Source organism: Spea bombifrons, chromosome 1, assembly GCF_027358695.1.
Source record: "Spea bombifrons isolate aSpeBom1 chromosome 1, aSpeBom1.2.pri, whole genome shotgun sequence".
Classification (NCBI taxonomy): domain Eukaryota; kingdom Metazoa; phylum Chordata; class Amphibia; order Anura; family Pelobatidae; genus Spea; species Spea bombifrons.
In genome coordinates this window covers 113,236,298-113,292,019 of record NC_071087.1, presented here as the reverse complement: position 1 = coordinate 113,292,019, position 55,722 = coordinate 113,236,298, and the positions used below count along the sequence as shown (strand labels likewise).

At 37.4% G+C, this 55,722-nt stretch overlaps 3 protein-coding genes across 4 annotated transcripts; 1 reads left to right on the top strand and 2 right to left on the bottom strand.

Annotated features, from left to right (window-relative positions):
- Window positions 1-4,282: 4,282 nt before the first annotated feature.
- On the bottom strand, window positions 4,283-21,257 carry UBE3B (ubiquitin protein ligase E3B). The gene is made up of 28 exons (XM_053469159.1): window positions 21,162-21,257; window positions 19,927-20,012; window positions 18,122-18,291; window positions 17,237-17,357; window positions 16,479-16,538; window positions 16,072-16,176; window positions 15,894-15,990; window positions 14,460-14,545; window positions 14,156-14,238; window positions 13,949-14,054; window positions 13,544-13,664; window positions 13,000-13,177; window positions 12,748-12,917; window positions 12,368-12,535; window positions 11,918-12,089; window positions 11,470-11,588; window positions 10,965-11,079; window positions 10,277-10,376; window positions 9,888-10,007; window positions 8,848-9,024; window positions 8,644-8,754; window positions 7,924-8,061; window positions 7,672-7,737; window positions 7,038-7,096; window positions 6,618-6,800; window positions 6,149-6,260; window positions 5,903-5,995; window positions 4,283-5,173 (listed from the first exon to the last, which is right to left on the bottom strand). The coding sequence occupies exons 3-28, from the start codon at window positions 18,280-18,282 to the stop codon at window positions 4,982-4,984; spliced, it is 3,213 nt and encodes a 1,070-aa protein (XP_053325134.1). The 5' UTR covers window positions 18,283-18,291; window positions 19,927-20,012; window positions 21,162-21,257; the 3' UTR covers window positions 4,283-4,981.
- A 459-nt stretch (window positions 21,258-21,716) lies between these two features.
- On the top strand, window positions 21,717-28,059 carry KCTD10 (potassium channel tetramerization domain containing 10). Of its 2 annotated transcripts, XM_053469171.1 has the most exons (8): window positions 21,726-21,798; window positions 22,317-22,473; window positions 22,789-23,002; window positions 24,618-24,787; window positions 25,162-25,248; window positions 25,740-25,792; window positions 26,416-26,611; window positions 27,049-28,059. In XM_053469171.1, exons 2-8 carry the CDS (start codon window positions 22,468-22,470, stop codon window positions 27,265-27,267), a joined length of 945 nt encoding a protein of 314 aa, XP_053325146.1. In that variant the 5' UTR covers window positions 21,726-21,798; window positions 22,317-22,467; the 3' UTR covers window positions 27,268-28,059. The 2 variants fall into 2 exon arrangements, with proteins under 2 accessions (XP_053325154.1, XP_053325146.1); XM_053469179.1 differs by lacking the exon at window positions 22,317-22,473 and having other exon boundaries at window positions 21,717-21,798.
- Window positions 28,060-28,592: 533 nt separating this feature from the next.
- MYO1H (myosin IH) lies at window positions 28,593-53,888 on the bottom strand. Its single transcript, XM_053469150.1, has 31 exons — window positions 53,763-53,888; window positions 53,200-53,315; window positions 51,106-51,304; window positions 50,472-50,552; window positions 50,117-50,296; window positions 49,927-50,025; window positions 42,860-42,973; window positions 42,252-42,323; window positions 41,941-42,060; window positions 41,667-41,734; window positions 41,455-41,560; window positions 40,927-41,007; window positions 40,517-40,608; window positions 39,839-39,933; window positions 39,301-39,347; window positions 38,320-38,400; window positions 37,819-37,924; window positions 37,139-37,256; window positions 36,786-36,899; window positions 36,503-36,579; window positions 36,122-36,190; window positions 35,833-35,917; window positions 35,191-35,350; window positions 34,896-34,979; window positions 34,367-34,460; window positions 33,966-34,021; window positions 33,166-33,301; window positions 32,434-32,504; window positions 32,229-32,326; window positions 32,029-32,125; window positions 28,593-28,840 (listed from the first exon to the last, which is right to left on the bottom strand). The coding sequence occupies exons 1-31, from the start codon at window positions 53,886-53,888 to the stop codon at window positions 28,817-28,819; spliced, it is 3,066 nt and encodes a 1,021-aa protein (XP_053325125.1). The 3' UTR covers window positions 28,593-28,816.
- Between the last annotated feature and the right edge of the window lie 1,834 nt (window positions 53,889-55,722).

Below are 55,722 nucleotides of genomic sequence, written 5' to 3'. Positions count from 1 at the left end.
AACTGAAGGACTGGGGAACCAAGCGGCAGTTGAGATTTAATGTTGACAAATGCTAAGTTGTGCATTTTGGGGAAATAAATAACTGCTTAAACTATACCTTAAATGGGGGTGTATTAGGGAAATCATTAAATGAAAAGGTGTCAGTAATAACTGTAGAAAATACATTTAGCAAAAGCGTTCAGTGTCAGGGTGTCAGGCTGCAATGTGTAAAATGAATCCATTGGTTCACTAGATGAAAATAAAGAAGCATAACGGGTTCTTTACATTAAGAGCAATAAAGATGTGGAATCCCCCAACCACAGATGCTCTGAACTTAAAATTGATAGGCGTGTTTAAATATGAGCTCAATGAGTGCTATTAGGAGACAAGATTTTTTTGTGGAACAATTGGAAATTGCTTCAATGAAGGTTTTTGACCTTCTTCTGGATCAACAAGGTTGTACTTGATGGACTTGTGTCTTTTGTGCAAGCTAAATCACATGTAGAGCCAAAAACAAACGGGGCAAAAGCATATTCTGCAGGGAGCATGCTAACAAATGAGGTTAAAGCCAAATATTCTTTCATATTAATGGATACAGACACACGCTAACACTTTTTTTCTCTTTGTGTCTCTCAAATTTAGCAGGCCTCAGCATCATCCTTACACTAGCAGTGATTATTTGCTGTAGGATTATTTTTATCACACTTTTTTTTATACATCACCAGGTACACATGAAGTACTTATGTGTCTTGCAAAATAAAGTTAGATATTTTGTGCTTACCTTTCTCCTTTTCACTGTAGTTAGAACCCCTGGAAAAGGAGCTTTATCATCACAAAACAGACAGAAAATGACACATATCAGAAGCCTTCTATTTTAACCCAGAATATGTGGTTCTTAATAAACTATTAATGATATATTTGTACATTCACATAGCCTTACAGCAAGCAGCTCATGCTTCTGAAGGCCTGTAGTACTTGATTCCTAATCAATCATGGCCAATAATATAATTGTGTGCTTGTGAGTCAAGTGGGTGTGTTTAATTAACACTTACCCAGAATCCACTTCTGGTCCACCTCTGACTTGTTTGGTAACCTATCTACCATACAACCTAAATGCCCCCTTCTATTGCGTAGGAGCTTAGAACGTTTGGCATGTATGATTGTTCTACTGGCAGGCTCAGGTTGGTCATGAGGCACTCTGGAGAAACACCTGATGGTCCCCTGTGGCCAACAGTGTTCCAAACTTGTCTTTCGGTGGTAATCCAGGAGATAAATCACATGCAGGTGTCTAACAGCCGGTTTGCCAGGGCCATTTTTACCACACCAGCCTGGTAATGCTCTTTGGCTGCTTAAAAAGTCAAGCCTGGGGAATAGTATTGAGAGGGTTAGCAATTAGGTAGTACAAAAATGTGTGTTGCGGTGGAACTACAAGCACTCTCGTCTAGATTATTCACTAAAAGGAGATTTGGCAGGAGAGTTGTGGTTTTAACCTTAGTTATTTATGTTGGAGGGCTAACCTTTGCAAATTTCACCATTAAAAAGGGCAGAACTGACCCTGCATAATGCATAGCTTGATGGGTTAGGAAACTGATAAACTCTTTGCATAACTATACATAATCCATGGCCAATCAATCGCTTCCTACACTGGGGTTGGATCTCCCTGACATATAGTGAAGTCAAGTGGATTTATTCACTAAAGAGGGTTGTGGTTTTAACTTTTTCACTTCGCTATTCATTATGAATGGCCAACTAGGGTGACCACATCAGCCAACTTTTACAGGACACGTATTTCTTACACATTGCTGCCCTGCAGCATGGAGGATGTATACCTGACTAATTGGTTCCCTTTCATAAGTCTATACATCCCACCTATGGCATTTTATCTTGGATGGTCAGCAATGTATAAATATTGTATGTCCTGGAAAACATGGCGGATATGGTCGCACTAAAGCTAACACTAGCAAGTTTGTCTAGAAATAAGGGCTGAGCTGGCCCTGTTAAATGCATAATTCAATGGATGAGGAGAAATCCCACTGTTTAACTATAGCAAGCGCTTCCTTCAGCAGAAACTCAATGGGGTCAGCTCTTCACAATTTATAATGAAGTCAAAGAACTGAAACACAACTCTTTCTTTAGTGAATAGACCCCAAAGTATTGAAACACAAACTCGCTTTGGTGAACACATCACATGGTTGAGATATGGGAGTTGTAGGTAAAGCCTGGAGGGCAGCCTGTTGGCAACTCCTTTGTACTTGGTGAGATAACAAGGGAGGAGGTAGAAATTTGCCTACTATGACCCCACTCATAGCAGTCTGTACATGAATCCATCGCCCCATTCAGAAAGGAACCCATGGTTCTGTGAGATGACCTAAAGCTAATTGCTGGGTTACATCTCATCATTTCCATTCAACCGAACTGCATTTAATTGGTATCTGCACGTGCCTTGGCATTAAATGCATAGATCCAGCTGGTAGAGTGTATCCGTGTGATTATTATTTATTGTTTAATATAGCGCCATCATATTCCGCAGCGCTGTACAGCGAACCATTACCATTTAGGGCCATAGTTTGCTTCTACTGTTGTCATTGGTATTGGTAGGTTTTGTCCCTTATGGATAGATCTAAAACTTTTTTTCTGCAAAATGTGTCTTATTGGTCATCTGCAGACAATAGTACATCTTCACAGTACAACCGTTTATGAACTTAAATACTAAGTAAGAATTAAATATGTTGTATTACAGATGTGCATTCTACGTCTATAGGGTACTCAGCCATTCAGTGTGTTTCCAGTTTAACCATTTATTGCATTTTATTTGAATGTTTTCTTCGGAGTATGATAGTCTTACAAGAAGCAAGCAGTACAGAAAGCAGCTGTTGACATACATAGTGACATTTAATGGGATGTTAAAAAGAGTGGGTATTCAGTGAAAACGATTGACAATTCCAAAGGTTATATTGACTGTGCATAAAATATGCAGATTCCGTTTAGGAAAGAGATATGTGTGTAAAAATGTGTATCAGCATGAATATACTTAGATGTGTGCGCACACATATATGTACAAGGGATAGACAAAACAAACACAATAGAAAAAATAGCAGTTTTATTGCATTCATAATAACAGATACACTGCAGTAACACTGAACCGTGAAATTATAAATTACATTAGATCTGTATTTTTTAGCTCATTAATCTGGCAACAGAAGAAGAAATCTACCGTAACAATCAAACAGCAACTTTCAAAAAAATCAATTTAAAACTGATTATACCAAATATTAGTGCTTTATATACATGGCTATTGATCTGTTTTTTTTTATTGTATTAATACATTTTTGTACATACATAGTGCACTAGCAAACGTCGAATTACTAACCATTAAGAAAGGCAGAGAGTGTATTTCCTCAAAGTACAGGAAAGTAAGCAACCTAGACACAGAGGGCTTTATTCATTATATGGTTGGAAAACATATATATATATATATATATATATATATATATATATATATATATATATACTGTATATAGGTTGCTGGGGCTGGCCCCTCAGAATTTATTTAAACTGGCAAGAAGAAATTGTTTTTATCTGGTTTTTTTGGGGGGGTTAAGTAATTAAAATGCTGAGGACATGTCCACTTTGGCCTTTTTCTAAATCTCATTATAGTTTATATAATTTTGGTTTCAGTGGTTGGAGCCATCATGAAAAGCTCATTTTACATAAAACCATGTTCAATCACTCGGGTGACTATTGGCAATTATCATCGCCTAGTTTAGCTGTCCTGGACTTATCCCAGAAACCTTTGCGTGTGCAAATATAACCCCTGATTAAAATGGGCATTATACAGGCTCTGGGATCTCTTACTTCCACAAATACCATCCAATTTAGGGGAAACTGATGATGGAGAAGTCAGTTTGTGTGTTGTGAAACAAAACGCAAAGCTTTATAATGTTTTTATAATTTTGCTGATACTACTTCATGGTAGGTCTGAATAGGGGTTTCTATATTCCAAAATGTAATAAATTAAGGAAGGGAAGCCCACGCCAACATGTGACGTTACTGCCACGGTGTATGATCCCAGCTACTTACAGGTCCATGGCCTAGTTCACAGATAACAATTAAAAACCTTCATAGGAAGCAAAAAGCTTCCAGTAACGGAACTACCTAACAAAATGTGGGGCCTGCGCCCATGTTTTTTTAACTCTCCTATATATGTTACCCAGTAGGTCATACTTCTCTACACAGCCAACCCCCCCCCCCATTATAATCTCGTGCCTCCTCTCTAAACATTTTGTCCAGTTATGTTCTCCTATTCTTTTTGTACCTCTTGTTCTTTGTACACTTTCCCTTAGCTTGTTACTTCTCTCGTTTGCACCCTGACCCCAACCTTTCTTCTTTAGTTCTGCAGCACTTTCTTCATCTTTTCCATCCATGTTGTCCCCCTTGTCAGTTATGTTCTACCTTCCACTTATCACATTCTACATAACTGGTTGTGCAGTAATGAATTTTGGGCCCAGTACACTGCAGACCTTCACACGACCGCCTCTGATCTCTCTGCCAGGCCCATTTGTAGATGTCTTATGAATTCAGATTATCTGGATAGTATGCAAGCAGCACCTGGACTTTGCCGTTCTACAGTTAGCAACTAGTTACTGGAGTAAAAAATATTCTAAAATCATGAAATAAATTAATGTACCCTTTGATTTCCAAAGCTGTGCCAACACCTGACACTAAAGGGACTAATTTTTGCTATAAACAAAAAAAAGTGGATATTTTCTTACAGGCCTTCACTAGTATCTCCGTCTTTGCATTCCAAACATCACACATCTTTTTCCAACTTCGAACCACCGGAACAGTAACTAAAGGTGAAATCACATTCTAAAACAAATATGCGGAAGGACCCACTGAATTAAAAGTAGTGTTAGTGGTTATTTCAGTCCTCCAATACATTGCTTTACAAAGACATAGAGGCTCCCCTGCCAGCAGAATCTTTTAAATTAAGGAGGAAATCCTAAGACAGTTCAAAGCCAGTGTTCATGCTGATAGCGTAACGCAGCTTTTCCCGCAGAATTCCCTTCTTGCTGTAATTGGGGAGTTTTAGAAGATTAAAACAGGTTGATGAAGTAGGGAGTCGTCCCCCGGGCTCCCGTTTCCTGATGGTGAAGAAACCCCTGAGGACGCTGCCCAGGGTGTCGCCTGTGTCCTACAAAAAAGGAGGAAAAGATGGGTTTTGTAGCATTGAAATACCGGATGCGTAGATACCACAATATGTCCAAGGTCGATAAAAATCACCAAACACCATTAACAATAAATCATAGGTTAAACGGTAATAATAATAATTACTTAATTAGTAACAACTTTTTTACAGATCATTAACCTGCTCTAGTGCCCATAATGCAGGTTGTCACAGCCTACAATTGAACCTTGCCAACGGTACTATGATAGGATGAGGTAACTTAAATTTTGTTAAATTATATAAACTATTAATATTTTTGAAAGCATTCTTTCTTTACAGCATTTGTTCACACCTGCCTAAATTGTTTGTACAGTGCTGTATATATGTATACTGGATATGATTTCACTCAACGTTAACGTTTTGTGTTTTTTGCTTTGTTCACCGGGACGATCAAGAGGAGTGTGTCAATCGTGTACATTTCACGTTTTAATTGTTCTGTACAAAGACTTTGTGACTATTAAGGGACTTAACAATTAGTATTTTAAAAGACAAACAGTTACCAACACCAAGTAAGCACATCTCCACTAAATTAATATGATGTGATGACACAATAAACGACCATACAAGCCTTTATATTTTTGCTTAGTTCATTTTATGCCATGGTGTGATTCACAGGTCTGGTAAACACAACAGAAACAAAGATTGCAAATTGTGTCCTTAACCAGCAATGAGCAGGATCTCGCAGCCATTTCCTACCTGATCATCTGAGACCTCCACACAGCGGATGGAGAAGGGAGGTTTGAGGTAGGCGAAACCTAGGAGAGGTGGCCGGGAACAACTGGTAACAAACTGAAATAGGAAGCAAACTGACTTAAAAGGAGGAAAAATCCATATCTGTTTGCATAAACATTTACTCGAGTGTAATATCGGTATACATATATGTATATACATATATATATATAATGTAAATGTCCGTGGAGCTGTCTTTGTGACCATCTTTACCTTTAGAAACATGGCTTTTTCCTCAGATGAGAAATCATTTGCTAAAATATCCCATAGCCAAATAATGACTCGGTGACTGCCATGAAATCCTCCATAGTATACTGTGTGCTTCCTGGAAAGGCAAAAAGCATAAATAAATGCATACACTGACCTGTACACATCTATGAACGTGAATACAAAAGAATGTTGTAATGTGCTTAACAATTCTTTGTACAACTTTATAGAGGGAGTTACTTCAAAGCTATTGCCCAAGGCCTCTTGGTTTGGGAGCCCTTGCAGCCAAGTGCTACAAAGTACCATCCATGGCCACCAAGACCCTTATATACAGAATTCTGTGTAACAATGCAGAATGGGAACTATAATTAGATACTATGCCAGGCCCCTATGAAATATGAATCTAGCAATGAATATTTATATTTAATACAAAGGCCAAAGACATGTAAATAAAATCTGTAAGTATTTTACTTACTTGAGGTCATCCAGGTCAATCTCTGCATTGTCTCCAGATATAAGGCGCTGCAGTTCAGGTGTTGAGAACATGCGTATCCACTCTGGTCGGATGATGGAGCGGAAGCCACCGATAAGAGCCGCCGTCTGGTTTTTAATCTGAGTATGCATGCGGAAATGTGCCATCAGGTGGATGTAGCTGATCCTGTGCAGGAGAGATGGGGAGTTAAAATGCACATGTTGCAAAGAGACCTATGTGGTAATATGAAACAACACTAAAACGTAACACAGGAATAAAGCGGGGAAAAAAGCGGACCGAATGTTTAGTAAAAAGTGGCACGTCATTTTCAAAAATCCAGAAAGATAGAGGAAAAGGATAAGGTTTAAAGGCTCCATCAACTGTTTCCATGTTTTCGGGGCCATTTTAACTTAAAGAACTCACTTGTTTTCATTGATGACACCAATTGACTTCCCACCTGGCACCAACTCATGACAGACCAGCTGGTGGAGACAACAAAAAAAATTGCATTTTTGTCTTTACAGGCTATGTAATTACTCCATTTTGTAGCAACAGACCAACCTTGTAAACAGACCTTGTAGACTTCCAGTGTTCTGAACAACTAAAACAGATGACTGGCTCTTTTAAATTAATAACTGTAACCCATACAGTGCTGCCTCTGGCTACACCCTCAACACAAATGCCCCAATTCGGACACCGGAAATGTTGAGAGGTGTGGTAACTCTTTATACACGTCCCTTCAATTTCAGGTAACTTGGACCTCATTTATCAGGTCAATTTTTGTTACATCTACATGCTACATTGGCCTTGACAAAACACACCTGTGTGCAAGAGGTATGTAATCAACATGGTATATTACTATAGGGCGCTATACCATAACTTGCAGTTCATTGACATATGATATTTTGATTTAAAGCAATAAAATAATGAATGATTTGTGCTAATCTTAGAGAACTGAAGAACTTTTTAATATGTGGGAACACATTAGTACTCCCAAATGCGAAATATTTAGGGGATACGTTTCAAGTAGGTTTTGTGAGAGCCGAAAGTTGCATACCTGACCCATAACATCTTCATCGTAAGAAAGGGTTAGGCCCAAGTCACTAATATCTCCATCATAACGCTGTGAAAAAAATAATAAAATAGGCATTTCAAAACCAATTCAAGTAAAGTAAAGCTAAAGTTCCTGTGTCACAAGCAGATGATGTTTGCACTAAATGTCCTTTGACTAATGAAGGGGTGTGTTTAATGTCCACATAAGGGCCACTATAAGGCATCTGCGTACAACAATTTAATTTGCAACACTCGCCTTGATAGAAGTAAGGTTCTTATAAAACTCAGGGTCCAGGGAAGGAAGTTCGTCTACAGAGCTGTAGAAGATGCTGTGATGATGTCCAAGCAGCTGACTGAGAAAGAACGAGGCAAATGGGACATCTACCACTATACCCTAAAAAGAGAAGAAAAATAATCTATTCAGGTTCAAAATCCTAAAAAACAACTTAATTTTACTCCATTTTATCTGAAGAAAATGAGTCCAGATAACGTTTTACAGCATGAAAAACATATTTAGAAATATCTGAAAGGGGACAGCATAATGAATACCAGGGCCGGACTAGCAATAGTTTGAAAGCCATGGCACTGTAAGACCACGGTCGCCTGTGAAGCCAACAGCTGGATATGCACTGGTCGCACGCTACGTTTTTATGTGTTTCCAACTCTGCCAGGTGGCAAGTCCGGGCCTGATCAATACACTGAAAACTCTGGTAAAGACATTATGCTGGTAACCTCAATGATTTCAGCACTCATCAGACTGGTTTGGGTTATCTGGGTTTCAATAAAGTGGGTAATCTTGAAGCAGTTCTTGAGAATGATACCCTAGCTCGAGAACAGACACCTGGCAAGTCCATTCTGTAATGGGATGAACATGTAACTCTACTGATACTGTTGGTGGAGTTCTTTGATGAGTGGAAAATATTGCAAAGAGCTATCTCTGTCCAGGAAAGAATGAGGGACAAGAATGGAGGTTTACCTCGTATACAGCTTTTCCAAGCATTTTTCCTACAAACTCAAATAACTGGAGGTAGTTTTCATGGATATAAGATGTTGGAGATGGATATAATCTGTCTCCGGAGCTTGTGGTCTGAAGAAAAGAATGAGATAAGACAAGTGAATTACACATTACATAATATGATTTCAGAATAAACTGTTATCTGTGCTTGTATGTATAAATTACCTTGAATAAATTCAGTGCAGGGTCAAACACTTTTTTGATAATTTCTTCCAAAAACTCCTTAAAGACACCATCCTGGTCTATTCCAGCTTCATCTACACCCAGGTCATTGACAAACTTTACACGGATAACTCCTTTCATGGCATTTTGGGAGAGCTGACGCAGTTGGTCATATCCATCCTTTTTTATATAAAAATGCAGGACAACATAGCAATCGTAACACTTTAAGTATATTTTGCTTAGCAAGCATTCCGCAAAAAAATCCACATCCTCCTCTATTGTATTAAAATGTTATGTTTATTTCAAGCCATTAAAGACGATATTCAGCAGGCATAATCAACATCACACAGTTCCAGTCCAGCATACAGCAACTGGTTTAGGCACACGATCTATCATTGGAAGATCACGCTGATATTACATCTACTCCCAACTGTGCTATTTGATACAGTAATTCATCTTGCATTTAACCTGTCTGAATTAAAAAGCAAATGTAATAAATTGGGGAGATTGAGCTGTAGAAGGGTAGAATAATTGTGGTCCTTTTCTCTATTTCTTCAATGAGGAAGGGAAAGTATGCTGATCACCTCCTAATCTATAGTTACAGTGGGAACACGCCTGTGTGGGACAGTGTATGGAGTTAGCATGAGAGTGTGTGTTTGTTTTGCAGGACCTCGTAGAAATACTGTACCCAGGCGCCACTAACCCTAGGCTCGCCCTAGCTTTCATAAAGTGTGCTCATGGGAGAATCATAAGGTGAGCTGTTGGGTGGAACATAGGGCAATGGGCAGGACAGTAGGGTGGGCATGGGACACAGGCTTTACGCCAGATTTCTGATGTCAAGCCTCTTTCCAACCAAATTCTAATAAGAAAAACTGAAAGACAGTATATGCTTGGTTGACCTATCATACTAACATTACAGTTTATGTGCTACCATCAGCATTAAGTAATCACTACATAAGAATAGATAAGACTGTAGGCGGGATACTATTTACTTGGCATAACAGCAAGGTTAGCGTTTGTTATCCCTGTTTGCCTGTACAAACCTCCAACATACGGGACCTTCGGATAGTGATATGAGTGACATGCGGAGATGCTGTGCTGGTCTCCACTAAACCAAGCTTCTCTTTCTCCTTCGTGACTATGTTTCTGAACAAAAGAACTCTCTGTAAGAAAAACAGAGGGCACAAAAGTAGCTGTACCTTCAGAGATTTGGGAGAAAGCTTGAAAACCCTAAACACACTTTCCCCATTACATAAAAAATTCAACAGTAAAGAAGAAAAACTTGTGCATTTTTTTTAATTGATGATAGTAATCGAAGTGTTATCATAAAGAAAGACACTGTACTAACTTCTTTGAAAATGCATTTGAGAGTCATTTTGCATCCTAATTAGCCACCCATCATGACAACCACAAATAACTACATGTTACTCACATTCTTGTGCGGGATGACGTGAGGAATGTACTGAAGTAAGAGCTGAGCTCGCTTCCTCTCTTTGTCCAGTTCTTGGAACAGCAAAGCTGGTTTAAGATCCCTAAATACATTGGAAACTGAGTTTTCTAGATGGACACATTAGAATTATATTAACCTCCATGTACCATCAGCAAAACAACTGTTAAATGTAATGCATAACCACAAACCAAGAACAAAAAGAATGAAAGTATACATCTTGGCACAAGAAGACAGCTGGTAATTATTGAAAAGATCGAGGAATGTATATATCATATCGCTAACACATGTGAAATTGTGTGAATTGCATTAGATCACCAGTAAAATTTTCTTCACTTATACTGCAATGACATCTAATAGTTATTCCAGATCATACAGGTGAAATGTGCCGGAAATATGGCTTACAGTGTTAAACTACTTCTGCCTTGTATATAATGTGCAATCTAGAAAAAAACAACACATATTACTCTGGGACATAATTACTTTCTAGCTGTAAACAGAGAACTACTAAAGCACTGACTAGATTCTAAGATCTCTTTCTATAATTTTAATTGTATAAAAAAATCAAACCTGGGGCCAAACTCAGCGTACCCACTAAAAGAATGGCTCCACATTTATCGCTTTGCAGCAAGCACAGAACATAAACACTGTATTTTGATTAAGGCACACTCACTTCCTCAGCCAGTGGTCCTCTGGGGCAAATCTCCTGCGACAGTCTCTTTCGTACAGGACCATAAGCCAGCCATGCACCGAATGGAACAGCTCCAGGGTCTCTCCTTTGGCATTCTCTGTAAACAGGCAAGTAAGAAAAATATTACTCGAACAGCAAGCAAACATGCGAATATATATTTCCTAAATAGAGATGTCTTTCCATTTTATGTGAACCCATCACTGCTCTTAAGCCAATGTTGCCTATTGTTATTGGCATGACTCAACTGCTTCAGGATTCAGAGGAATCTGGGCCATTATAGCACGTGTGAAGTAGTAGCCAAGCACTCTCCCTACAATTTCATGTTTCCTCCATGTGGAAAGACATTTGCCAATGGCCCTGATGACAATGCCAAGCTGGTATCTGCATCCTACATCCAGTAAATGCCACCCCCTTTTATTGTTATTATAATTATATATTACTATAAAATGTTATATATTTACTCTTTTGTACATATCAAAACTCTTACCCAGGATACCATCCCAGATCATCTTGAATACAAAGCTATTCAGGAATGATGAGATGGTGACCAGTTCTTCCAACTTGAATGATATCTGCTCCTCATACACCTCAATGTCATCAAGAATCCTGCAGACAGATCATCAAGTCAGGAGTTAAATTACCAAAACACTTTAATTTCTTGGTATTATCATTACAATTGCTTTTACAATATTTTTCTTAACCATACGTGTTAATACTATTCTGTTATAAAACTGATGAGAGGTTTTCTTGTTATACTAAACAATGGAAATGCATAGTTAGCAAGTCTTACCCATTAAAAAAATAAAAGTTATGGAAAAGCAAACCAATTACACACAATTGGTTAGATACTGAAGTGGGGTTTGCCAATGACAAGCTCTACCGAAACAAGACAAACTGAATCATAACTGGTGTCTGCTTATCTTTCTGATACTCACGTAATTAAATGCCTGGAGCAGTCACAGAACAGAACCAGCATTGCCAGGAGTCTTCGGGATTCCTCTGTGTCATTGCTTAGACACTCCAAGAACAGTTTTAGTCCTCCCTGAGGCCCAAGCTCACAGATAAAAGCCCACAACTTGGGTAAAAGGTCATCCAAATAGGTAAGGCCTAGAGAAGCAGTCAGTTATGGATTGAGATCAATATTATCAAGACTAAGCATAGAATTACCCAGTGTTTGGAAAGATCCCCAACCAGAAGCTGACTTTACAGCTCTTTACATTCTCACCTAACCCGCTCGCTATACTGTGTTTAAAAGCATATCCATTTTCTATTTAGATGTATATAGCTCCAGTAACCTAAAAAAACAAGAACCTAAAATACCCTGTAGTCACAAAAATGTCCCAGCCATTCCAGAGTAATGGAGAGTCGTGTATAATGGTACTAACCAGTGAGGATCTGCAAACGGATCTGCGTGAGGGTGGTCAGTGCCGTCTGGTACAGCACACAGATACTGCATACTTTTTGCACCTCTTGGGAGTCCACCCGCTTTCCTCCAATGGGTTTCAAGATATGCCGGACAGAGGCTGATTTCTGAAATGCTCGCTTAAATAGATCTGCAATCATAAATAAATGTTACATTCAGTTAAAAGGATCGGTCTACTACACAAATATCCCATTAATTTTTAAATAATATGTATATATAAACTTTGAATTTCTCTAACCCAGGCATCCATCATATAATGTAAAAGAAGTTGTAATGCTTATTGCTGCTTCATTTTCTACCCAACCATGGCACGTGGCTCTATTTCTCCTCCAAGTTACTCACTTTTCATTGGCAGGTTGTTCTGTGGGGATGAGCTCTGTGCAGTGGCTACCATCACATCTTGATTCTCAGCTAGCTTTTTGCTCAGGACTTCCCGGAACAAAATGCGGATCATATGAACACCCCATAGATGCTGAAGCTGTTTGGTGAGCAAGGGCATTGATTCGTTGAGGCTAAAAGAAGACACATAACCTATTGATATTAATGCATTTTGTATTTTATTGTGCCGATACACCTAAAAATAAGCCATCATACCCATAATCCACCGTCTGAGAGAACCAGCCAAGGACGGGGTGCCAGTGAGTAAGGTTGGATTTTTTTTGGGACACGTATTTCTGGCAATAGGACAACATGTGTGTGAGGACACTGACAAAGTGAGTTGTTTCCTCCTCCAGAACCTTTTCCGTAAGGTGCCCAAGTTGAATTAAGTTACCTACAAACATGAAGGTGGCCAAACATAAGAAACTGACACTGACAAAGAGGAAAATATATAAACCTTAACACTGTACACAAATAGTGAGGCGTCTCTCAGCTACAACAGTGACATTGAACCGAACAATAGCTTATCAATAAAGGACATTATCTAAATTTAGAAAGACCATCCCAGCAAGTGAGGGGCAATCAAAAAAAAAGGTCATTTATTTGGCAATTTTCAGTTAGCACTGTGTGGCAAAATCTCATTGTACAGCGCTACGGAATTTGATGGCGCCTTATAAAACAATAAATAACAATAATAATCTCATACAATGTTGGTTCCATTGCTATTATTATGTAGAAAAAAGAGGTAAGTGTAGAATACCTAACAAACAAAGCGTATGGCTTCCTTCCAGGCACATGCACACATCTCTGCACTGTTCCTCCCGACTCAGGAACAGGATAAATTTATGGAAAAGCCCATGAGACTCGATCACAGTTAATCGCTGAAAAGGAACACAGAATAATTTACACACCTGGAATTCTCATAGTTTTCATCGGTATGTTAACTCTGTACAGCAATCACTACCCTGATCAACATAACACTGCTTCTCTGTACCACCTCTCCACAAATATTGCTCTTGAACTTGGCGCTACTCCTAACTTGTTTTTACTTTTGACGTTTTCATTTATGTTTCCACTGACAACTGTAAGTTTTTACTTTTCTGTACATTGGCATTACTGTGTTGTGAGTGGCTAATGACTATTTTCTTCCACATATGCTGCTTACATCTGGAGTAAGAACACAAAGGTGGGAAATAAGAGCTGGAACAGACATTATATGGATCAGGAATGAGCGGAGAAGGTTGTCTGAGAATTGTGCTGCGACCACAGGCCTGCAAAATATGAGTAAAAATGGGAAATAAGATTAAGTCAATAGCTGATAAATCTTTAGATTGCTACAATTTAGAATCTGCTTAATAGTACAAAATCTTACCTCAATGCAAGAGAAAAGAGGGCAGTTAGAGTTCCTTTGGAAAGGGATGGGCGTGATCTGGCCAGGCCATTGGTCAACAGTATCTGCGAAGAACCATTTTTTTTTACGGTTTATAAACATCTTATTGTTCATCGTATCATATCAATCACATCGTGTCCATTTACAGAATCATGGGATCCTGCTTCTGGAACATTAATACATTTTTCTCTAAATGGTTTAGGATTCCATTAACCAAAATTGGTTAACCAAAATTGGTGCCTTAAATATAAATTATATGGGCAGTACATAATACACAGTTATTTACCTGTAATACAGAGTAAAAGCCTTTTTGATTAAGGTGACCCATGATATTTGCACAGATATGGTTCATTGCAGGTCTCAGACTTTCTCCTAAAAAATAAGACAAAAAGTAACAATAAATGGCACACTTGCAAATAAGAGAAAATGTCTTCGGATTACTGTATTCACACTATTTGTACACAACTTTGTATCTAATGGGGCAGATGGGGACCAGTTAGCAGCAAACAAAATTTGCAACTTAAAATCTTCAAAGTTCATTATTTAAATTCCAAAAGCAACCTCAAATATCTGTTTATTGTTTGGTTCAGTTCAGATCTCAGATACTGGATGTCAAAGTCTGCTTTCTATAGCGAACACAAGCATGCATGACTTTTCATATACAGATGCAGCATTTAAAGGGGAACTGTCAAATCGACTGCTTTTATATTATTAAAGCTACTTATATCATATTTTTTAAATGTTGCGCATGTTAATCTATGTAATTGTTATGGAGAGTTTAGTTTTTCATTTCACTTTATTGGAGCTGACAAAGATGGCAGAATATGGCAAAGCCAACGTTATCTAATTTCCTGTCCTCTGGTTAGCTCCTTTCCGCCCATCTCACCCTTACAAAGACTGCGTGAACCAGTCAATATCTTCACAATGGTAGACTAACAACTCAATGGCGTCTGTTCTCAAAAAGGAGAGTTTCAGCTTCTTGACTTTGTCATCGATTATGAAGGTCCAACTCCAACAAGCTGCTACTGCTGGAAGTGCTTGGTTGGCTTTGTATAATGCACAGTTAAATGATGCATTATGCAGGGCTCCACGTGTTAAGAGAAATTTGCGGAGGATGTTAAAACTCCATCTGTCCTGCAAACTCTCCTGCCAAATCTTCCTTTAGTTCAAGACATCAAGAAGAAGGAATAATCATACAGAACAAAAGTACAGCGAAAAAAAAAGATATGTTTCCTCTTGGTATATACATGTATATGTATTTTTAATACATATATGGCTTATTTTAATATGTAAATGCCATAACATGGGTAACTTCAGTATAAAGGACTGTAAAATGTAAGGTTTAGGAATAGATACAAATGAAGATATTATTTCATCTATAAATTTGCCATCGTGATGTGCAGTTTTCTAACTTAAAATAGCAAAATATTACATATTTTTAGTACATGAGAAATTATAGCAAGCATTGTGTATTTTTCTCCTATCTAAGCAAATGGTTGCACCGCAAACATATGATAGTACTGCTGGAAAATATCTTATTAAACCATTACTAATAATGTTTGAAACAGGTCTGCAGCAGCAGCACCAGAGCAACAAGGCACACTAACAAATAAAGCTATTGTTCTTTCTGGTTCTATAATTCAGGGCTGTTTAAGTCAACATTGTGGCCACACGGTGGCCTGGTTTGGGCTGGAAGTGCCTGGTGAAACTCAATTTATACCTTTCCCTCTGAGTATCTTCCAGGTGGAAGTGTCTGTAAAGTTGACTAGCATCGTGAGGTAGAGTGTGATAATCTTGGAGTCTTGCATCATGTCGGGCTATGAGGAGGAAGCAAAGCGATTAGTACGTGTGCATGCGGGTCACACACAATATCATAAGTCTAAACACATAACATTCACCTTTAACGTCTTGAGGAACTCACAGCAGTACCAGAGTATGTCTTTAATCTGCTTGATCCACAGAAGGGTAAGGTCTTTGGAAAGAGCAATGGACACATACCAGACCTGTAGGAGAAACATGTTTAATTGAGATAATCTCCTTGCAGTTGGAATATAAACTACTCATGATGTTCATCATGCTAATGCATTAGTGACTTCTTCTAGTGAATTAAAGGGAAAATATCCCAAAAACTACGAGACGTTTAAGCTTCCCAACATATGTTTGAGGGCAGACATTAACTGTAAAAGGATTAGTCCATAAAGGGAAGATATTATAAACCATGTTGTATTTGGGTAATCAGAGTAATGCGGACTCTTGAGGGACTACTGTGCACACTCGGTAAAGGCCTTGAGCCTGCAGAACATACCTTGGGTTCATTTTCACACTCCAGACTGCTTAAAATACAACGACACAGCCTTTCAAGCCTCTGAAACCACAAAAAAATGCATCAATTTATTACCGGAAAGAACAATTAAATGTAACATATCCATAGGTGCTGTATAATTCAGTCATAATGGCAAATATCCTATGTGGGTAATTTACATCCCTTAGTAAACCTAAATATTTTAACAAAACACACAAAAACAATCTGTTATTGTTAAGCATCATCTCCAAAATCATAGCCTGAAAATGTCAAGAACTGAAACATTTTACTAATAGAGATACTATAGATATACACGATTCCCCTTTGAAATTGTCCTCTAGATTGTAAGCTCGCTTGAGCAGAGCCCTCCTCGCCTGTTGTTTCTATATGTCATCTTGTTATGTTATATACCAATTGTTATGTCCTGTCTACTCTTTGTACATTGCTGCGGAATCTGATGGCGCTATACAAAACTGCTTACAGGACATAGTGTTCCGCTTAGGGATTTCAAGTTTGGTCTGCATACAAGGAACAACAAGACCTCTACATGATGCCGGGAAGAAGTGGCACAGCATTGTGCATAGAGGAAAACACTAAACTTCTGGTTTATCATTCAAACCAGGTTATTATATAAATTTGTAAGTATATTATTATATTTCGGTTTTTCACTTGATTTTCTACACATCAATGAGGCTAATTCTGATATTTTTAACAAATCAGTCTGTCATCACAAAGCGAATAAACCAGGTAATATGACTCACAAGTCGATCCGGCTGCATTTGGAATATTACTAGCAGTTTTCGGGATAGCTGAAAAATGGAAAGAGCGTTGGCTTTGACTGAGCCATTCTCTGTGCCTTCAAGAAAGCTGTCCACTTCTTTTCTGTTTTTAGCAAACGATGACAGAAGAAAAGCACTTACATCAGAAGAATTAACAGACTGTGTGATACACAATTAAAGGAGATAGTATTATTTGAGCATGTCATATGCGCTTTCACAGAGTATTGTACTGTACAGATGTTAAACAATGTCTGTTATTGTTACATTATACATTTTATGTCTGCTGATCTCAATCCAGGTAATCAAGTGAGATTTGTGCTGCCTCATCTCCCACAAATGTGTTACCCCATTAAGCATGGGTAGTCAGATTGAAATTGTAGTGTATCAAGAAGTCTAACAAGACCCCCACACATAAAGTGGCACCTTCCTGCCAGGAACTGGCTTCCGCAGAGTGGGTGGTAAAATGCAGCTTTATGTGTATTTCATTACACATAAGCCAATTTTAGCAGAAAAAATGTGGATACAACGAAATAAACGCTGCACAAGTTTAAGCTCACAATGTCAGTAACATATACTGGCAATGCAGAAGCATTTTACTACAAATGAGCCAATGAGTAGCAAATGCCAAGGCTTAAAGAAGCACATATACTAATGATATGTCCCATACCCATTAGAAGCCCTTCAGACAATAGTAGAATGTACAATTTAAAACCAATAAAGCAAACTATAGCAAAATGAACTTCAGCGCATGAGCTGAATGCATGCAATCATGGGGTAGGGGTGACTAGACCCCGATTTTACCCATTTCATAAATTCTATTGTTTCAATTAAAAAAAAAAGAACAGAACATTTGCGTTCGTATAATACCTGATTTCCTTGCGCAGGCGGCATTGACACAGGAACTTCCTGGTAAGTGCCTGGATTCGGATTGCAGCTCGTTCTCTTTCCTTAAGGCCTTTCCTCTCCTCACGTGCCTGTCTGGCCTTGTCGAGGAACTGGTCCTTCGAAGCCTGTGATGCTCCAAACATTCTGAAGAACTTTACAACAAATAAATAACCCTTTTTACTATAATACTATAACATTTAATTCAGAAAAGACTAAAGTTGACAGAAAACTCTATTTTTTTTATCCCGGTTTTATATAACGAGCCTCCTCAATGAGTTTAGGATGGTGGGATTGTACCTAGTTTAGAAAAGCATCGGTACTCAACGTGTGACTCTGAGTACAGCAGAACCCATATTACTACATATAATCAACCACTCTCTGAAAATGGCGACCCAGCATAAAGCGGAAGGGATAACGTTATAAGTCGCCATGCTCATTCCTAGGCCACCAACTATTGGAAGGTTTGCAGCGAGTCCTCTCTTAGGTCATCAACATAACTTCGAGTGCACATTTGTGACAGTAAATTCTGCAGTAACTAAAGAAACTTAGGGTCCTTCATTGAGTTTGGCCATAAACCCTTTCATAGTTCTGACCTTTCCATGTTAGGGGCGCATGACAATTTTAGTCATTTTTTATATATTTAATGTATATAAGGTCCAATTAGAGATGAGAGGTCTGGAAGAAAAAAACCCAGTAAATTTAGGGGAAAATGGAGTGTGGAATATCTTCTTTTACAATGATAAATAATATGTTTATGACATGGCATTCAAACTATATTACATAACAACCGTTATGAAAGATGCAATGTGTCCACATCCCACTGGCACAAATAACGCCAGTTACTTCACTTTTCCATTTGCAGTTGGTGCAAATCTGATTGGACGATTGTGATCGCTCTCCCCGTCCAATCCATGCAGGAGGATTAGAGGAGATCTTTTGTGTTTTATGTTGATGGTTTGTAAAACTACACCACACTGCATTTTTTTTAATTTTTCTAAAAAAAAAATATCAAAATTTCCCTGTTTTTTTCCATGGCTTCAAAATTTAGGTCCAATACATTTAAAAATCTTACCACATATTTAACAATGTGGCTCTAACAATATATCCCTAAATTATGACTTATTCTGTTAAAGGTGTTGTTCCACTAAACCAAAACATTTGTTGCACTTTCAGATATTGTAAGTATAGCAGAAGTATAGTTTTATTTTGATTTTCCCCTTTTCACTGTAGGTTTAATAAAAAAAATAACTGAAAAAGAAATGTCTTTACCTTTTTTGACTGAAACCAACCAGTGCCTTCTTTTGTGCCAGATGATAATTATGTGTTTCCAGCAAAAATAATGAATAAGGTTTAGGTATTTATCAGTTCTAGGAATAACATTTCTAGAGCCACGTTGAGTTACGAAAGTGTTAAATTCCACAGAGTTGGTAGAAAAGCATCTAGTTAAAATATTCCATCTTCTGTCCTTCTGCCTCCAGCCATACCACTCACCCTATACTTACAACATTTAAATTGTTACACAGTGGAATCTATGATTTATTAAAGGGAAAGGCTGATCTAGAGATGGAATTAATGTATTTTCTGGATAATAAAACTCAACTTTTTCAGACAAATGGTGCCCTAAAACACCCCCATATTTTATGTACAAAGTAAAACCCAATGCATTAGAGCTTTCCCAGAATCACCTTTGGAAAAATAAAATAAGCCATAATGGTCAATGTAGAAATCATGATACACTTTGCTACTGGTATCTTACAAACTGTGACAGTAAAGGAAAAAATGCTCACCTTTCAGTTTTGTATTGTAGAGACTAATGTCCTGTCATACATAGCCTCACCATCATCATCTGTGGCTTCTTCTTCTTCTTCTTCCTCTCTGGCTATACAATAAAGCATACTGATATAATATAGATAGATGATAGATAGATATTACATGAACATTATACTTCATTAGGATTTCCGACCAACCAACTTTTAGTAAATAAAGGGGAAGCACAATGGAAAAAATAAATATTTTCTATTGAGCGGTAAATAAAAAATATAAACAACAGGGTAGAAACAAAAGATCAAAGCTAGGGCTGCACAACTTATAAAAACATAGAACTTGACGGCAGATAACAATTATTCCTCCCATCCAGTCTGCCCAATTGTAGAGACTCAAACATTAGTTGGACTTTTGTAGCGTCTTAGATTCAGGATATCTTTATGCCTATCCCATACGTGTTTAAATTCCGTTACTGTATTAGCCTCTACCACTTCTGCTGGGAGACTGTTCCATTTAAACCCAACTTAACCCCAGTCCATGAGGGCCACAATTTTTGTATAACCCAGCTTGAGCACAGGCAGGAACTGGAGCTGCACAATGATCTACTGGAACTGTTATAAGCAAAAACATCTCTAAGCAGAATAATCACACACGGTGGGGGATACGGGTTATGTATAAAAAGCGCGTGTACAAAGCGTGCAAAACGTAAAGGGGATCACCAAAGCAACCATTGGAATATTCTCATTGATAAGATCACTTTTTAAACTCTACACCCAAACTTGGAACCACCATCAGAGACTGTAAAATGCCACCATCTAGTGATTTCATATAATTGACTGTATAAGTGGCAGGCAGTTTATATCAGCTTTATCATGAACCATCGCATACCAATCCTTACAAATCAGGAAATGCTGCATTTACTGCCGATCCTTTAACCACACAGTGTAGTAGTCAGACTGTTATGGTCACTAATCAGTGCAGATGTCAAAGATTTACACATATAAATGAGCCTTAGCTCACATCTGTCTATAAAATATATTTGCATTGCACGCTGGTGTATTAATATTTGTGACAAATATACATCCTATTATTTTTAGTGCCTTGATGTGATGTGCAGTTACAGGTCACAGAAGGAATGCTATAAGAATTAATCCTTTTGCTGTCACATTATAGGCCCGGGTTACCCTCTTTAGCGGGTTATCATCGACAAATAATGGCATGTGTCGGAGGAGGGGTTAGTGATGAAGGGGTGTCTGACCTTAATCAGGGTAAAGGGGTCCGAGAGATTCCCCAAAACAACCACTCCCGGCAGCAACCAACACCTGTCGGCTCCCGTCGGACTGTTGTCCTAGTACACCAAGTAATGGCGGAAGTTTGGCAGTGAAGACGAAACAAGGACTGGAAGCGTGGAGCACGAGAAAAAGGAAGTCATCTTTGTATTTGGTAATATGGTTACATGTACTGTGGGTAATAGATGATTGTTCGCACAGGCTATCACTTCCAGTTAAAGCAGCCTCGCGTTTATCGTGACACATAATCCCGAAATAAAAATAGAGTTAACATCTTATCTAGGCCATCGTTACACGTACAGTGCTACAGCTAATCCGATAGCAATACGTGTATCATTGTTCTATATATAGTGTGTATTATGGAATATTCATTTGGTTGCACCCTTGTTAAATTTGTTTTTTATGGGGCATGTTTTTCTTTGTTTACCCACCCCCTCAAATAAGCTGTGCCAGCATTAAGCATGGCTGCTCAGATTGTAAACCTTCTACTCGGCTGTTCCGCCTTAGACAGAGGAGTCGGAAGTGCGTCATTAAGAGTCGGAAGTGCCTTGTGTGGTCTGGGTGTATCCCGTTTTCTGGCCTGAGGGAAGTTTATCGGGTTTGATGGTGAGTGGCGCAGAGTCTGTAGATTCACGCGTTATGAAATGTTATAAGGCAGAATGTGATACTAATTTAAAGAATATTAGCCTGGTATGAGCGAGAGCAGCCTGTATAGAGAAATGCCTATTTTAACACTTTCAGTGCCATGGTAGTATACATATTATGTTGCTAGCCCCCTGTGAGGAAAGATTTGTATTGTGGGAGCGCACGTAGGCTTACCTCGGGTGCCCGAGTGTACGAACATACAGAAATACAGGGCTGCGTGTCCTTAGTGTCGTGATATATTGTTCAGTATCTTCAGGGACCCAGTATAAATCCACCAACAGTGAGAGAATAGGCCCCAGATGCAGAGGAAGTGCTTATGGTATATGTAAGCCTCTTTTTAATAAGCACAGGTTATACCTTTTTCAACAGGAATACCTGCTTTATTATTATTGTTTTGTATAGCGCCGTCATATTCCGCAGAGCTGTACAAAGGGTAGACAGGACATAAGTGATATATAACATAACAATTTGACTTACAGAAATAACAGGTGAGCAGGGCCCTGCTCAAACCCCGCTTACACTCGTGAGCTTTTCCATCTATACCAAGACTTGTCTTCTAAACCAGGAACAACACTCGTCCATATCTCCTAGGAGTATAGAAAAAAAGAATTCCAGGGGCCACGTAACTAAATGCTGGTACTTCAGTTTTACCTCTTATATTTATCTAAGGTTGTATCTAATGTTGACCTCTATGGATGGATGGCATCCCTTCTTGGTCTCTTATTGTCTATGGATTCTATACGGATGTGTCCAGCACACACAGTGGAAGACTTACAAATCGTGGGCCTGATTATAACATTACTGTTCATTAGATTTGTGTGCTGTTGTAGCAGATCGTTTTTGCTTCTGTTCATATGACGCAAAAGGGGTACATACTGGAAATATCATTTATCTAAACGCCATGCATTAACATTGCTATGTTCTTTTTTTTCCCCCCTCTCTTTTGTATAGGAAGAAATGTCGGGAGATAGCGTGGTGAGCTCCGTGGTGCCTCCAGCTACAGCCCGCACCACTTCCTTCAAATGTGCTAGCACGAGTTCTAAATATGTTAAGTTGAACGTTGGTGGTGCTTTGTATTACACCACCATGCAGACGCTCACCAAACAGGACACCATGTTGAAGGCCATGTTCAGTGGGAGAATGGAGGTGCTCACAGATAGCGAGGGTAAGTGCCTGTGTCGAACAATTTCAAATGCAGTGTGTGTGGTGAGTACTGGGGCACATTATTTGTAATATTTTGATTAGCGATAATACAAAAGGTCGCCAGGATAAGGTGTGTGTCATTTTGCAGACGTGACAAAAGAGTTAGGGTAGAACTTCCTGGTGGAAAAGGCCAAATAGCTAATGATGGAAATAAGTTAATGGCTTGGCGGAAAGAAGATGGATAAAATGTGATAGAAACATTTAAGAAAGTGCAAGTCAGAAATATATTTCAAAGGTGTAGGGCAAGAGGTCATATTCTCAAACTATAGGGTCTGAGGCTTATGTGTAATGTGTGGCAGTATTGCGTCCCATGTGTCGCCTACAGAAGTTAGTTTGCTAGGGAAGTCCCTCGTCCTGGAGGGGCAGCACATCTAGACTGTTGCATGCTGATTATCTGATTTATTGCTTTTTTAACCACTAATTTTACATGAAATTGGTAGGGACGTAAAAATGACAATAGTATAATATCTTGGGTTCTCTACTTTTCAGGAACATCTGTTTTATGTAGATGGTTTTTAAGATTTGTGAGTGCTATTTAAGTTGGGGGCTCAGAATATCAAGTTTGGAAAAAAATATTTGTCCGGTAACCGCCAAAATCAGTAAAGAATAAATGACTAAAAATTCTAGTTGTGAGGTGTATCAGGACAGGTATTTTTTCCCATTTGTGCTAGCTGTTCACAGTTCATCACAGGTAAAACAATGGGTTTTTATCACACTAAATGGTTGCATAGTGGAATATTGTTTCAAAAGAAAGCCCTACTTAAATTTGTACGCGTAAACTTAATGAGAGAGGGGACTTATGGTTGAACAAGGACGTGTTGAAAATGCTGTTGTCCTGTGTATAAAAAAATAAATAAAAACAATGCCTTCACGATGAGGAGGTTAAAACACTAAACTCCGGTAGCAAAAACACTGTTGCTAAGGGAATGTTTGTGTATATAATGTATATGACTTGCTTTTTATTGCTGTCTTCGGGAAAATGCTTGAAAGTTAGTGCTCGATTGGTACAGTTGCTGTTTCTCTTGTAATATGTTCACATGATGACTGCAGCAGCGAAAGGATCATGGAAGGCTTTCATTTGTGTTCTGGGTGGAGACGTTCATTGTTCTTAGATATGACTTCCTTGCCACACAGTTCCTTTCCCTAAGGAGACCAATCATTCCATCCTCTAGTAATTTAATTTGAGGATTGTTACAAATGGTTGAAATGAAATATTTGCACATCAATGCATCTCTGTCCTAAAACAATAGAGCTTAATTAGGTAATCATGTTATTCATTCTTGAAAACTGGTTAAAATGACTGATTTAAACCTTTATTGTTTTATTCTTCATGCTTAATAGACATGAATTTAAGTTAACTATTAGACTTGAGCTAAAATAAATTTCAAGGCCTTAATGTGACATTGTTGCCTACTATGTAAGAGATGCTCCTGTTTCATTAAGGTATGTTTTAGTGCCTGGAGATACGTGAATTAACTGTAATCCTTCATTGAGATGAGACCTTGGTAATGTCACCGGGTTCTTCCAGTTATTGCCGGTATTAAATGATGCTTCGCATTCACTTACAAACATTACAGGTTGGATACTGATCGATCGTTGTGGGAAGCACTTTGGGACCATTTTGAATTATTTGCGGGATGGTGCAGTCCCTCTTCCAGAAACGCGCAGAGAAATAGAGGAACTCTTGGCAGAAGCGAAATATTATCTGGTGCAAGGCCTGGCAGATGAATGCCAGGCGTCCCTGCAGGTAGGACTCCACGCTTTATACAATAGCGCAGAGCAGAATGCCTGCAGAAAACCATTTTAGATTATCCTGTAATGATAATTGCCTGTCAAAGAGTATCTCGTGTCTTGCATTTTCCTCTTTAATATGTTTAATGTCTTGCACATTTGAGGTATTTCCATTCCTGCTTAATTCTGTTACAAAGTACATCAAAGACATACTTAAATATATCCCCCCTTATCTTTTCTAACATCTATAAAACTTTGTTGCAACCTTTTGTGATTGTTAAACTTAACATAATGAAAACATTGACTTTGAATATTGCCTTAATATGTTTTAAGGTATGCTTTAACATGTTTAATGTGTTTTAACATTATTCTATGTTTTCCAACTGACAGAATAAAGATATTTACGAGCCTTTTTGCAAAGTTCCTGTCATCACTTCATCAAAAGAAGAGCAGAAACTCATTGCTACATCGAATAAGGTGACAAATTTATAAAATTCAGCTCTATACACTAGAACAAATAATATTGGTATTCTGAAGTTGTATGGTATTGATGGTAAGAACAAAATATATTAAAGGGGCATTCCAGCCATCGTAGTCCCCTGAGAACTTTGCCTTGTCCCCTTTGCAAATGCAGAATCTACCCACATGCATTTGCCATTTTTACAACCCCCAGCTATTTTCCATGCGAGAGATGCGTTCTCCCTGAATGTGATGTGTGTGTGTGTGTGTGTGTGTGTGTGTGTATATATTATCTATATCTATCTATCAAACACCTACAACACAGAAGGAACATTGAAATACTTGAAATGTATTCAGGTTTGTGAACTAAGAGAAAATAATTCCAGCGTTCCTCTTGCATAAGACAAGGTTCTGAGCTTGTAAAATAAATTGTCAGAAGCAGGTATGGCTGTTATTCCAGGATGTGTTTAATCATAATTTGTTTAATGTATTCCTTATCTCTCTTGCAGCCTGCAGTCAAACTGCTCTACAACAGAAGCAATAACAAGTATTCCTACACCAGGTATGTGCAAGCTTCGTTGTGCATGTTCTAGGAAGGTACACGGCCATGCAATATGACTTCAGACAGCATGTTAGGCCACCAACCAAGTAAATTTGGGAAAATAATATTTAATGGTAATCATTTTGATCCCCTTTCTGGATATTGTTCTTGTCTCTGGGGTCTACTCACTAAAGGGAAAGTTGACAGAAGAGTTTGCAGGAGGCAGTGCTCTCACCTCCCTCACAGCACTGTTCATTAAGTGCCAACACAGGCAGGTTTCTCCAGCTAAAAGGACTGAGCTGGCCCTGTGCAATGCATAATTCAATGTTTAAGGACACCTTGGAGAGATCACACTGATTTAATTATACATAATACAGGGCCAGTCAAGCCAATCCTGCAGCAGAAGCTTACTGGATCAGCTCTTTATAATGTATAGTGAAAAGAAGGTGCTAAAACAACTCTTCAGTCAATTCTTTCTTTAGTAAATAAACCCCATGTGATGCAGCAGAGATCTTGATATGTCAGAAATAGCCACCAATAAATTGAAACCCTCAAACACTAACCAGTATATACAAATATAGTATAAAAACATTTTCCTTGAATTAACTTTTTAATAAACATCTATTTTCTTTCTTCCCTTGCAGCAACTCAGATGACAACATGCTTAAAAACATAGAACTGTTTGACAAGTTGTCCTTGCGGTTTAATGGTAGGGTCCTGTTTATTAAAGATGTGATTGGGGATGAGATCTGTTGTTGGTCATTCTACGGACAAGGCCGCAAAATTGCTGAAGTTTGCTGCACATCCATTGTGTATGCTACAGAGAAGAAACAGACCAAGGTATGTTGTGGCCTTCAAAATATTGGCAAAATAATATTGTGGAAATTTTAGTTGAGCTTGGAATGACTTTTGTGTTGCCTATTTTCAGATAATACTATTAAAGAACTAGTTGTCAAGGCGATATGCCTGAGCAAGCATTCTGACCTTCCCAGAGGATGCTATTAGTCCTGGAGTAACACAATAGAACACATGATTTTTTTTGTCGGGCTAAAGCTCACAAGCCACACGATATGTCCTAGAGAGTATTCGGTTAGTGGACTGTGGCCTGATTAACTATCCAAGGGCTTATGCTGAGCCCCTGTTTTGCTTGACACCTCCCTGGGATCTTGACTATCACATAATTTATTAGTATCCACTAAAGTTATTTTTGTTTTTTTACTGATGGATTTTAGCCTAGTCTCTTGCTAGCTACTGATCACATTTTATTGGTCACTTAGGTTGAGTTCCCTGAGGCACGCATTTATGAAGAGACCCTTAATATTTTACTGTACGAGGCCCAGGATGGACGAGGACCTGATAACGCCCTCCTGGAGGCCACAGGTGGAGCAGCAGGGCGTTCACATCACCTTGATGATGATGAAGAGCGCGATCGTATTGAACGAGTCAGAAGAATCCACATCAAAAGGCCAGATGACCGAGCTCACCTCCATCAATAGGACTAACTGGTTCATTGTCATTTCTCCGTCCAGACCAGAGATCTACCTCCCCTCGTTTAACCCCACGTGTGTGCGAGAAGGCGAGGAATAACTGCTGACGTGGTTGTCTGTTATACATTTTAGGGGTTCAATTCCACAAATGGCCGCTTCAACTTAGTGATTTCTGAATCACTTTTAAGGGACGCCGACGTATGTTAATGTATTTTTATTGTTTTTCTTATGGATTTTCCTAGCCCTAAATTTCCACATGATGTTTGTATGTTCATATGTGTGCTGATGGATTTGGGAACATTTACAAATCAGTGTCTAGACTCAGAAGCTCTGTTGCCTTAACAATGCATTGGTTCATGTTCCAGGATATTTTATTTTTGTACATAGCGCTTAAACAGTACTACTGGCCATTTGGTGTGTATGAAAATTTCCAGTAAGCTCCTCAAGTTCAGATGAAGATAAAATGACCAGCAACCCAAGCTGCCTTACATACAAATGTTATGTGAATGATATTTCTAAACTTTGGAGACCAAGGCCCTTCATTACATAGCATTATTTCAAGTACATGCTATGGCCGTAACGGTTACTGCTGCTTAGTGTTTCTGCAGACTTACACCTGGGAATAAGACTTATCTCAACGCACCTTTAAATATTTCAGTACATTTTTATGGTAGGGCTAATATATATTTTAATATATGTATTTTTGTGTTTATAAGCATTTTCACATCTATTTGTGTACACAAACATTATTTATACTGTATTTTTTTCCCTTCCCTCTTAAATAAAATACAGATGTAAAAAGGTTTTCTTTTTGAAAGTTTTTAAAACTAACAGCACATGACTTGCATAGTAGAAAAAAAATATATTAAAGCATTTCTTCAACAGGTGTGAAATACCTGAATACGTAGATGAAATTATTTACACGTGGGTAAAAGAGAGGGAACTTGAAGGCCAACAGTGGCCTTTTACAGGTGGGTGTAGGTAAGTTGCAGTTAGGTCAAAAATGTAATATCACCAACAGATATGATCCTCACTGCAACTTACTATGTAATGAATACACTAGAGTGTACCAGGATGTCTATGGAAAGTGCATACTGCAGGTTTTACATTGAAATTGTGGCCTCTGAAAGACAATCTGGTCATTCTAGAAAATACACAGAAAGTCTTCCTTAGATGAGGCTAAATTAAAGAACTAATAAATAGAAACAGAATAAAAAAGGGGAAAATCTGTACAGCAAAAAAACAGAGGCAGCCATGAATCCATCGGTCTAACAAATTATGTGGGATAGGAGTTGTGGTTGTGTTTCCAACCAATGGAACGGTACACGTAAGGCTTTTCTCTGTTAGAGGGATTCAGTACATGATGGCGTTAGACCCTTTTTACAGCAGGATTGACCTCAAGGTGGGACAGAATACCTCATTTAATAGCATATAAGGAACATAATACATTAAGCTGTTCTTGTTTTCAACCCCCATTAACAGAACCATCAGAGTTTGTTTAAATGCAGCCGGAATATTTGTAGGATGTTTCTGTTGTGACGAGAGCAGATGTTGCGTTTTATGATTTCCGTTTCGGAGATGCCTGAAATGAAACAAGTGCCATTAGTTATACAAGTAGAGCCATTTGAGGTGCTAAGAATTAAAACCAATTTTTACAGAATGTGTTTGCCAAGAGGGTAAGATACAGATAATAGTAATGTTTACCTGTGCATGCTCACACATTTCCATTACCCCAGAGGTAGCCAAATTGGTAGCTGCTGGCTTTTGCTAAACAAGTTGTGTGATGCTCTCTTATGTTGTGTATATTAGGTTAATGGCGAAGGGGAATTGCTGAGGCTCCACAAGTTCCATTGGATCCCCACCATTGGTTTGTCTTGTTTTTTTTTTTTTTTTTTTTTTGCCCCTCTCACGATTAGAGCACACCTTATTTTTTCCCTTCTCCTCACTCTGGATTATTAAAGCACAAAGCCCCAGATGCTGTGACCCATCTGCATTGGGGTCTGGGCAGCTGCCCCTCTGTCTGTCCCTGGCTGAGGGGTCATAGAAGCTGAACAGCTCAAGAGGTATCAGCAAAGAGCAACTACTTTTACAGTTTGGGAACATCTGTGTGCAACTGGCAATCTGGCAATTCCAGGACAAGTGCCAAGCTTCCTAGTTTATTCGATACCATCTCAACTTGGAGACAGAATTTTTGTACCTAAAATACTTCACAGGAACTTTTTTTTTTTTTATCTACATACAGCCAATTTTACCACCTTGTAAGTGAAGTCTGATATCTAGTTAAATGGTGTGTTTTAAAACCTTTTCAGCCCATCTGATGACCTAATATTACCTTACAATGCCTTGTAAAAGTATTTCCTGTTTTGTTGCATTACAATCTGGAATCAAAATTGATTTTTATTTGGATTTCATGTAATGGACGTACACAAAAAAGTCCAAATTGGTGAAGTGAAATGAAGAAAATAACTTAAAAAAAAAAAAAAAAATGAAAAAGTGATGCATGCATATGTATAGGGCTGCAACTAAAGATTATTTTAATAATCGATTAGTTGGCCGATTATTTTTTCGATTAATCGATTAATCGGATAAAAAAAATGAATGTAAATTTTTCATTTATTTAAAATAATTTACTAAACAAATGATGTTAAATACAAACAGCAGAATAAAAAAACTTTGATAATACATTTCTTGTCTTTATTTCCCAACCAGCCCCCCAATATATGCACATTTGAGCCCAGGCTTGCTACGCTGCCTCCCAGACATGCCATGCTGCCCCCCCACATGTGCCACGCTGCCTACCACAGCACTCCACGCTGCCTCCCACATCTGCCACTCCACGCTGCCTCCCACATATGCCACTCCACGCTGCCTCCCACATATGCCACTCCACGCTGCCTCCCACATATGCCACGCCACGCTGCCTCCCACATCTGCCACTCCACTCTACCCCCACATGCCACTGTGCCTGATACGCCTTATACCCCCTGAAACACCACTCCATCCTCCCCAGACATGCCACCCTGCCCTCCCCACATATGCCACGCCATGCTGCCTCCCACATCTGCCACTCCACAATGCCTCCCACATCTGCCACTGTGCCTGATATGCCTTATATCCCCTGATACCCCACTCCATCCTCCCCAGACATGCCACCCTGCCTCCCAGACATGCCACTTCTCTACCCCCAGATATGCCACTCTACCCCCAGATATGCCTTATACACCCTGATACACCACTCCGTCCTCCCCAGACATGCCACACTGCCCTCCCCACATATGCCTTATATACTGTGTATGCCTTATACCCCCAGATATGTCACTTCACTGCCCCCAGGATTTAGATTCCCCTAAATTAACCCTAAACTCCCCATTAACCATAACTGCCCCTAAATTAACCCTTAACAGCCCCTTAACCACAGCATCCCCTAAATTAACCCTAAAGACCCCATCAACCACAGCATCCCCTAAATTAACCCTAAACACACCATTAACCACAACTGCCTCAAATTAACCCCAAACACCCCATTAACCACAGCTGCTCCTAAATTAACCCTAAACACCCTATTAACATAACTGCCCCTAAATTAACCCTAAACACCCAATTAACCATAACTGCCCCTAAATTAACCCTAAACACCCCACTAACCATAACTGCCCCTAAATTAACCCCCACCTCCCCTAACTTTCAGTAGCCCATATATATATATATATATATATATATTACATACATATATACACATATATATATATATATATATATATATACACATACACATTATATATATATATATATACATATACTTACAGTTAGATGAGTGTCACAGCCATGTGGTTCTGGCCTGAGAAGGAAGGGGCGGGGCCAGTTGTCACAGTGATTACAGGGAGGGGGAGTAAGTAGGAGCTGCTGCTGTGAGACGGTGAGTCAGACTAAACGGATTATATAATGAGGGGGATTTTTCAGAGCGTTTGCTCTGAAAAAACCCTCATTTTATAATCGATAATAATCGATTCAACTAATCGATAATGAAATTCGTTGCCAACGAATTTCATTATCGATTATTATCGATTTTATCGATTAGTTGTTGCAGCCCTACATATGTATTTACCCCCTTTCCTATGAAGCCTCTAAATAAAATTTGGTGCCATCAATTACCTTCAGAAGTCACATAAATACACCTGTGTGCACTTGTGTCACATGATCTCAGTATATATACACCTGTTCTAAAAAGCCTTAGAGTCTGCAACTCCACTGAGCAAAGGGCACCATTAAGATTAATGAGCTCTCCAAACAGGTCAGGGACAAAGTTGTGGAGAAGTACAGATCAGGGTTTGGTTATAGAAAAAAAATCTGAAAACTTTGAACCACCCACGGAGCACCATTAAATCCATTATTACAAAATGGAAAGAATATAACACCACAACAAACCTGCCAAGAGAGAGCAGCCCACCCAAACTCATGGAGCAGGCAAGGAGGGCAATAATCAGAAAAGCAACAGAGACCAAAGATAACTTTGAAGCGCTGTAAAGCTCCCCAGTGGAGAGTGGAGGATCTGTCCATAGGACCGATTTAAGCCACACACTCCACTGAGCTGGTCTGTACGGGAACATGGCCAGAAAAAAGACATTGCTTAAAGAAAAAATAAGCACGTTTTCTGTTTGCCAATGGCATGTGGGAGACATATGGAAGAAGGTGATTTTCAAGATTCTGAGTGATCATATTATTCAAGCTTCCATTGCAAATTAAAGATTCCACAAAGAAAGGGCAACTTACTACTGTTAGATGTCCATTTTTAGCTTTGTACACTTGCGACTCAGCCCCTGATATGAAATCGATAACCCCTTCTTTGCCTTGAAAGTGGAATGTAATACTAAACAAAAAAATAAAAACGAATGAGGCGTTCCATCATAGTATGAAAAGAAAACACCCTAAGTGTGTGCAAAATGTATTTCCAGAACATAAATGTGTTATACCTTCCTTGGACTATGTTGATGGCGTCTTGCTTTGAAGCCAGCATGCACAGTTTAATGACTACTTCAAATATATGCTCACACTGGAGTATTACATCTCCCTGAAACAATGAAGAGGAATGATCAGCGCACATCCCGAACGCACATCAGCGCACATCCCATTCTTCTTTCAATGGCCCATGGAATAGTAAATTGTGTTGCATCCTACCTTCTGCTTGTTGTCTTCTGGAGATACCTGGATAATGAGCATGCCATCACTCTGATTGCTGACAGCTATTCCTATTAGATAAAACCTACAGTCACTAGAGTAGCAAAACTGATAATTCATGAACTAGGATAATTGCGATTCAAAGCAACACAAATGTTTCAACTACAATTACTTATAAAGTATAACCGTAAAAATGTATTGTAGGAAAACCTGTAGACTTTCTCAAGGCTCAGAGGAACCGATGTGACCCTCCTTCTTCTAATGATCTATATACAATCACTAACTCTCTGGCTAACAGAACGTACTTATCAATAGATGGGCCCTGGCAATACAAACAGATGTAACCTTTTCAGTGCTAGTGCAGTACTGAATTATTATTGAAAGTTTTATCAAACCTAGTACATACCTCCCAAGTATCTCGCTTTTCCCTAAACGTGCCTCTAACCACACACCTAAAATAAATATGGCTCTCTTTCAACATTTTAAATATTGGAAGGTATGCCTTTTGGCCCCAGGGTTAAGTGTAGCTACCCCACTTCCACACTAAGCACACACCTCCCAGTGTTTAAGGGCACTGTACAGATGTGGCACTATGGGCCACCCTTGATTGAAGAATTTCCCCCAACCCTGGGCCAGTCAACCCACTAGCCGCACCAAAGGAAAGCCAAAATAAACATAATCCATTGGATCATAGTATAATATTAGCTTAGTCTTGTGTTTATTTATGTTTACCTTTGATCGCAGAGAAGTCAATTTTTTGCTTGATCTTGGCTTGTTCGGTCACGTATAGAGCTGATTGTGTCATCAGCAGATGACGAGGCCGGGCTTTGAACCCATGTCTGTCATATTTGATAGCTGCAGTGCCATACTGGGAAACAAAGTCATCAGAAGGCGTTAAAAGATAGCTTAAAGAGAACAATTATGTTAACAGTTACAAAGGGTGACTATCCTGGCAGCATTTCTTTTTTTTTTTAAACATTGTAAACAAGTGGAACAGCCTCCTAGCAGAAGTGGTGGATGTTAATAGAGTAAGAAAATGTAAACATGCATGGGATAGTTATAGGGTTATCATGAATCTAATTCATAGCCATGGATCTGGAGGCATACTCGGCTGTTTCCATACTGTGTCCCATGGAAAAATACTTTTCTCCTGCAGCATAAAACATAGTTACATACAGTTATGTAGGTAGCATTGATTCAAAAAATGACTTTATCTAATTTTGTCCCAATAAACTTCCTTTAGCTGCAGACCTGGGGGCTGCATTGTTGTCAGTCATGTGATACTTTGGGTGAGCCGATTCTTTATGGCAATGCTAATGAAGTCCTCCTGATGGCTGGGCAATTAACACTGAGCCATTCCATTCTTTACCACAGTTAGTATGATAAGGAGTCAGGGTGTTTGTCTAGCATATTAGGCTAAGGTAACACATACACTAGTTGTTTATGTTGTGACATTTGCGCGAGATTATACTGTCAAAAGACAGTGAAAATGCTACAGAAAGCTGCTTCACACTGATCATTGGATTCTGTACCTTAACCTTGTCATAGTGCATAAGCTGGAGCACTTTTGGATTGATCTCTTGCTCACCTAAAGAAGAAAACATAGACACATCTAGAATAATCATGCACCGGTGGTTTTAATAACGTTTATTTTGACATATATTTAAAGACAATTCACTGGGGATTATGCATATAGAGCAATTCTGGCGCACTTTGCTCTTTATATATATAAACCCCAATGTGTCACTAGGAAGCAATAGAAGATAAGATCAGGAAAATGCTGTGTGCTAGAGCAATGTAAACAGATAAAAATGTATGCACAGTCGGGATATGTTAAAAAGGTAGCAGTGGGTGTCTTTGTTGTTGAAAAAAGATGGATACAGACAAAAGGTATGTGATTTTGTAAAGCATGTTCCTTATTTTCTTGACTTACTGAGCCTTGTCTCTTCAAAGGGTTGGCTGACGCTCTGCTGGTAGCCATCCTTCTTTCCCCGAAACACATTGCTCGCCAATGCTTTTTGCTGCAGCTGCAAGCGTAAAAACAATGCAATACATCTAGTCTGGTTTTACAATGCCACCTTCATCTCATTAATATTGAGATATGTATGTAGTGATTGACCTCCTAGTGGAAGACCAAAGAGTCAAGTCTACATTAAAGAACAATTCTTTTATTCCATCCCTTCTCATCACGTCAGTAGAATTTTTTTGTCTTGTTGAAATGCCAACTCTGAAACTGTCCAATTACTTTAACTGTCAATTTGAGATTACTGGTCAAGGAAAGACACTTTAGGGATATGGAAATAAGGACATGTTGCTCAAGTCCCAACTGAAGCACCTTTGGGTTAAATGAGGCAATGCTATCAGTAGCAGAAAACATATAATGATCAGTGGTATACCTAACTGTTCTTTTTATGGTTACCTTGCCATTAAATGGAGATTAATGCATAAAAATCAACCAATACCTGTTCTGTTCTCTGAGGAGTGATGGTCCTGCAGTATTTCCTCACCAGGTTCCGTATACAAAGTTTATGGAGCAAATCTGAGGTCTGTAACAATAATAATAATAATTTGTTTTGAAGACAAATTAGGGTTTTGCATGATGGGAACTTGGCACAGTTGCTCTCTACCTCACACACTTACAAGCACCGTGAAAATAAATTGCATTCATGCATAAAACCCTGCTGCCCGGTATACATTAAACCAGTAACCAAGTACATTGGCGGACACCTGTATCGATGTAAGGTGGAAACTCTGTACCTTTCTCATAGCTTTTGGGGGAGTCAGCCAGTTCTTATCAAGAACATTTTTGGGCACGTGGTCCCTCAGTTTCCAAAGGTAATTGTAATACATGAGAGAATGGAAATGTCTGTTAACGTCACCGGGCGATTTATTCCGATTGATGAATCCAAGAATGAACCTTAAAGTGGACGTACAAGAATATCATTAGTTTTCCTTAGTTACACACAAAATACAATGGTATACATGATCTGTGGGATAGTATGAATTTACAAACAAACAGGATAAAATTGCAACAACCTAATATCCTTAGATGATGAAGCCCAAACTCCATTGAAGCTTAGCCCTCATTATCAGGTTGTTGGAATTTTATCTTGTGTTTTTGAAACTCCATACTGGATCACAGATCCCGTCTTTACGTCTGTATACCAACATAAAATCAAAAATCCTTATGCATTCTTTATTGCATGTGTTCATGCAAGTAACAGCTACTCGAAACAAGAAAGTTGGAGAAAAAGTATTAGAATGAGTGTTGTTTTCAGGGAATTTATTTGCTGCAGAAGAATATGTTTTATATTATACATATTTACAGTATCAATCAGTGGAACATTGAAAACAGTGTAGACATCCAACAACATCATGAAAGGTAATAGTAAAACCAACTTCCTAATGGTCTGTGCAGCCCATGCGCGTTTCTTGGCTGCTCTGCGAGCCAGAACACCCCGCCAGCACGATTCCAGCTTAATAGCTAAAATAAGAAAATAGTATAAACGGTTAGATAGAATAAACAGATCAATCTAACTCATTTTCATAAAAGGTGACCAGCCAATATTGTGGTTTCAGAACTATGCAGCTTCCCTCAATGGCTGGAAAGTTGTTACTTTACAAGTTTACTGTACTGGGTAGCATAATAGCGCTTTACTAAAATAAATCATTTTGGCGGGAAAAGTACCTGCTTTCTTCTTTTTCTGAAAAGCTCTCTTTCCTAAGCATCCTTTGTATTTGGCTTGGATTTTTGAAACTGTACACAAACAAAATGAAACAGTTTATGACACTAAAGCACTGAATTACCTGGTTAGGACTAATATTAGAATACTATGTGTCCAACAATAATAACATATACAAAATTGTATGAGGAACATGTGATAGTTGTGGAGTATTTATATATATATATATATATATATATATATATATATATATACGCACAATATCTCGCTTAATAGTATAATATGGGCCATTTTATAGGAAACCTTTTACACCTTCTGACCTTTTAAAATGCATTTGTACCCAACAGTAAATAATGTCTTAATATAGGCAGATATATAACCGTTACCTAACTGATTCTTTCTCATTTCAAATGAATCCACAGTGGCAAATAATGTCCGAGGAAAACGTATGAACAACTTTGTCCTGAAAGAAAGGAAATGCATGTTATTTAATGTAATATTCAGGATTTATTTTAAACTACAAGGCAACATCTTATAGATGAAATGCTACTGCTGAATGGGTTGGTGTAGTCGAATTATGTAAAAAGATGTAAATTATTAGTGTTTGCCAGTAAAATAAATACAGCTAGGTGACCAAGTCCCTACTTAAATAAAAGGTAAAAGTCCTACCTTCCCAGCTTATATTCATGGGATTGGTAACCAAGGTGTTTCACAAGCCTTTCCACACCTTCCCGAGCAGAACCAGTCCAACTGGGCCATGTATCTGGACATAATGACTTGTATCTAAAGCAAAGTAATAGAAAGTATTATAATCTAACCATATCATGTTTCACTTTTTGACTCTTAATTTCAACATAAAATTTCCTGATTGGAAATCACATGCTGAATGTTCTTTGTCTGTAGGCCATGGTCATGAGAGAAATCAGTTAATTCATGCTCATCATTTCTATCTTTTAGAGGGAAATAACTTTCCTTTAGCAACAAAAGGATACTAAGCCCACACTGACCTCGTTCAACTTTACCTCTGCAAGAATGTCTCATATTTCCTCCGGTAAGCAAATCCTGCTCTTCTGACCCGCAAATGCTCCATCAGGCCCAGATACTTGACCTGGTGATGGACAAGCATATCCTCAAACTTCCCTGTTAAAAAAAAAAAGTAGAAATATTTTGTGGCACACATAACCCTATCATATATACAAGAGAAAAAAACAATTAGGGTTTTCTCAAATTTAGAAAGAAATCTTTTTCCATCGTGTTTCCCTTAGCCCAATGAAGTATCTCAATAAAGCACCTCACAATTATTGTCCTTTGACTCCTGGACAAGGGTATAAAGGGGCTCCAGGGTGCTTGCCACATGCTTGTGAAAAAAAATATTTATATGTGTGTGTATAATATATGTATAAAATATAAAAATATATATTTTTTTTTTATTTTTTTTGTAATGCTACACTATTGAAAGGTCTTAGTAACTATGTTGCCCTAAAACATGTTGCATATTAAATAATTATATATTACTTCTTCATAGACCTCAGGTCTTCAGGACTTAGATGGCACGACATTTTGCCCTATATATATGCCATTCCACTAAACAATATGACAATTGGCTAAAGTCGACATAATAATACAATCTGTAAAAGGCAGTTTTTTTGTTTATTGGGCATTACCTTATACAAGTGCAAAGTTGAACCTTTTATGTTCTTACCGGATTGTTTGGCGTTGTTTGGTTTGATACATCTGATGTATGATGGCTCCTTTGACATTAAGATTTCTATAAGGCTGGACAGACTGTTCTTGAATTGTGTTGTTACCTTGGAACCAAAATACAGGGATTTACTCACTGAACAATGAGTTGTGGATACCTCTGTTGCTTCTTTTTATCACCCCATACAAGTATGACACTTCTATACGAGTCTTAGTTTCGCATTGAGTAATAATTGGATTAACATGTGGCATGGGAAGTGCTCATGGAGGTTTACAGCTACAGCACGTAGACTCACATAACTATCAATGGCAAATCTTTGATAAATTCATTTTCTGGACTGTAAGCTGGTTTGAGGAGAGCCCAGCCACCCTTTTTTCTGTCCATGCAAATTGTTGTGTGATGCACTACTTGCTATGGCCTGTTTAACTTTTGTACGGTGCTGCAGAATAGGATGGCACAATATTAATCAATCAATAAAAATAATAACCAGGCTCCACTTACAGTCTCAGGTCTCCTTCGGTTGTCCAGCTCCGACACATGAAAACAGTCCCGTAAGATGTAGTTTTTAGATTTTATCATAACCTGCAATTGGCACATTAAGGGCGCTAAGTTGCAAATACTGGAATAAAGGGAATTGCTCAGAATAAGCAGCTTCTGCTTATAAGAGAAGCAATCCTTATGTTACTTCATTTTACGGTTAATCAATATTTCCCCAGCGTAACATACATTTACCCAAAACAAATAGCTTAGAAAAATTGAAAAGCCAAGAATCTATAAAGCAATGGCGACAATGGCTTAGCTTTGGCTCATTAAAATATACCTTGATGGACCAGCTGTGTGCTTTTTTCAATCACATCCAACAATGCTTATAAAATGTGCATTGATTCATTGATGACAAACAAGTTCAACCTTGAATATTGTCAGTCCTCGCTTGTCCGGAAAAGCCATTTAATTTTTAACACTAATCAAGTTAATGCAAAATATTTAAGACTGGACAAAACATTCATAAGCAAATAATAAGGTAAGATTCCAAACAAACCCTCTTTTAACATGGAAATATTTAACAGCAATAAAATGTACTAGATACAAGTGTGACTACATACAGTAGATATACTATGGTAATTCCGACAATGTACTCAATGTACAGATAATGTTGATGATTAGCTAAAAGAGCTGTCCTGAATTGTTAAGGAATAAAGACTTGACTACTTAACATGCCCACCCAAATATAAAATTGTAGGAGGGCTAGGGTTTGTGGGGAAGAATGATATTTACATAAAAAATGTATTTATTTGTGGAATCATGAGATCTACTTTCTTCTAGCTATCTAGCTTTCTTCAAGCTTTCTTCTAGCTTTCTCTCATTAATGAAAATATGCCTAAGCAATCACATGGTTTATATAGAGCGGAAAACCATCTGTCCAGTGATATTAATACTGACTTTAAACCTAAACAAAACAAGAAGGATGTTTTATCACCTTACCTCTTTCAGATTCCTATACAGCAAGTCATTATTTTTCTCTATGAAACCTAAATCAGCAAAAAAAAAAAAAGGAAAGAGAAGAACGGGAAGAGCATTATGATATTGTATGTCATTGGAAAAAGGGTTCTTCTAATATGTTATGTTGAGATAATACCGTAATTAAGTCCAACACTGGATTGCATCTTTCTCATGTTTTTATTTTAGAGTGGCGGTGTGGCTGTTATCGCAAATATCTAAATGCAAAACAGCTATTTCAAACATGATGCGGAATACAATAATAGTAAAGGTTTAAAAAAATATGATTACAATTTTTTTTATAGAATTAAGGATTAGGAGATCTAACCGTTTCCAAAACAGAAATTAAGCACAGTTAAAAATATATAAAGTTTCTTAAACATACATTTACTCTAATAATTACGTGCGTAAAACAGTCTTAATGGACACACATATGTCACAGCTAGTTAGGTGCAGCTAAATACTGCAATGTTCCTCAGGACTCTCAGCTCACCCAGTCTGAGCACAGATGTTCTTCACTCACCTACAGCACAATATGTAACTTCCCCAGCATAGTGAATAAGCCTGAAATCCACCCAATCTATCGACTTCCTGTTGCTTGGACCTGCGAGTTTGCGCCTGCGCATAAGAGGAATCCAAAAATAAATACAGGAGAGGTGCTACCAAGAAGGGAAAGGTCCAAACACACAAAGTGAAATAATACTGTGGTCTAGTAAATCATATAAATGAATAATAACTTTGTAAACAATATAAAAGGGCAAAAAGCACTGGACACTGCAGGCAACACATGTATTTTTTTGGAATTTTGTATTTATACAATATGCTACATTTTCAAAAATAAAGACGTGTTAGGTTCAGACATAGGGACTCTAATGTCCTTGGAGAATAAGCTCTGTCCTCCAGTTTTCAGTGCCTGCCCCAGTCTCATATTAATTCATGCCTTCATCTGCAAAAGAGAGGACTCCACACCATCTCAGAGTCTGGGGCAGCTGCCTATATGGTGGCCCCGTGAGATGTATATTGGAATTGAAGGAGGAGGGAATGTGAAAAGCACTACTTGGTTGTTAAGTTTTATGAAAAACAGTGCTGTAAGGAGAGTAATTCCTTCATCATTCATATTTATCGCACATACTGTATTTACCTAAACAATAATAATAAGAGGAGATCTTTTTAAAAACGAATTCCTCAGTTTACTGCTTACGTTAAGAAATGGGGGTGATCGCCAACCTTTTCCTCTAGCTTGGCCAAGAAGCTCAGGTCTGTGGTTTCCCCTGGTCTCAAACACTCTTCATCCTACGTGAAAGCAAAAAAAAATGTTTTCAATATAAATAACAGCATATTTAAGAATACAGATATTTAGTACATTAAGGAGATGCTGTATCTTCAGTTGATTTCCTTTATACTGAACTAAAATCTGACATAATATGGCAATAGTGGGAATGATGTTAGTAATAAAAGATGGCTCAGGCTGCCAAAAAAGAAATAAGCTTGACCTATGCTTGTATGCGTTTTAAGAAAACACATAGAAAACATTTATTTTAGATGCAGAGATTACTGTAACAAATTGAATTCATCACTTTATAAAACAACTTTTTAAAATTATAATATTACCATTATGGCGATGATCCCTTTGTGCTTTTCCTCAATGAGGTCGCAAATGATTTTGTTGTCAAAATACTGCACAGGCTCCCACTGATGTCAGAAAGCATAACAGAATTAATTTAAATGGATATTAACATAACAAGGGGTTAAGTAAAGACTAATTAAGAAAACATTTGAATATTTGCCCCACCATCACCTTTTGCAAATATAACATTTTATAGTTTGCTTAAACTTTACTGGTAGAAAAATCACTTTGGTGATTTCAGGTGCCACACACAATAACACAAATGTTTACATTTACTAATATCCTCCTCCTTGTGACACTCTGGACAGAGACGCTTTATATGTTACCGTGCAGTAATTGTATCTTAATTGCTTAAAGTGCAAGGTTCCCTATTATGTTAGGCTATATCTGATTTGATTATTTAAGGGTATTACTTACTTTTTTATTTTTTCATACGTTTTCCCCTGTATAAAATTACCCAAAATCTTGTGTACTAGCATAAAAACTCAGTAACGTTAGCAAAAAAGAGATACCTCGATCCCTTCTGCTTTATATTCCTCTTGCTCAGCCTTCAGGGTCATTGCGATGAAGAGCTGTTGGAGTTTCTCGTTGCAGTAGTTAATGCAGAACTGTTCAAAGCTGCAGATGGGTTGGAGAGCAAGGAGTGACGCAATGCAAATATTAATTTATTGCCATATGAATTTTACAATTCCACAACCCTCTACTTTATTGAAAAATAACTCACCTATTTATTTCAAACACTTCAAACCCATAAATATCCAAGAGTCCAATCACAGTTTTCTTTGATGGGTCCTATTGATGGGAAATATAATATATAATTATACAATTATACATATTATGTATTTTCCCCATTGTGCAAGTGCCTACTACAATGCAACATCTGGTCCATACAGAATGAAACGCACAGAGATCATGTCTAAATGTGTTACAAAACTACAGTTGCAGCAATGTAACAAAAACGATGACAAGATATTGCAAGACAAGACTTTGGATAGTACCTTGTTGGCCAACGAGCCATTAATTTTGTTGACAAGCCAGGTAAAGGATCTTCCATATATGGATTTGGCAAGAGCATCCCGTGCGTAATAAGCCAGCTCTATACTCAGAGGGCTGAGGACCTGAAGGTGAAAAAAATGTCACCTATTTCCTGCACACCAGGTATTCTTTAAACATAGAATTCACAACACGGGATTTCAGCCGCTACTGGAAAATAATTATTTATCAAAAGATACAAAATATGAAGAATGTGAAGAACATGAAACCTTAGCCATAACCCCCTCTTAACTACAACATGAAATAAGCTATTTACCTCTTCTGATCTGGCTTCAATTTTTCTGTGTGTTAGTGCTTCTTGTAAGATAGATACAGGGACTCCAAGGAGCTGCAGAGGAATTTTTTTTTTTTTATTACAGAGCAATTAGTACTATGGTATAAATAGTTTACAGCATTAGATGAGTGCTTACAGTAAATACAATATGCACGTTTGGACCCTTAAAGCACAACTACTACTACTACTAAGAAGAAGAATTATAGTACCATATACATTCTGATCACGAACAAACACAACCCAAACATACAAGTCCTAACATAAAGTTCTTACATGCCCCAGAAGTGAATTGGCACAGCTCTCTTCCCCTGCAAGCGGGCCACACAAACAAAAAGACTTAGGGAGTCAAGTTATGACAAAGTGAAAATGTAGGCTGGAATGGAGCAAGGAAATAAAGATTTGTGACAGATCTTTGTCCCCCCCCCTTTAATCACCATGTATTACAGTCCCAGAAACCCTCAATGTGAAAGGCAGTGACAACATTGTGGGAGTCCCATTAGCCTCTAGTTAAGCCTTGGAAGTAAAGATGTATCCCTTCATCGTTTTGCCACACTTACAACCAAATCCTCAACTACATCACTGAGGAATACCTTTGATATCCACTGGATCTGAGTGCCATCTTTGATAATGGCATGGCCATGACTATCTTCTTCATACTTAATGTTCCCAAGGTGCAGGACACTCGCCACTAATCCAAAAAGATTCTGAGGCATTAAACCAAAAAGAGAGAATAAAGAATCTGACATTTCATGATATTATCATTAATATCACCAACATTTTCCCAGTATCAAATATCAAAAAGCTTATTGTGTGAAAAGGAAGTGGTTACTTTAGTAGTCATGAAACTGGTAATACAAATCAGTTGAGTTTTGCAAACAATGCTTTTCTTTTTTTTTTCTTTTTTTTTTTTTTTTCTGATTTCAGATATTTATTTATCAATTTTCCATACAAAGAGAAAAATTAAGGGGTACAAAAAGAAGAAACGGGACAGGGGTATTGCACTTTTAGAATCTCAATTGTACATGCCATAAATAACATATATAGTTGAATTATATAAAACTTATTTCATTTTTAACCGCCCGAGGTGTTTATCAACTTTCTATACAGAGAGGGAAAAAAAAAAAAAAAGGGTACAGAGATAAGAAATGGGGCTGGGATATTCCATTTTAAATTCGCAGATATATCTGCCATAAATAATATATATGCTAGGATTATATTAAACTTATTTCATTATTAGCCGTCCCGTAGAAGAGGGAAAAACAAGAAGGAGAAGAAGAAAAAAAAAAAAAAGGGAAAGAGCCGAGGGTAATTGTTTCTATGGTGTATTTATAACTTATTAATTTCAAGGATCCAGTCCTTATATATTGCTATTCTTCTATAGTAGCTCTGTCCAACCCATCCTAGCCCTTTTTCCATCTGTAATTGAAATAATAGTTGATTTTTAAATTGTATCTGTAGAAAAGCGTTGTTATTTTTCCAATGTCTGGCAATCAATATTTTAGCTGCTGCTAGAGCATGAATTAGTAGAATTTTCCTTTCTATAGTTAGGTTGGGTGGGAATATATGAAGAATAGCGATATCAGGAGTTTTGTTTATCCTAGATTTAGTAACCTTAAAAAATAAATCAAAAACCATGTCCCACAACAGGCTGACTACATTGCATGACCACCATATATGCATATAATCTCCTGTCTCTCTATTACATCTCCAGCATGTCTCTGATGTACCAGGGAACATTGAGCATAGTTTTGAGGGGGTTAGATACCAATGGTTTAGAACTTTAAAATAGTTCTCTCTAATTGAGATTGAGTGTATGATATTATGCGTCAAAGATATTGCATTTTGCCAGTTTTGTTTTGAAATTGGTCTCTGAAGTTCCCTGGACCATCTGGAGATAATATTAGAGGAGGCTACAGCATCTATCCTTTTTATCACTTCATATGCTTTTGTCAATATTTTCTTAATTGCTTTCCCATTAAATATATGGGCTAATTTTATTTGAATATCTGGATCTTCTTTATATAATGTATATCTTAGGAAATGTTTTATCCTTAAGTAAGGAAAGACCTCAGTAGATGGAAGATGGAATTGCTGAACTAATTGAGCGTACTCCTTAATGGAGTTATTTATCAAGAGATCTTTTAAATGCATGATGCCCGCGTCTTTCCATTTCGTCAAAGATATATCGGATAAATTAAGCTCAATAATGTCGAGCCCTGCTGTATCCAATATTTTATCTTTAAGCTTTAGTTTTTTCTTAATTTTGAACCGTTCCTGTATGATATCTCTAATAATAGTATTATTCCCTGTATAGATCTTTGTTTTCAGTTTAGATTGAAATTTCCATACTGCACTAGATGGATTTCTAATTCCGGATAGGTGTTGTTCCAATTGATACCATGGTTGTCGGTTATTAATTTCCAATTGTGTGTTATATATATGTATTATCATACAAGCCTCGTACGTGCGAATTATCATGGGGTGACTCAGGCCCCCTCTATTTGACTTTTGAGCTAATAGTTTGATTCCCAATCTGGCTTTTCTATCGTTATTGATGAATTTATTGAAAGAAGTCTGTATCATATTTAACCAAGAGCTAGGCATTTTTAAGGGCAGATGTCTGAAGATATACATCCATTTGGGGAGGATATAAGAGTTTATTATATTTATTCTGCCCACCCAAGAGTACATTGTATTTTTCCAATTTTTTAATAAGAAGTTGGTCTCTTTAAAACAGGAAAGAAAATTTCTTTCCATCATATTCTTTACTTTTGGGGTTAATTTTATGCCTAAATAGTTAAGCTCTTGTACTACTTCTTTGAACTTAAATTCCTCATTAATTATTTGTTTAGTATGTATCGGGATGTTTAAATAAAGAATTTCTGATTTGTGGATATTTAGCTTATAGTTGGAAATTTCTGCATAATTATTTATAACTTTTAATAATTCTCTGATGGAACTTTCTGGATTTTCCACTGTTAGAAGAATATCGTCTGCGTAAAGACAAATTTTAAATTCTTCTTGTTTCAATACTATACCGTTTATCTTGTCATTATTTCTTATGATAATAGCCAGGATCTCTATTGTTAATATATATAACATTGGGGAAAGTGGACAGCCCTGTCGAGTACCATTCTTTATGTAAAACCATTCAGATTTAATGTCGTGTGCGACAATTCTTCCCGTGGGGTTAGAGTATAATGCTTTAATTGCGGATAGGAAACTGCCCTCTATTCCATAGGATTGAAAAGATTGAAACATAAAGCTCCAATTGATACGATCGAACGCTTTTTCTGCGTCTAATGCTAATAAACCAGTTTTTCTGCGTTCAATATTAGCAAAATCTATGGAATCAATAATCCGTCTAACATTATTATAGGTGTATCTATTAGGGACAAATCCTATCTGGTCAGGATGTATCAACAGTGCGATTACCTGCTTCAATCTTTCTGCCAATATCCCTGCGAATATTTTCATATCTTCATTAATAAGTGATATAGGTCTATAGTTAGTAACATCTTCCGGTTTTTTATTTTGTTTAAGTATAGGAATAATATTAGCTCTTAATAATTCCTCTGACGCATGCTCTGTATCTATTAATTCATTAAACATTGCAGTTAAGTGTGTTGCTATCTCACCATTAAATTTTTTGTAGAAGAGTCCACTGAATCCATCTGGTCCTGGACTTTTATTGTTCTTAATCTTATATATTGCTTTTCTCACTTCTACCTCTTCTATAGGTTTATTTAATTGAATCAGTTGATCTTTACTCAATTTAGGTGTCGGGACAATTTTTAGATACTTTTTAATTTGCTCCAAATTAGTATCATTTTTCAAGTTATATAGGGCCGAATAATATCTGTTGAAAGCCTGTCCTATCCTTTCGGGGGAGTTACAGATCTCATTATTTTCAATAATTTTATATATGCGATTATTAGCTTGTTTTTTCTTAAGCCTGTTGGTTAGTGATTTATCTACCCTATTATTTTTGAAGTACCAACGCTGTTTTAATTTTTCAAGATTTTTACTAATTTTTTCAAATTCTAGTTCTCTTATTCTTCCTTTTAATTGCTGGATCATAACAGATCTAAATTTAGTTGGTGACACTTGATTCAATTTATTAAGATCATGTAAACTAATATATATAAAGAGGGTAAATCCAGGCCCCTTCTTCTATTTTCTATTTTTGCAATTTTAATAAGGTATCCACGGGTAACGCTTTTAAAAGCGCACCATAGAGTAGAGCGCGATATTGATATATCATCATTCTCTAAGAAATAGAATTTAATTAATTTCTGCAAGGATTGAGTGTGTTGTTTTTGATCCAAAATAAAATTATTTAATCGCCAGTCCTTAGGAACTTTCTTTGGATATTTAGAGAGAGTCTCGCAGATAACTGCATTGTGGTCTGACCACACTATGTCTTTTATGAAGATTTTTTTTTGTATTATTTACTAGAGGGCAGTTTCCTATCAGCAAATCTATACGCGCGTACGAAGCATGAGGTGCAGAAAAATGGGTAAATTCTTTTTGAGTTGGGTTAAACACCCTCCAGATATCGTAGAGATTATTTTTTTTAAAGAAGTTAGTCAAACTTTTAGCCGATTTTTCTATTCTCTGGTCACACATCGCTCCTCTTCTTAGGATCTTATCCATATTGATATCTGGAATTAAATTAAAGTCGCCCGCCATTATGAGAATACCCCCAATATATTTTTCTGCTTTTTTAAAGACATCATCTATAAATCTATTTGCGCCAGTATTTGGTGCATATAAGTTAATTAGAGTATGTAATTGATCATCTATCTTACAAACAATAATTAAATATCTAGCGTCGGGGTCGATGTCTTGATATATTATTTCAAATTTAATGTTAATAGAGATCGTGATAGCGACACCTCTCTTTTTTTTGTATTGTAAGGAAGAGGCAATAACTTTAGAAATATATTTACTCTTAAGAGGAACATCTCGCGAACTAAGCCAATGTGTTTCTTGTAAAAAGCCTACATCAATTTTTTCTTTCTTTAATACTTTCAATAGTGAGGATCTTTTTTGAGGACTGTTCAATCCTTGAGTGTTTAGCGAAATAAAGCGTACCATCTATTTTGTTTTAAACGCATATACCCTCGGCTCAAAAAAGAATTTAAAACAAACAAAAACAGAATAGGAATAGAAAAAGAATTAAAAGGAAAAAAGGAAAGAAACATCCTTTTTCCAGGACCAACCAATTCCAAGAATTGGTAGGCCTGAACTGGTCCTTCCCATCTACCTGGACCACACAACCTGTGCCTCATATTGTGAGTTAACACTAATGAGGTAAACAAAACAGCGGGGGCCCTCTATGGAGTTCGGGGAATTGTTAATACAAATTAATACTTAGAGATATGCAATTAACGGAAGAAGGAAGTAAAGGAGGAGAGATAGAAGAGGAGAAGAAAAAGTACATGCCCTAAAGAATTGTTTCGTCATATATTGGTTCTGTTAGCAGGCATATTTCAACCGGATCGGGGTATAAAGATGACATGGCAATTTCAATGTATATAACTATATAAACACAGTAATAATAAATGCCTGTCTTAATACTTCTATTGTTCAATAATACATACTTTGACCAAGTACATCATGATATAATGATAATGGTGTAAACTTTATACCTTCATAAATTCTTAATACGGTCCATCAAAGAAAATACTTAAAATATGTGCTATATTAATACCTCCAATTATTATCCATACCAAAATTATAAAATGATTTATCTCATCTCGATCCCAATATTTAATTATTGCATCTTACGAAATTGTAAGCTTATAACACGAGCGGGAAAAAAAAAAAAAAAAAATATTTCTAAGAAAGTTTGTGCAGAATTTCATATAATTCGTTATCATGATGTTAAAATTGCATTGTATATTATATTAATTATCCTAATTCTTAGCCATAGCATATTCATAAGGTGCAATTTCTTAGTTCAGTCTTAGATCAATAATAAATGCTACAATTAAGGCGGTAAAAATGCCTGTCCTAAAAATCGTTTCGCCATATATTGGTTCTGTTAGCAGACCTATTCCAACCAAATCGTAATTATAAAGATGACATGGCAATTTCTGTGTATATATCTATATAAACACAGTAATAATATTAAGGCGAATAAAGTGCATATCTTAATACTTCTATTCTTCCAAAATAAATACTCTAATCAAATACATCATGATGTAGTAAAAAAAGTGTAAACTTTCTACCTCCATGAATTCTTAATAAATACTTGAATATTATAAATATAAATAAAATCTTTACAAAAAAAAATTAGAGCGCATATATCCGAGCAACAACCTGAGTTGAATGCAAATTTGATAGTATCTGATGTGTCTTCACTAGATTGATTTATTTTAAATATATACGAGTTTATTTAAACTTATCAGCATTTACAATGCTAATATGCAGTACTCATTAGGATGTTAATTATCCTGACTGGATTATTAGAAGAGATTTATCATATCCCCATAAATAATTAAGTAATTAAAGTGAATACGCTCAAGTAGGATATATTCACTATGTGAAGGATAGATTCAACTATCGAGTTTTAAGTGCTAGTGTGCAAATCCATTTAACTTCAAAAATTTATATTAGGAAGGTTAAAAGTGCCTTTACCATACTACCTTTCATAAATAGAATACAGTTTTAATAATATATAAAGTGCATCATATTTAGATAAAGTGCTATTAAAGTGCCTACCCTCCAATAAATTATATTCCCTTTATATAAAATAAATGCATAAAATAATTAAAAAAAAAAAAAAAAAAATTTAAAGACTAATAAACAATTCCAATTGGCCTCATTATTTGGCCTTAATAAAGTATTGAAGTGCATTTATCATACCACCTTGCCTAAATAAAGTGCAATTATAATGGTGTCTAAGGTGCATTCACTAAAATAGTTTATGTTCGCTGTGTGCGATAATTTGACTTATGAAAATTTAAAGTGCTATTAACCTACCATCTTTCTTAAACATAATTAAAATCAGTGAGATAATTCATATAAAAGGGAACAATATCTAAAGTGCATCATATTTAGATAAAGTGCTATTAAAGTGCCTACCCTCCAGTAAATTATATTCCCTTTATATAAAAAAAAAATTCATAAAAAAAATAATAAAAAAAAAAAAATAAAAAAAATATTTAAATACTAATAAGCAATTCCAATTGACCTCAATATTTGGCCTTAATAAGGTATTGAAGTACATTTATCATACCACCTTGCCTGAATAAAGTGCAGTTATAATGGCGTCTAAAGTGCGTTCACTAAAATAGTTTATGTTCGCTGTGTGCGATAATAATTTGACTTATGAAAATTCAGAGTGCTATTAACCTACCATCTTTCTTAAACATAATTAAAATCAGTGAGATAATTCATATAAAAGGGAACAATAAATTACTTATTACTAATAGAGTCCCACCAACTTTGAGCTTTGAGCTTGAGCAAACAATGCTTTTCATGAATAGTTTCATTCTTCATTGTCATAAGTTAAAGCTTACTTGTTAAGATGCACTACTATATCTTTTCCCGATGAAAGAACAGGCTTTAATCTAATCTAAGTTGTACTTTGCTAACCTGGGACAGGATCCTTTAGGAATACCAATGAGCATGAGCTCAGGTATCTCACCTCAATGTCAGCTTCTGTGAATTCAATGATGGTGAATGCTCGGCGCACCAGCTTCCAGTTGGCTTTATCACTGATCGTGCTTACTTTGGCACACTCACCCTGTGAAACAAAACAGACAGCAATCTATATACACGAAGCATGCGTCAAGAACACTTAATAAACACAACACTGACAAGCTGGGTGCTCTCACCTGAATGAGGTAACGGTACAGCTCTGGATCACGTTGTAGACCCAGCCATCGTATGAGGTGATCTTCTCCTCCTTCCAGCAACTGGTAGAAGATGTGAAAATTTCTCTCCCCAAGATTCTGATGGACCACTCGAGATTTCTCTATCAAATAGCTGAGTATGTGTCCGCCTGTAGGAGCACCCTGCACAAAAAAAGACATTCTGCTACAAACTAGCAACACATATGCAAACCCATTAAGACCAACAATTAAAAGCTATTAATATCGACTGGTCAAGCCTCTTGGTACCCATGTTTCCAGCACAATAAAATGGCCTCCTACTATGTGCCTAGAATATCGTACTATAATGATCACTTACCTTGTAGTCAAATTGCACATCCATGTACTTTCCGAACCTGCTTGAGTTGTCATTGCGGAGCGTTTTGGCATTTCCAAAAGCCTAGACAGTATTTAATTAGGTTATTGTGGTTTCCACTGCTATTATAATAATAATAAAATGTATTATATTAGGATGAAATGCATAAAAGTTGAGCACTTACTAAAAATGTATTCAATAGAGACAAAAATGATTTTGTTGTTTCTGTTATTAATCTTGTCAAAGGAAAATTATACCCTTGAAAGTAAATTAGGCCTAATTGGAAATTTGAAGATGCAGTCTGAGTCTATAATAGTTAACCTAGAAAACTGAACCTCAACTGATGTCTGCTTAAAACACGTCTGGCTCCAGCAAGCCTTTTTAACTTATGTTATAATATAACATGTCACCTGCATGGTCATGGATGGCAGGACACACAAAGCTTTAAAGATTTCATGACAATGTATTCTTTGGTATAATTTCGCCTTAAATTGTATGTGTTCCTGAAACATCTGGCCAATTATTGAAGCTACAAACTGTGTCAAACACACAAATGAAAAAAAGTGAATTTAAACTAAACAAGATGTTTGCATGCTTGTTAACCATCAGAAAATAGCTGTTTTAAGATTCATGTTACCTCTAGCACTGGATTGGAAAGGAGCAGCCGGTCTCTGACAGTCTGGAGCTTCTCAGTAGTGGGACATGCTATTGCCAGGTACTGAAGGATCTTTTTTGAGGTCTCTGTTTTCCCAGATCCACTCTCCCCAGAGATCAGGATAAAGTGGTCATTTCGTTCTGTGCACATTACCCTATAGGCATTATCCGCCACAGCATATCTAAGAGAAGATAGGCCATGATTTGGTCAAAACATGTTACAACAATCTATAAATCTATAAATGGTCTGTAGGCTTCGGCCCCGTCTGCTAAAGACAACAGAACAGTGAATTAAACTCATTAGTAAGACTAAAAGAAAAAGGGAAAGCACTGTGGTACTCTGCAGAAGTGAAAATAAGCTAGCTTTAAGTAATTATAAACTGACTCAAAATTAGAAAAATGGGAGTAAATATAAAGCTAAGCTTAGGGAGGCTTAGGGTATTATTAGATGCGCCAAAGCATACACTCAAAAGAAAATTCCCAGGATAAGAAAAAAGGGTAATAAAACATTTTTTAGAAATATACGTTAGAGATAAAAAACATAAAAGAGGAATAATTAAACTAGAGACAGATGAAGGGAATTATATAAATCGGGATAAAGCCAGTCAACTGCTTAAATAAATACTTTTTCTACAGAGGTAGATGAAGGTGAGGGAAGTTGAGGTGAAGGACCGGCATGTTCTACATGAACTCTCCGCAGTAAAAAAAAGAGAAATCCATGGGACCAGATGGGACGCACCCAAAGTTATTTAAAGAGCTTCGAAGTGTCCTGGCAAAACCATTGGCAGAATTATTTAACCAGTCACTATTGCAGGAGTAGATGCAGAAGACTGGAAATTGGCAACTGTAGTACCACTTCACCCAAAAAACAGAGAAGACTAAATCAACCACAGACCAGTAAGACTTATGTCAGTGGTTGGCAACTTAATGGACGCCATGCTAAAGGATAGGATTGTTAAATATCTGGAAGTAAATGGTTTGCATGATTAGAAACATCCCAGATTTACAACAGGGAGATCCTGTCAAACTAACTTAATTTATTTTGTTGAGTGGGTAACTAAAATAAGTGTCTATCTAGGTTTCAGTAAGGCATTCGACTCTGTCCCACACAGAAGACTTATAAATACATTGCAGTCTTTGGGTTTGGATGTTAAAATAGTTGAATGGATATGGAATCATTGAGTGAAGCAGAAGGTTGTAGTCGATGGTGCATATTTAGAGGAAAGACTTGTTGCTAGTGGGGTAGCCCATGGATCAGCATTGGGACCTGTATGTTTTCATATTGTTTCCATTATGTTACAGAAAGTCTTAATAGTAAGGTGTGTCTTTTTGCAGATGATACAAAGGACTGCAACAGGGTAGACATTCCTAGTGGTCAAATGGCAAATTAATTTAGTAAACTAGAAGAATGGCAGTCTGGCAGTTGCAGTTTAATGTTGATAAATGTAAAAATAAGGCACTTGGAACATAAATCTTAAGCGAATCTTAAAAGAAGATACCAGATGTATATTTTGTTCATCTACAGCAAAATGTATTTTGAAATAAGAAAATGTTGCATAATTCACAATTATTGTGAATGAGTGGTAGAGGTTAATCCAGTGAAGTAGTTTAAACATACACGGAATCAGTAAAAGGCTATCCTGAACAAAAGACAAAACCAAGGCGCAATTAAGGTTTAAGGTTTTTACAGCACATAAAAATGATCAGACTAGATACAATGAATATATTACACATGTATATTAGGGTGACAGGCAACTCTATAATTTGTATTTTCCATGCATGTTGCCAGTTTGTCACCCTAGTCCATGGGTGTCCAACCTGTGTCCCTCCAGCTGCTGCAGGACTACATCTCCCATAATGCTCTTTCAGCTAAGGTGCTGGCTGAGGAGTATGGGAGATGTAGTCCTGCAGCAGCTGGAGGGACGCAGGTTGGACACCCCTGCCCTAGTCTATAAATTCTGCATAAGTTGAGTTCCTTATAGTCAGCTAGGGATATTTACAAATTTGTAACCAATTCTAACTAGTAGCTAATGCAACCTTTAAAATACTGACTAGTGCCCCAAAAGGAAAATCTTACATGTGTGGCGGTAGCTCAATGAAATTAACTCCTTGATACATCTCCATCTGCTTCTGAGTGTACAGCTCCAGATCCTTGTATGGGTTCACAGATACCAGCAGCGTCCCGATGTATGTCTGAGAATTGCACAAAAGAAAAATTAAATTATACTGTCTTAGGAAACCTAACAACCAGCTATATGTCATGGAGTACATGATTGTTCTGAATCAATAATGGGCCGATATGGTCATTCTAAACTAAACCCTAATATTGTTCTTGCAAAGAGAATATTTAATAAAGCTATTAAACATGACTTTATATTGCAATTAGATTAGTGTGGTTCAGTAGTTGTCATCCCAGACATTGGCATTTGCTTTAGGTTCAGTGTAATGAATAAATAAAAAACAGGCAACACTGGGTCAGGTCTTCATATTCTGCTTAAACTGTCTGAACTTCAAGTACAAGTCATTGTATAATAGGCCTTGCCCCAGGCCAGCCTTCTCCTTGCCACTATGGGGACCTCTCAATGTCCCAAAACCTGCCCCACACAATCATAAGTATAAAAGCAGGAAATTAGACTTTACATAAATGAGATTCTCCTGGAATCGTTTGCGTAGGTTGTCCATGAAAGCTTCCTCGCTGGTGTGGGAATCCAGCAGCACGAAATCCTGAACACCCACTTTCTCTCGAGCAGAAAGAGAACCTTCCATGTGCAGGTTGGCATCTTTTTTCTTCATGCCCTCCAGCTGGACAGAGAAAAGCAAAGATTATAAGTAAGTAAGAAATGTCCCTGTGTCATTGCATATTAGAATATTTAGTTATGCCCTAAGCCAGGGGCGTCCAACCTGCGGCCCTCCAGCTGCTGCAGGACTACATCTCCCATACTCCTCAGCCAGCCCCTTAGCTGAAAGAGCATTACGGGAGATGTAGTCCTGCAGCAGCTGGAGGGCTACAGGTTGGACACCCCACACCTATGCTCGCACATAGGTTTTGCAGCCAGTGCACGAATGAAATGTATGTGCGCACATGGCTGGCGCCTCCTCTGTGGAGGACTGGACTGCCTGTCGCTGGAGGAGCAGGGCCGGTTTGGATGCTGGACAAGTTCTATGGGTCCACCCTAGGTGCCAGGACTGGCCTTTGGGGTGTGTGAATTGTGGTCTAAGCCTGTAATTTACGGTTCCCATGCATTATTTATTTAATCTACAACTTCAATGTATGTGATTTTTCAGTTGATCTATACCTGCAAGGCTGTGTGTGTGTGTGTTATTCAGTTGCTCTATACTTGCAATGCCATGTGTTTCCACATGTTGTTTTCTTTACCCTATCACTACAAATACAGGGTTTGTATGCCTTATTAAGTTGATCTGTGTTTCAGGGTTTTGGTTATTTGATCTATACATGAACTACACGGGGAAAAAAAAGAGAGTTGTAGCATTGTGAAGGGGGAAAAGAAGGCACTTAGGGCATGGTTTTATTAGCCATGAAAGGGAGGCTGTGCCAAAGTTATCTTGAAAAAATATCAGGGTTTCATTCGCACAAGCATTTGGTGCACACATACTTTTGCAACAGGAAAAAACATTTGCACAACATAAGATTTTTATGCACTACTAAAAATTGGGGAAGGGAACATTGCTAATCATTTAAAAGGGCACCAAAAGCCATCATACAGTTGGGAAATGGCTGATTTTAAAGTGATATAATTATTCTATGATGTCTTCAAAATGTCCACAAGAGGTCCTCCTGGAGCTAGGTTTCAGAGAAAGTGTGTGTGTATGTGTATGTGTGTGTGTGTGTGTGTGTGTGTGTGTGTGTGTGTGTGTGTGTGTGTGTGTGTGTATAATAAACTGTTAAACCAACAGTGGATTAAAGGAACAGAAATGGATTATTATTATCAACACTTTTCAGGGTGTGCATCACAGTGTAATACAACCCTAAATGCCACTGTAATGTGTATACAAACAGCATAAAATGTGTTTATAAAGTAAATAGAATACATTATTATTTTTCTATACGCTTTGCTCGGTTACATAAATAACTGTCTAGAGATCACAAAGCCACATAAAGACTCTTGGAAAAGCTCCGCCCCCAGCGACACCTCTAACCACACCCCCTAAAACATATTTACTTAATTGTCAATTGATGTGAAAAAAGCCTTTTATTTTGTATTAATAGTAATACATATTAGAAAGACCGAACCCTCATCAATGTTCTCCTTCATAACAGGAATTTAGCCCTGCATTAGATATTTGTAAATCAGTAAGAATATTTCAGGACCAAGCAGTCTAGGTTCTTAGATACTCTAAGCAACACAAGCAATGGATACTTTATATTAGCATAATAAAATACATTATGATAATAAATGGTAAGTTTTAATTTAAGTAGACAAGAATCAACTTACAACTTAAGTTAAAAAACACATGGTAAACAATAGCAATACATTTGATTATTGTAAATGCTATGAAGTTGACAGTCCTTCTTAATACATGTCAGTCAACCCTTTCTACATAGTGCTGGACTGAACTTGCCAAAGACTGTCCCACATTA

Coding starts and splice junctions, on each gene's coding strand:
- UBE3B (XM_053469159.1), bottom strand. CDS start 18,282: ATGTTTGGAGCATCACAGGCTTCGAAGGACCAGTTCCTCGACAAGGCC. Junction 8,062..8,643: donor TTGGAAAAGCTGTATACGAG/GTAAACCTCCAT, acceptor TTCTCTTTTTAG/GGTATAGTGGTAGATGTCCC. Junction 6,261..6,617: donor ATTGACCTGGATGACCTCAA/GTAAGTAAAATA, acceptor TTGCCTTTCCAG/GAAGCACACAGTATACTATG.
- KCTD10 (XM_053469171.1), top strand. Junction 23,003..24,617: donor GGTGCTCACAGATAGCGAGG/GTAAGTGCCTGT, acceptor CAAACATTACAG/GTTGGATACTGATCGATCGT. Junction 25,249..25,739: donor TCATTGCTACATCGAATAAG/GTGACAAATTTA, acceptor TCTCTCTTGCAG/CCTGCAGTCAAACTGCTCTA.
- MYO1H (XM_053469150.1), bottom strand. CDS start 53,888: ATGGAAGGTTCTCTTTCTGCTCGAGAGAAAGTGGGTGTTCAGGATTTC. Junction 41,008..41,454: donor ATAAAGCAGAAGGGATCGAG/GTATCTCTTTTT, acceptor TTCTGACATCAG/TGGGAGCCTGTGCAGTATTT. Junction 36,900..37,138: donor TATGAGACATTCTTGCAGAG/GTAAAGTTGAAC, acceptor ACTTTGCTTTAG/ATACAAGTCATTATGTCCAG.